At 39.5% G+C, this 70,224-nt stretch overlaps 6 protein-coding genes, 1 long non-coding RNA gene and 1 pseudogene across 7 annotated transcripts; 7 read left to right on the forward strand and 1 right to left on the reverse strand.

Annotated features, from left to right (window-relative positions):
* Positions 1 to 4,803: 4,803 nt before the first annotated feature.
* Positions 4,804 to 6,132, reverse strand: LOC146526713 (uncharacterized). The gene has a single exon (XM_085206079.1). It carries the CDS (start codon positions 6,130 to 6,132, stop codon positions 4,804 to 4,806), a length of 1,329 nt encoding a protein of 442 aa, XP_085062205.1.
* A 1,468-nt stretch (positions 6,133 to 7,600) lies between these two features.
* LOC146526714 (uncharacterized) lies at positions 7,601 to 9,097 on the forward strand. The gene has a single exon (XM_085206523.1). The coding sequence runs from the start codon at positions 7,625 to 7,627 to the stop codon at positions 8,936 to 8,938; it is 1,314 nt and encodes a 437-aa protein (XP_085062649.1). The 5' UTR covers positions 7,601 to 7,624; the 3' UTR covers positions 8,939 to 9,097.
* A 3,898-nt stretch (positions 9,098 to 12,995) lies between these two features.
* Positions 12,996 to 18,499, forward strand: LOC146526715 (uncharacterized). The gene is made up of 2 exons (XR_014879304.1): positions 12,996 to 13,119; positions 18,331 to 18,499. It is a non-coding gene; the product is annotated as an uncharacterized LOC146526715 (long non-coding RNA).
* Positions 18,500 to 23,591: 5,092 nt separating this feature from the next.
* On the forward strand, positions 23,592 to 24,233 carry LOC146526716 (uncharacterized). The gene has a single exon (XM_085206080.1). It carries the CDS (start codon positions 23,592 to 23,594, stop codon positions 24,231 to 24,233), a length of 642 nt encoding a protein of 213 aa, XP_085062206.1.
* A 7,245-nt stretch (positions 24,234 to 31,478) lies between these two features.
* LOC146526717 (uncharacterized) lies at positions 31,479 to 32,282 on the forward strand. Its single transcript, XM_085206085.1, has one exon. It carries the CDS (start codon positions 31,479 to 31,481, stop codon positions 32,280 to 32,282), a length of 804 nt encoding a protein of 267 aa, XP_085062211.1.
* Positions 32,283 to 38,847: 6,565 nt separating this feature from the next.
* Positions 38,848 to 39,438, forward strand: LOC146526718 (uncharacterized). Its single transcript, XM_085206087.1, has one exon. The coding sequence runs from the start codon at positions 38,848 to 38,850 to the stop codon at positions 39,436 to 39,438; it is 591 nt and encodes a 196-aa protein (XP_085062213.1).
* Positions 39,439 to 53,065: 13,627 nt separating this feature from the next.
* LOC146526719 (uncharacterized) lies at positions 53,066 to 55,186 on the forward strand. The gene is made up of 3 exons (XM_085206089.1): positions 53,066 to 53,447; positions 53,859 to 53,972; positions 54,132 to 55,186. Exons 1-3 carry the CDS (start codon positions 53,066 to 53,068, stop codon positions 55,184 to 55,186), a joined length of 1,551 nt encoding a protein of 516 aa, XP_085062215.1.
* Positions 55,187 to 56,762: 1,576 nt separating this feature from the next.
* On the forward strand, positions 56,763 to 58,384 carry LOC146526720 (uncharacterized; annotated as a pseudogene).
* The last annotated feature ends 11,840 nt before the right edge of the window (positions 58,385 to 70,224 follow it).

Consider the following 70,224-nt stretch of genomic DNA (forward strand, 5'->3'; position numbering starts at 1 on the left):
CTTGTATTTTCTATTGGTATTTATTTAAATTTCTTTATTTCCTTCTGTGAGTGTTCAATTATTTTCTCTTCACCTATCTGTGCAGTAAATAAATTTGGACAATTTCTCCACAAAATTTGGATCTTTAATTTTACTCATTTAGTGTAAAATAAATATTAGATCATATTAAATAGCGGTATCACATATCTACCGCTATACCAACAAACAATAACAAGTTAAATGGGCTTCAAAATTAACTCTTAATAATAGCTTTTATTTAATTCCACAAGATTTTTGGATTATATTATCAATCATTAGCCTTTTCCCTTCTTACTCGAAGCCTATAGAGTCATGTCCTTGCCTTCGCTCAATAGAGATTAACTCAGAAGTCTTCTTCAACACTATAAATTAATTATATTACTAGATACAGGGGGTACCTGCGCTACGTTTTCATTAGTTTGTGCACTTAAGTCTTGGGATATACTGCTCATAGACTGCTTCACTTACCTTATGTGGTCTTCTTATGTACTTCCTTAAAGATGATACTATTTTCTTCTCAGTATTATTTACTTTAGTAGATACGTCCTTTATCAATGATCTAGTTACTCTATTGTCAACTCTGTACTTCGAACTGGGTGTTATTTTAGGGTTAAACTGCCTAACTTGTCTGTCATTAGCATTATATTTAATTAGTAAGTGGACACTAAGTTATTAGGAACAATAGTACTGATACTCGTACTGTCAGTCTCTGATGTGAAAATCTTATGTCTGTCGTTGTCAGGCTCTATGTTGTTATCGTTGTTATTACTAGATACAAGGGGTACCTGCGCTACGTTTTCATTAGTTTGTGCACTTAAGTCTTGGGATATACTGTCAATTAGATTGTGGTCTTTATTATTATTAGAGTTTACGGTTGATAATGATTCTATATTATTATGAAATATTTCATTCATAGGAAAGGCGTCGGCTTTTCTATTTTGTTTGCCTTTTTTATATATAACATTATATGGTCGTAATTTAAATGTACCTATGTTACATATGGTTCGTCCTTCTGAATTGGTATTAATGACTTTGGTTATAAATTTTCCATTTTTAACATTAATAATAGCAGCAGGGGATGTTAATCCCTTAGACCAAATATAGACGTCGTAGATATAAAATCCGTCAGCTAGTCCATATTCACAATGCTTAATAAATTAACATAAACTCTTCTATTTCAATAAAATAACAAATGTATTGGAGTTGTCTACTTAAACATGAATTTATGCCGTGACATGACCATGGTTCAACCTGAACCTGAACCTGAACCTGAACCTACACTTTAACCAACATGTGTGATTTAAATGTAAAGACAAAAAAAACGGCATTTTCAATTATTATAGTTATCGAGTTTAAAATTAATAATAAAAATATATAAATATATATAGATATGTATTTTTAATTTAATTATTTTTTCTGTATAAAACACATTTTATATATATTTTTTTTATTTATATTATAAAATTATTAAAAAAAATTTGGTATATTTTTTAAAATATGCATTCATTGCCATCTATTATCATAATATGGAAGTTATCGTTCCTGGCATTAATCCCGGCTATTACCAGGGTCTGCCTTCCTACTTAACCTACTCCACTTTGCACGATCTTTTGCGTCCTCGGTGGTTAGACCACGTACAATAGACCATGGCTTGTTATATTCTAATAGCTACGGGATCTGATGTTCCTATGAAATTCAAGCACATGTGTTGGCTCATTTTATTAGTATCTCATTTTATTTGTGTTCAAAGATTTGATAATAATTCCTGGTTTTGGATAGTTGTTATTCTTAGATATTTGAGTGTCTCTTTATCCTATGAGGGCCAGCCAGCTTAGGGAACTTTGGTGTTACTTATTAGTTGTTCAATTGATTTCCTTTACCGTTTACCATTTGTTTGTTGAAAACATGATTTCAAAAGTGTTGGCTCTGTTTCAATTGTAGGCAAATATTTTTATTTGTTTATTGGTCCATTATTGTAGATTGAGTGTTTTGATGTATATTTTTCTCTGGAGCTTTAATATTCTTGGTTATTATGATTCAAAGTCGTGTAATTGTAAAGACAAAATATCAATTATGTGCGTTTATGGCCAGATTAGACAGTGTCAGTTAACTTAAAACTTTTTACGAATTTCGAATGTCAAAGTCATTTGAACAGGATATGAATTTCAAGGGCTTTTATGTTAATATAATCTTTATAATTAGAATGGTAGAAACTTTAAGTGACGAGAAATAAAAATAATTATGATGTGTGCAAGTCTAAGCTTATATTGTTTCGAGTTTCAGAAACATGGCCACATAATATCGCCCGAGGTCAAGGGCCATATTGTGATGTGAATGGTGCAGTTGGTGAAGAAATGAAGTGAATGATGCCCGAGGATAGGGCTTGAGAATGAATGATACCCGAGGATAGGGTTTGGGGGCGAGTGGTGCCCGAGGATAGGGTTTGGGGGTGGATGATGCCCGAGGATAGGGTTTGGGGGCGAGTGGTGCCCGAGGAAAGGGTTTGAGGGTGGATGCCACCCGAGGTTAAGGAGTTAAGCATTCATCCTTCATCATTCGTCCCTCGTCATTCATCCCTCATCGTTCGTCCCTCATCATCCGTCCCACATCATTCGTCTTTAATCATTCATCTTCATCATCGGTGATACCCGAGGTTAAGGGTAATGGATGGATTATACCCGAGGTTAAGGGTAATGGATGGATTACACCCGAGGTTAAGGGTAATGGATGGATTACACCCGAGGTTAAGGGTAATGGATGGATTACACCCGAGGTTAAGGGTGATGGATGGATTCTTTTTCAGGTTAAGGATAATGAATGGATGGATTATACCCGAGGTTAAGGGTAATGAATGGATGATACCCGTGGTTAAGGGTAAGAAACTACTCGCAGTTAAGGATAAAGGAAGCTTAAGCAAGAAGCAGGTTAGTGAAATCATTTTTGAGTTGTAATATCTATCTATAATAAAAGACCTTTTGACCTCGTGAGAAGCAATATTATTTTATAGTGAAATTAACGTAAAGTAATAAAATGACATATTTTAAACAATGATGAATAAGAATTAATTCGTGTCGTCTGTGCTTTTATTGGAAACGCATCAGTACAGACGCAGCACACTAGCGCCACCTAATACAATCGGTAATGGAAACAATATCAAATGACGTCCCCGCAATGACAGCGACATTTATTATGAAAATTATGCTAACATTATCATTTTTCATATTAAAATAAACATTTTGATAGTTTTCTTCTACTTATAGAACAAAAAAGAACTAAATAGGACGCCAATTATTTAAAATAAAAGCAGTATTCATGAAATATCAAAAATTTACATTTTACTACATTTTGTTTTTTTTGCTCTAAATCAAAATGGCGCAAATATGCGCAAAATTTTATTATTTCCCGTAATTCTTGAATAGTTGTAGTATACATAAATATAGTTTTCTCGGCAGCGGCAGCCAGCGGCAACAGTGAAAACTCCAATTCAAAATATAAAAATGTTAAAATATAACACTTCTAAAAATGTAAGATATATTTTTAAATATAGGTTTTTATTATATACTAATTATGTTTTCTTAACCTTTAATTCCTTCACCCTTAACAAATTCTATATTATAATTATACGCGGATAGGAATAACGCATAACGTTGCAAACGGTTTGCGGCTAGTTCAGGAATGCTTTGTTTTGTTCCGATAATCGATAACAACGGCTTATGATCAGTGCGTAACGTAAATGGAACCGTCCGCCCGTACCGCAAATACTATCGCCGTCGCTTCTTTCTGTATTTGTGCATAATTACGTTCCGCCTTAGACAAAGACCGCGACGCGTACGCCACCACGCGCTCCGAGCCGTCCGCCTGCCGCTGCGCGAGCACCGCGCCCAGCCCCGCGGGCCCCGCGTCCGCCGTCACTATCGTCGTCGACTCGGGGTTATAGTGTGCTAAAACTCGATCCGATATCAATTCCTTCTTAATTTTCGTAAATGCATCATTCTGTAACTTCCCTAAATCCATGGCTCGCCTTTTTTTAATAATGAATGCAACGGATTCAATATGCTCGACGTGTTTGGAACAAAACACCTATAATAATTAACCATGCCGAGAAAAGACTTCAACTCACTGACATTTTTTGGACACTGAGCATCGAGTATTGCTTTTATTTTTTGATTTGACTTGTGCAGCCCGTTTTTATCAATTATAAAACCTAAATATTCCACTGAAGATTTAAAAAATTCACATTTATCTCGTTTTAATCGTAGCCCCGCGTCTTGTAACCTACTTAGGACTAATTGTAATCTTTGTAAATGCATAGTTTTAGTGGGCCCCGTTATTAATATGTCATCTAAAAAGATACACGTTCCTTCTATGTCAGACAATAACTGCTCCATTGCTCGTTGAAATATAAAAGGTGCATTAGCTAATCCAAACACTAATCTATTAAAACGGAATAACCCCTTATGAGTATTAATGGACGTTAAATTTTTAGAATCGTCTAGAACTAACTGGTTATAGGCCCTTGACAGGTCGATTTTTGAAAATTCGACCCCACCATGTAATTTAGAAAATAGCTCTTCTATTCTCGGTAATGGGTAATTGTCCGTGTATAAAACTTTATTTAACGTAACTGAAAAATCTCCGCAAATCCGTACATTTCCGTCTGCCTTTAAAACCGGTACTATGGGAGTAGCAAAATCTGAATGGTCTATTTTTTCTAAAATACCTAAACTCACTAATCTTTTTAGTTCTGACTCCACTTTTGGCTTTAAAGCGAAAGGAACCGGCCGCTTACCGGAACTTAAGTTGCGAATTTGGCTTGATTTTTAGTGTAATTTTATATTTATTAAAACGGCCTAATTCATCCACAAATAGCTTTTTAAATGTTTCTGTCCAACCGTTACATACTTTATCATCCGTTATACTATGACATGTCATCCTGCATAACTGCAAGTTAAACGCACTTATAAAATCTCGACCTAAAAGTACCGGCTGATGAACAGAACAATTTAAAACATATATTTTCAACATTTGTGTGTGACCTTCATATTCAACAGGCACCACTATAAATCCTAAAGGGTGCATTTTACTGCCATTATAACAATTTAGAACCACACGACAGGATTGCAACTCGGCCCGCCCCGCGAAACATCGCTCGTACACGTGTTGGGGCAACACGGAGACGGCACTGCCGCTGTCTAACTCACACAACAATCGCTCGCTACCGATTAAAACTGTTTCCGTCATCGGCGCTCCGTTTATACACTTAATATTAAAACTATTTAAATCACCTTTTTCGATGTCGTTCTCATCATTACTAAAAAAAATATTATTATATTTAGTAATTTGTTTCCCGCACATGCGTTGTAGATGTCCTTTCGTATTACACTTGCGACACGTATAATTAGCAAAACGACATTCATTTTTGCTGTGATTCCTGTAGCCGCACACAGCACAAACCGGTTTCACGTTATTCAACTTCGCCGTCGCCGCTGCTCGTGCTCGCACCGCGAACACCTCGGTGGCGCCGGATGTGTCCGTCGCCGTCGCGTGGCGATGCGAAGTCGCAGGTTCGATGCTCGCCCTATGCAATGCTAACCGGGCACATCGAATATTTGTTGCCAACTCCAGAGCTTTATTGAATGTCAACGTTTCGATATTTTCTGCGAACAATCTCTCTTTTTCCTTATTGTTTTCCAGTCCCAACACAAATCTATCCCTTAAAGCGGTGTCAAGATCTGATTTGAACTCACAATGCTGCGCTAGGCTGCGAACTCGAGCCGCCCAATCCGTTAGGTCTTCCCCAGGATGCTGTTCCGCTTTATAAAATACGTATCGTTCCGCAAACGTACTTTTCTTTACGACGAAATGAGTGGTGAGCTTTTGCAATAACGTACTGTATTCTATATTTTCCAAGTCCGTAGGGTAGGCCAAGTCTTTCGCTATCCGGTACGTGTCCTCAGCAAAAGATGTCAATAACAGGGCTCGACGTTTCACTCCTGCTTTATCGTTCTCCTCGCTAATATTGTTAGCTGTACAATATTGCTTAAACCGACTGATATAAATATCCCATTGTTGCGAGTGGTGATCATAACCGAGTGTACTCCCAAAAAACGCCATTTTCGTATTATCCTCGAAAATTTATAATGAAATGCACTTTATACACGTTGTTGCAAACGTCGGTAAGTCCCTCGTCGCCAATTTGTAGTATTTTCGAGATAATAGAAGAATAAAATGCCAACTGATTTGTACACGTTTAATGTCCGATCACAACTGAGTAAGCCAACGCTTTATTTAGACTTACCCTCAACTTATAATAATCACTACAAGTATGATCAACTCCAGGAATATATTTTTCTAGGAGAGTCTCAAATACATCAAAATAGTTTATGGGTAGCGTAGGACTATAAAAGACACCAAGTAAAAGCTTTAGCGAGCCAAACAGACCTTCAATAATTATATGCTCTAAGGAATTCGAGTAGGCTGAAGGGGATTTATCTAAAATAGTAAAGGGAATGTGACTGCGAAGGTAGATAGCTACACCCCCCTCCACCCTTTTCTGTCCTATCATTCCTTATAAGATGGAAACCTGGTAAAGCATAAGCCGTTGAAGGCAAGCAAGGTTTCAAAAACGTCTCAGATACAAGTAATGCGTGAATGTTTGTAACGTCAAAAGATTCGAGTAAATCTGGATACTGGGCGGGAATACTTTGCGCATTGATGTGCACGACATTAAAGTTTTTGGAAAAGGAACTAAGTTTGGAATTTAACAAGGAATTAAGAGGCACCGGGTCAGGAATGCTATGGAAACTGTCATCGGATGCAGTTGAAGCACACTGGTGAAATATGTCATTATTTATGCTGTCGCTACTAGAACTCGTATTATAATGCATACTTTATTTATATATAAATATGATAATACGTAAATTAACAATATAAATAACTAAATAATAAAATAAATAATATAAAAATATATTGAAAATCCAGTAAATACAATAAAAAGATAAAATAACAAATATAAAATATTATAATAACAAAAATAAATATATATATATATATATAATATATATAAATATAATAATAAAAAACAACCAATAAAAAAAAGAAAAACCTAAAATCTATAGTAATCAATTAAATTACATCACATGCCTGCCAGCAATCAGTTCTTAAAATAAAACAAACTTAATAAAACAAAATCAAAATAATCAAATAAAGTACATAATATAAATAATATAATAGTGAGCGTAAAACGAAACATTGCAATATCATATGCTATCTGTGTCAAAAGCCACCGCTTATGATATTGTCCTCGACCAGGGACTTCGCTAACGTTTGTTTTGGTTGACACACGTGTCAGTGAGGATTGTATTTAATTTAGTGTTGTTCATTGTTTTAAGTGGAAAAGTTTAAGTTTTTAGAGGTTCCATATTAACAAGGTGTTTGGTTTTAGTAAGTGTTTGTGTTGTTATTTGCTAGATTGGTGTTATTATATATATTTGAAATTGTAGGTTAGGATTTAAAATGGATCCAGACCCCCCGCCTGATCCCCCTGATCCTGGTGGTATAGAATCTCAGGTAAGTAGAAAAAGGCAAAGTGTAGATTCTCATCCTGATGTTGATATGGTTAAAAAAAACCATAATCGATCCATCCACTGCAACTCCTTCAATCCAAAATATTTACACTCACCCCTCCCTTTCCGAAAATGCTAAGTCATACCTTGAATCCGATAAAGGCCCTTTCATTGTGTATGTGGCGAGGGAAATTCCTGACCCGGCAGCTGGTACATCTATTAGAGCTATCAGGTTTGGCCAGTTTCTACACAAGAATAAAATTAACGACATCATTGATGGTGGTATTAAAAACATTGGTCGCAATAAGATTAGCGTTGAGTTCTCAAATGCTACTGCAGCGAATTTATTTTTGACTAACCCATTATTGAGTCTATGTAAATATGTTGCTGTTATTCCAACCTTTAACATCACTAGAATGGGTATAGTAAGAGATGTTCCCGTTGACTTCTCATTAGATGAACTTGTCGAGTCCTTGGTATTTCCCTCTGGGTGTGGTCAGGTATTGAAAGCCAGGAGATTAAATAGGAAGAATGTAAGTGAGGGGGTAACTACATGGATTCCGACACAGTCGGTTGTAGTTACGTTCCGTGGACAGATGTTGCCTGATAGGGTCTTTTCCTATCACTCTTCCCTCCCTGTAGAACCCTACAAGTTTCCTACCATTCAATGTTTAAATTGTTGTCGGTTTGGCCATGTTAAAGCACAGTGTAGGTCTAAGCCTAGATGTTACAGGTGTTCCCAGTCGCATACTGGTGATACATGTGACATAACCAAGGAGGAGTCTAACTGTATGTATTGTGGTAGCAAGCATTTTGCCAATGACAAAGATTGCCCCGAGTTTTTAAGACAACAATCAATCAAACTTTTAATGTCACAGGAGTGCATATCCTACATGGAGGCGTCATCACGTTTCCCTTCTTCCCAACGCTCTTATGCTGATATGGCAAAAGAAGTGTTCTCCCATCCTATCCCCTCATACCAACCAATTCCCAAGAATAAATCCCTGTTACCACATTCCAGTGTTCCAGTCGGTCCTAACAAATCTTATCGTAAGACTGTGTTCCAATTTCCCCGTCCCCGTGCTCCTTTAGCAAAGGGATATGATAGGCCAGCTCACCAGGCAATAACTGGTAATTGTCCCTCTTCCCTCCCTAATGGTTGTGCTCTTAATCAGAGTGTTGATAATTCAGCAATGACAAGAAAGGACCTGTTAGTCGTTCTAACAGAGACCCTTGTGAGCATAATCTCTTCCTCTGATGAATTTCCTTTACCGTCCCACGTTGCCCAGAACCTTACTAAAATCTATAATAAAATCATTAATAATGGATCCATTGAAATTCCTCCAGTGGAATAGTAACAGTATTCGGCCTAAAAAGCATGAATTACTGAATATTATTTCACTGTATCAGCCTGTCATTGTTGCCCTCTCGGAGACATGGTTGTTGCCTGATTCCCATTTTAGGGTGCCAGGTTTCTCTTGTTTGCGGGAGGACAGGAGTGACGGGTATGGAGGTAGTGCTATTCTTATCCTGCACTCCTCTTCCTATTCCCGTATTCCTCTTCCACCTCACAATCAGCAGATTAATGCTGTTGCTGTGAGGGTTTTTAATATCTCCTTTCTTTCCGCTTATATCCCTCATCCTTCCTCTTCCCTTTTCCTTAAGCTGAAGTCTATTATCTCTGCGCTTCCTAGCCCTGTGCTGGTCCTGGGTGATTTTAACACTCACCACACTATGTGGGGGTGTTATTACTGTGATAGATTTTCTCCTTCGTTGGTAGACATAATTGACGATGTGGATCTCTGCATTCTCAATGATGGCTCACCGACTCGTAGGGTTAATCCTAATCAGAATCCTAGGACTGCTATTGACCTCTCCTTATCCTCTCCTTCCCTGGCTTCCCAACTATCATGGTCTGTACTTCCTTCCACCCATGGTAGTGATCACTTCCCAATTCTGTTATCCCTCAATAATTCACACTCTCCTACTGTTAATCCCTATTCGACCCTTAAATATAATTTAAAAAAAGCTAACTGGTCTGAGTATGCTGACTCTGTGGATTATATGTTGGGCAATCTTCCTGAGTCTGATAATTATGAGAATATCGTTCTTTGCTATGATAGGTTTATTTCTGTCATTTTATCTGCGGCTGACTTACATATTCCTAAAAAGCGCTTCATTCAGAATTGGATGCAGTCCAATCCCTGGTGGGATCAGGAATGCTCTGATTCTGTCGATCGGCGAACGTCTGCCGAGGTGACATACGCGGCCTGTATGTCAATGGAGAATTTTATTGAGTACCTACGCAGTGATGCGAAGTTTAGAAAATGCATTTGTAAAAAGAAAAAGCTTGGCTGGGTCAATTTCTGTGAATCCCTAAGTCCCCGCTCCTCTTCCTCTCTAGTGTGGACAAACGTTAGGAGATTTCGCAGATCGCTTAACAATGTCAACTCTCCAAACTCCAATAATCCTTCCAGTTGGCTTAATGATTTTGCTGACAAATTGGCCCCTCCTTCTGTGCCATCCTATGACCTTTTTGTATCCTCGCCGGTTGAATCTTCAGAGGAAATGGATTGTCCTTTCTCCTTTGAAGAGCTCAATAACGTCTTAACGGATTTAAAGGACACTAGTCCAGGAGAGGATGGTGTCTCTTATTCTTTTGTTACTAGATTAAGTGAACAAGCTAAGCGCCATTTTTTAAATCTGGTAAATATTATATTTCAATCAGGCAACATTCCCAACTCATGGAAATCCCAAATTATTATTCCTTTGCTTAAACCAGGAAAGTGTTCTTCCGATCCTAATTCCTATAGACCCATTGCTCTATCATCTACTTTATCAAAAATTGTTGAACGGCTTTTGAAAAACCGTTTGGAATGGTTAGTGGAAAGCAGGAATATACTAGCACCCTCTCAATTTGGTTTCAGAAAGGGGTTAGGTACCATAGATAGTCTCAGTGTTTTAACTACAGACATTCGACGGGCTTATGCCAAAGGAGAGTATCTAGTTGGTGTTTTTCTGGATGTTTCATCTGCATATGATGGTGTTCTTCTTCCGGTACTCAGGCAGAAACTTCGACAGCTGAGTATTCCGCCGAGGATGTCTCATTACATATGCAATTTGCTGACCGGTAGAACGGTATCTGTTAAGCACCCGCTTCTTACTGTACCTTCCAGACTCGTCTGGAAAGGTCTTCCTCAAGGTTCAGCTCTGAGTCCTCTGTTGTATAATTTATACACGCATGACCTCGAACTGTCTGTCAATAGTTTTTGCAACATACTTCAGTACGCTGATGATATCGTTCTCTACTACAGCTCAAAATCTGTGGAGGACATAACTTTTCGTTTGAATACTGCTTTGCACTATCTTAACCAATGGCTTTCCGATCATGGCCTGGCATTATCAGTGCCTAAATGTCAAGCGATGATATTTACAAAAAAGTGACTAATTCCAAATTTTAACATTTTATATGATAATATTCCCATTAATTTTTCGGATAATGTAAAGTTTTTAGGTTTAATACTCGACAAACGATTGAACGGAGTTGCACATGCTGAGTATCTCAGCAAAAAATGTGAAAAAGGCATAAATGCTTTAAGAGCTGTGTCTGGTGTGTGGTGGGGTGCACACCCTTATACTCTTAAATTATTATATCATGCAATAATTCGTAGTCAGATTGACTATGGTTTATTTGTTTTAGACCCCTTTAATAAAGCAGCGTCAGAAAAGCTCAATCGAATTCAATATAAATGTCTTCGAATCATTCTAGGTGCAATGAGGTCTACTCCCACTAACGCACTCCAAGTAGAGTGTGTTGATCCTCCTCTTCCTATCCGTCGTCAATATCTCTCCGATCGATTTGTGGGCAAAATGTTACAGCTTTCTTCCCATCCTTTAAGGTCTAAGCTATCCGAGTTAGCCGACCTTATCCCTCATGACAAACCCCTACCATATGTACTTAATAGTTTCCTTAAATTTACCAATCTTCCTCATCCTCTGTCCTGTTCTCCATCTAACCCATTGTTTTGTACACCATACAAGGCTTTGGTTTATGCTCCTCGTATCATCACAGATCTTGGCTTGATCAAAGAAGATCCTGGCACCAACACAAAGTTTCAAGATATAATTCAACTCAATTGGTGTAATCATCTTCTCATCTACACTGATGCGTCAAAGCTCTCTAAAGAAGGCTGTGTTGGTGCAGCATGCTGGATCCCAAAATTCAAAATTATTTTGCAATTTAAATGTCCTCCCGAATCCTCTGTGTTTGTTTACAGGTGAGGCTGTTGCTTTATTAGAAGCAATCCTGTTTGCACATTCCCATGACTTTAGACAGACGGTTATTTTTACTGACTCGCTAAGCTGCTTAATGGCGTTAAGGGGTAACCCATTTCATAGTAAATTAAGATCTTCAATTGTTTTAAGGATTCGTAAAGAATTGTACTCATGTTATCTAAAGGGTTTGGATATTACTTTAGTTTGGATTCCAGGGCATTCTGGAATTAGTGGGAATGAATCGGCAGACTCCTGCGCTAAGTTAGCTACACAGTGTGGCACTTTAGATCATTTCTCTAATTCGGCCCAAGATTTATTGTCCCTTGCATCCACTCATCTCGACGAATCCTGGAGTAAATTCTGGGAAAGATCAATGTCTCTAAAAGGTAAGTACTACGCTTCTATCCAACCTTCTATCCCAAAGCGACCTTGGTTTTTTTCTCAAAAATTTACTGAACGGAGAATTATATCGACAATTTGTCGCTTGCGTTTTGGGCATGCATGTACGCCTGTTCATCTGGCTAAGATCAGGGTCAGGGATCACTCTCTGTGTGAATGTGGCCTCGACGACGGTTCTCCTTCTCACATCCTTTTCTCTTGTCCTAAATTGACCCGTCCCTTATATGACATCCTTCCTTATAAAGTTCCCCGCCCCCTTAATGTTCAGTGTTTGTTAATGTTTGTGTTTAGTCCGTTATGTAAATTTTTATGTAAATATATTAAGAATAACAAAATTAAACTGTAAACTAACATTTTTGTAAAATAATAGTATAGATTTTAGTTTAGATTTAGATTACTAACCCTCTTGTTTATATATTGTATATATTTTTTTTTTTTTGTATTGTTATAGGTGAAGGCAGTATTTTAACTGGACCACTCTTAAAAACATGCATTTTTCTGTTGTGTAATATTATTTCTCTTTTTTTACCGTACAATCTCTTTCGTGAGTTCTCCATTCAACGTGACACTGGCGAAGTGATTTTGTGCTCAACTGGCACGCTCGGAACGCCATATTAGAAAGAACAGAACAGAACAGAACAGTCCTCGACCATTGACAAGTTAAATGTCAACTGTCAATATGTCAACCACAGCGAGTAAACATTAATTTATTAGTTTTTTTTTTTTTTCGCTGACGTTTGTTTTGGTTGACACACGTGTTCGTGAAAATATCTTTTTTTACTATTGAAAATGTTTATCTTACATAGTGGAAACAATATATAATAGTGTAAATAGATCCATACTAATAAGGTGATTGGTAATAGTAAGTAGTTGTGTTGTCTTATAGTTTAGATTAGTTTTAGTATATAGTTAGGTTATTTTATTTTAAGATGGATCCTGATCCTCCACCTGACCCCCCTGATCCTGGGGGGGGTTATGTAAATCCCACAGAACAAGTAGTGAATAGGAAAAGACAAGGAGAGGAAACATCCTCAAATCAAGATATAGTTAAAAAAACTATTATAGACCCATCCACCGCTACCCCTTCCATCCAAAATGTATGGATCCACCCTGCCATGTCCGAAACTCCAAAATCCTATATTAGTACTGATAAAGGTCCGTTTATCGTGTATGTGTCAAGGGAATCTCCTGATCCATCTGCAGGGACCTCTATAAGAGCCATTAAATTTGGTCAATTTCTCCATACTAATAAAATCACTGATATAGTTAATGATGGAGTTAAAAATGTTGGTCGCAATAAAATCAGTGTCCAATTTACATCTGCTGATGCAGCAAATAGATTTTTGAATAATCCTGTTCTTAGTCTATGTAAATATGTTTGTGTAATCCCGACATTTAATATTACAAGGATGGGAATTGTAAAAGGAATTCCCGTTGAATGGTCTTTGGAAGAGTTTGTTGGCTCACGAATATTCCCTAGTGCGTGCGGAGAAGTTATAAAAGCAAGACGAATGAACCGCAAGAATGTAAGTGAGGGTGTAGTTACATGGGTTCCAACTCAAACTGTTGTAATTACTATACGTGGCCAACAATTGCCTGAAAGAGTATTCTCCTATAAATCTGTCCTTAATATTGAACTTTATAAATATCCTACAATCCAGTGCCTTAATTGCTGTCGTTTTGGTCATGTTAAGTCACAGTGTAGATCAAAGCCAAGGTGCTATAGGTGTTCCCAGTCTCATACTGGTGATGCATGTGACATCCGGCAGGAAAATTCAACCTGCATCCATTGCACAGCTAAACATTTTGCAACTGATAAAGGGTGCCCTGAGTATGTAAGACAACAGAACATTAACTCGGTTATGTCGCAAGAGTGTATTTCCTATATGGAAGCATCCTCTCGGTTTCCATCTGTCCAACGTTCCTATGCAGATGTTGCTAAGGAAATGTTTTCACCTCCTATTTTCACGAACCTCCAATCCCAACAAAGCAGACCTGCTGCTTCTTCCCCTAAATCCTACTCTAAAACAGTTTTCCAAGCTCCCCGTCCCCACGCTCCTATGGCAAAGGGATACAATAGACAAGCTCACCAGTCCATTATTAGCAGTTGTTCCTCATCCCTTCCTAATGGTTGTGCACTTAATCAAGGTTCAGACAGTTCAGCAGAATCTACAAAGGATCTGTTGATTGCTTTGACTGACACTCTTGTGAGCATAATCTCAACTGCTGATGAACTTCCTTTACCGTCCAACGTTGCCCAAAACCTTCTCAAAATCTTCAATATCCTTTACAATGGCTCCACTATCCTTCCTACAGTGGAATAGTAAGAGTATTCGTGCTAAAAAGCATGAATTACTTTATATTATTTCTCTGCATAATCCTGTCATTATTGCCCTCTCAGAGACGTGGCTGGTGCCTGACTCCCGATTCAGGGTGCCAGGTTTCGCCTGTTTAAGGGAGGACAGAAATGACGGGTATGGAGGTAGTGCTATCCTCATCCAGCACTCTTCTCCATATTCCCGTATTCCTCTCCCTTCTCATAGTCAACAGTTGAATGCTGTTGCTGTGAGAGTCCTTGGTATTTCCTTCCTTTCTGTTTACATCCCCCATCCTTCCCCTTCCATCTTTTTACAGCTTAAGTCTATTATCTCTTCGCTTCCTAGCCCTGTGGTGGTCCTGGGTGATTTTAACACCCATCACACTTTGTGGGGGTGTTACTACTGTGATGGATTTTCGCCTTCGTTGCTGGACATGATTGATGATGTGGATCTCTGCATTCTCAAAGATGGATGGATGGATCACCGACTCGTAGGGTTAATCCAAATCAGAACCCTAGGTCTGCTATTGATCTTTCCTTATCTTCTCCTTCTCTTGCTTCCCAACTATCATGATCTGTACTTCCATCTACCCATGGTAGTGACCATTTCTCGATTTGCTGTCCTTAAATAATAGACTTCCTTCCACTCCTAGTCCTTCCCTTCCCCATAGATTTAATTTAAAAAAGGCCAACTGGAACGAGTACGCCGACTCTGTGGATTGCATGTTGTGCAATCTTTCTGAGTCTGGTAATTATGAGAGTATCTTTGTTTACTATGAAGGGTTTGTCTCTGCTATTATGTCTGCTGCTGACCTACATATCCCCAAATACCGCTCCATTCAGAATTGGATGCATTTCAATCCCTGGTGGGATCAGGAATGCTCTGATTCTGTCCTTCGGCGAACATCTGCCGAGGAGTCATACGCAGCCTGTATGACTATGGAAAATTTTATCGACTACAGACGCAAGGATGCGAAGTTTAGAAATTGCATTTGGAAAAGGAAAAAACGTGGTTGGATAAGTTTGTGTGAATCCCTAAGTCCTCGTTCCTCTCCTTCCCTTGTTTGGACAAATGTTAAGAGATTTCGCCGATCTCTTAACAATGTCAGCAGTCCCAATTCCAATAATCCTTCTGTTTGGCTCAACGATTTTGCAAACAAATTGGCTCCTCCTTTTGTCCCATCCCAAGATTTATTTATATCCACGCCGGTTGAATCTTCGGAGGAAATGGATCTTCCTTTTTCCTTTGAAGAACTTAAAAACGTCTTAACGGATTTAAAGGATACCAGTCCAGGTGAGGATGGTATTCCTTACTCCTTTATTACAAGATTAAATGATAAATCTAAACACCATTTTCTAAACATGATAAATAAAATATTTCAATCAGGCAATATACCCAACTCATGGAAGTCCCAAATTGTTATCCCTATCCTCAAACCTGGAAAATGTCCTTCAGATTTTAATTCCTATAGACCCATTGCCCTGGCATCTACTATATCTAAGATTGTTGAACGGCTTTTGAAAAATCGACTGGAATGGATAGTGGAAAGTAGGAATATCTTAGCGCCCTCTCAGTTTGGCTTTAGAAAGGGGCTAAGTACTATTGATAGTTTCAGTATTCTTACTACAGATATTCGACGAGCCTTTGCCAAAGGAGAGTATTTGGTTGGTGTCTTCTTAGATGTCGCATCTGCATATGATAATGTTCTTCTTCCGGTGCTCAGGCAGAAATTGCATCAGCTGAGTATTCCGCCGAGGATGTCCCATTACATATGTAATCTGCTGACCGGGAGATCGGTATCTGTAAGACGTCCGCTTCTTACTATACCTTCCAGACTTGTCTGGAAAGGTCTTCCTCAAGGTTCAGCTCTTAGTCCGCTGTTGTATAACATATACACACATGACCTTGAATTATCTGTTAATAATTTCTGTAACATCCTTCAGTATGCTGATGACATCGTCCTCTATTACAGCTTAAATTCTGTGGAGGACATAACTTTTTGTTTAAATACTGCCTTGCACTATCTTAACCAGTGGCTCTCTGAGCATGGCCTGGCATTGTCGGTAGCTAAATGTCAAGCGGTCGTGTTTACAAAAAAGAGAGTAATTCCAAATTTTAAAATTCTGTGTGATAATATTCCCATTCATCTAACAGAAAACGTCAAATTTTTAGGCATAATACTTGATAAACGATTGAACGGAGTTGCTCATGCTGAATATCTCAGCAGGAAATGTGAAAAAGGCATTAATGCTTTGAGAGCTGTGTCTGGTGTGTGGTGGGGTGCACATCCTTATACTCAAAAACTGCTGTACAATGCTATAATTCGCAGTCATATTGACTATGGATTATTTGTGTTAGACCCCTTTAATAAATTACCTACTGAAAAATTAAACCGAATACAATATAAATGTCTTCGGATTATCCTAGGTGCCATGAAGTCTACTCCTACCAATGCATTGCAGGTGGAGTGTGTAGATCCTCCACTTCCTATCCGCCGACAATTCCTTTCTGACCGATTTGTGAGTAAAATGTTGCAGCTGTCTTCCCATCCTTTACGGTCTAAGCTATCTAAGCTAGCGGATCTCATCCCTCAAGGCAAACCTTTACCATACCTGCTTGATAGCTTCCTTACACTTACCTCTCTCCCTAATCCTTTGACTTGTTTTCCTTCTAATCCACTATTCCTTACACCGTATAACGCCCTAGTTCATTCTCCTTGTATTATCACAAATCTTGGCCTAACCAAGGGGGATCTTGGCACCAACACAAAATTTCAATCCATAGTAAATGAAAATTTTTCAAATCACATCCTCATCTTTACAGATGCATCAAAGCTTTCAAAAGAAAGCTGTGTTGGTGCAGCTTGCTGGATACCAAAATTCAAAATTATATTACAATTAAAATGCCCTCCCGAATCATCTGTGTTCACAGGCGAGGCTGTTGCTTTGTTAGAAGCAGTCCTGTTTACACATTCCCACAATTTTAAACAGACGGTTATTTTTACTGACTCACTAAGCTGCTTAATGGCCTTAAAGGGAAGCCCATTTTATAGTAGATTGAGATCTTCAATTGTTTTAAGGATTCGTAAAGAATTGTACTCTTGTCATCTAAAGGGTTTGGATGTTACTTTGGTGTGGATTCCAGGACATTCTGGAATCAGTGGGAATGAATCTGCAGACTCCTGCGCTAAATCAGCTATTCAGTGTGGCACATTAGACCATTTCTCCAATTCAGCCCAAGATTTGATGTCCCTTGCGGATATTCATCTGCATAAGTCCTGGAATAATTTCTGGAGTGAGTCAAAATCCCATAAAGGTAAGTATTACGCCTTTATCCAACCTGATATTCCTAGGCGACCTTGGTTTTATTCTCAAAGGTTTATTGAACGGAGGATTATTACAACAATCTGTCGCTTACGTCTTGGGCATGCTTCTACTCCTGTACATCTAGCTAAGATCAGGGTCAGGGACCACTCTCTGTGTGAATGTGGCCTGGACGACGGCTCCCCTTCCCACATCCTTTTTTCTTGTCCTAAGTTAACTCGTCCTTTATATGATGTCCTTCCTCATAAAGTCCCTCGTCCTTTAAATGTTCAGTGTTTGTTAATGTTTGTGTTTAGTCCTTTATGTAAATTTTTATGTAAATATATTAAACTTAACAAAATAAAACTTTAATTAACACCCATGTAAAATATTATATATTACTAATCTAATGTGCTGTGTGTATATTGTAAATTTGTGTTTGTTTTGTTTTAGGTGAAGGCTGTACTTACACAGGATCTCTTTTTTTTACATGTATTCTATAATTGTGTATATTTATCTTTTTTATTACCGGTCAATTTCCTTCGTGTGTTTTCCATACAACGTGACATTGGCGAAATGAATTGTGCTCAACTGGCACGCTCGAAACGCCATATACCGAGAAATCAATCAATCTATTATCAGTTTGCTTTTTCGCTGACGTTTGTTTTGGTTGACACACGTGTTAGTGAAAATATCTCTTTTTAGTGGTCCTTATTTACTTAGTGGAAACATTATATAATAATGTAAATAGATCAATAATAATAAGGTGATTGGTAATACTAAGTAGTTGTGCTGTTTTATAGTTTAGATTAGTTTTAGTTTATAGTTAGGTTATTTTATTTTAAGATGGATCCTGATCCTCCACCTGACCCCCCTGATCCTGGGGGGGGTTATGTAAATTCCACAGTTCAAGCTGTGAATAGAAAAAGGCAAGGTGAGGAAACATCCTCAAACCAGGATATAGTTAAAAAAACTATAATAGACCCATCCACCGCTACTCCTTCCATCCAAAATGTATGGACCCACCCTGCCATGTCCGAAGCCCCAAAATCCTATATTAGTACGGATAAAGGTCCCTTTATTGTGTATGTGTCAAGGGAATCTCCTGACCCATCTGCAGGGACCTCTATAAGAGCCATTAAATTTGGTCAATTTCTCCATACTAATAAAATCACTGATATAGTTAATGATGGAGTTAAAAATGTTGGTCGCAATAAAATCAGTGTCCAATTTACATCTGCTGATGCAGCAAATAGATTTTTGGCTAATCCTATTCTTAGTCTATGTAAATATGTTTGTGTAATCCCGACATTTAATATTACAAGAATGGGTATTGTAAAAGGAATTCCCGTTGAATGGTCTTTGGAAGAGTTTGTTGGCTCACTGATATTCCCTACTGCATGCGGAGAAGTTATAAAAGCAAGACGAATGAACCGGAAGAATGTAAGTGAGGGTGTAGTTACATGGGTCCCAACTCAAACTGTTGTAATTACTATACGTGGTCAACAATTGCCTGAAAGATTATTCTCCTATAAATCTGTCCTTAATATTGAACTGTATAAATATCCTACAATCCAGTGCCTTAATTGCTGTCGTTTTGGTCATGTTAAGTCACAGTGTAGGTCAAAGCCAAGGTGTTATAGGTGTTCCCAGTCTCATACTGGTGACGCATGTGACGTCCGGCAGGAAAATTCAACCTGCATCCATTGCACAGCGAAACATTTTGCAACTGAAAAAGGGTGCCCTGAGTATGTAAGACAACAGAACTTTAAGTCGGTTATGTCGCAAGAGTGTATTTCCTATATGGAAGCATCCTCTCGGTTTCCATCTGTCCAACGTTCCTATGCTGATGTTGCTAAGGAAATGTTTTCACCTCCTGTTTTCACAAACTCCCAATCCCAACAAAGCAGACCTGCTGCTTCTTCCTCTAAATCTTATTCTAAAACAGTTTTCCAAGCTCCCCGCCCCCACGCTCCTATGGCAAAGGGATACAATAGACAAGCTCACCAGTCCATTATTAGCAATTGTTCCTCATCCCTTTCTAATGGTTGTGCACTTAGTCAAGGTTCTGACAGTTCAGCAGAATCTACAAAGGATCTGTTAATTGCTTTGACTGACACTCTTGTGAGCATAATCTCAACTGCTGATGAACTTCCTTTACCGTCCTACGTTGCCCAAAACCTACTCAAAATCTTTAAAATCCTCCACAATGGCTCCACTATCCTTCCTACAGTGGAATAGTACAAGTATTCGTGCTAAAAAGCATGAATTACTTTATATTATTTCTCTGCATAATCCTGTCATTATTGCCCTCTCAGAAACGTGGCTGGTGCCTGACTCCCGATTCAGGGTGCCAGGTTTCGCCTGTTTAAGGGAGGACAGAAATGACGGGTATGGAGGTAGTGCTATCCTCATCCAGCACTCTTCTCCATATTCCCGTATTCCTCTCCCTTCTCATAGTCAACAGTTGAATGCTGTTGCTGTGAGGGTCCTTGGTATTTCCTTCCTTTCTGTTTACATCCCCCATCCTTCCCCTTCCATCTTTTTACAGCTTAAGTCTATTATCTCTTCGCTTCCTAGCCCTGTGGTGGTCCTGGGTGATTTTAACACCCATCACACTTTGTGGGGGTGTTACTACTGTGATGGATTTTCGCCTTCGTTGGTGGACATGATTGGTGATGTGGATCTCTGCATTCTCAATGATGGATCACCGACTCGTAGGGTTAATCCAAATCAGAACCCTAGGTCTGCTATTGATCTTTCCTTATCTTCTCCTTCTCTTGCTTCCCAACTATCATGGTCTGTACTTCCATCTACCCATGGTAGTGATCATTTCCCGATTTTGCTGTCCTTAAATAATAGACTTCCTTACACTCTTAGTCCTTCCCTTCCCCATAGATTTAATTTGAAAAAGGCCAACTGGAACGAGTGCGCCGACTCTGTGGATTGCATGTTGTGCAATCTTTCTGAGTCTGGTAATTATGAGAGTATCTTTGTTTACTATGAAGGGTTTGTCTCTGCTATTATGTCTGCTGCTGACCTACATATCCCCAAATACCGCTCCATTCAGAATTGGATGCATATCAATCCCTGGTGGGATCAGGAATGCTCTGATTCTGTCCTTCGGCGAACATCTGCCGAGGAGTCATACGCAGCCTGTATGACTATGGAAAATTTTATCGACTACAGACGCAAGGATGCGAAGTGTAGAAATTGCATTTGGAAAAAGAAAAAACGTGGGTGGATAAGTGTTTGTGAATCCCTTAGTCCTCGTTCCTCTTCTTCCCTTGTTTGGACAAATGTTAAGAGATTTCGCCGATCTCTTAACAATGTCAGCAGTCCCAATTCCAATAATCCTTCTGTTTGGCTCAACGATTTTGCAAACAAATTGGCCCGTCCTTTTGTCCCATCCCAAGATTTATTTATATCCACGCCGGTTGAATCTTCGGAGGAAATGGATCTTCCTTTTTCCTTTGAAGAACTTAAAAACGTCTTAACGGAAGGATACCAGTCCAGGTGAGGATGGTATTCCTTACTCCTTTATTACAAGATTAAATGATAAATCTAAACACCATTTTCTTAACATGTGTGGGCTACTCCCTCTAATTCTAATTTATTTATTTAATATTTAATTATATATTTACATGTCCCATATTTATTTATTAATTTAAAATCGCTTTATTATATTAATATTAATTATTTCTAAAACAAAATTATTTATTTATTTCCTATACAAAACACACAACTCTCATATTATTTAAAAACTTAATTTACTATAATGTAATTGCTACATTAGGCGAGCGGCGTCATTTTAGTCAACAGGTGATCGTTAGCGTTAGATCGTCGCTAGACGCAAATCACCAGCCAGTGAGTCGCAAACGTCCAACTAACGCGGATCCCTTGTCGCTCGCTATTTTATCGGCCATTTAATTAATTACGTCACTATTTTCAACGTTCTCATATTTTAGCTATTCACTCTTACTCCTTCTCTATTCTTTATATGTGTGGACTATTTATGTGTGGACTATTGTTGTAAATGCAATAAATATTTTGTGTAGTAAAAGACTATTTATTTTTACTAATCACCGCACCAACCACTAAACTGGTGACCCCGAACAGTGCACATAATGAGTGATAGCAGTGAATCCGTTAAAACCGCCGGTTCAGGTAACGACGACCGCGCGGACCACGTCACCGTCCGTCGCACGCGTAAGGTGCGTGTGCCAAGTGAACGACACGATTCGTCGTTGGGATGTCGGAATAATTTTAAAATTCCACAAATTTTCTGCGGACGATCCTGAGATATGGTTTGCGTTATTAGAAGGACAATTCAATAATTATAATACAGGGTGAGTCATATTGAACTTTCCGATTTCAATAAGGTGTGTATTAAAAACAAAGCGACATGCAGTAAAAATTATTTTATTGTTTGAAAGCACATAACATGCAGTTTTAATTTAGTTGGTTTTAAAAATGATATCCTGTAAATGTCTACCTCCATTGACCACACACTGCTGAAGCCTTTCCCGGAAGTTGTCCATTACTCGTCGAGTCATATTCAGCGGAATAGCATTGATTTCTTCCGTGATTGCAGCCTTCAGTTCATCGATGGTTCGGGGACGATGCGTGTACACCTTTTCCTTCAGGTAACCCCAGAGAAAGAAATCGCAGGGGGTTAAATCAGGTGATCTCGGCGGCCACCCAACGTCACCTCGCAAAGAAATGAGATGACCGGGAAACATTTGTCGCAGGATTTCCATTGAACGCCTGGATGTATGGGCTGTAGCACCATCTTGTTGGAACCAGATGTTATCGTTGTCATGATTCTGCGTTAATTCCTCCAATTTCGGTTTCAGAAAAGTTTCAAGCATGTCGCAATACCGAGCAGAGGTAACTGTGACGACTTGACCATCTTCTTCAAAAAAATAGGGACCCCACACACCAAACTCTGCAATAGCGCACCACACTGTCACTCGAGGGCTGTGAAGTGGTCGTTCGTGTAGGTTTCGTGGGTTATTCTCAGCCCAGTATCGAAAATTCTGTTTGTTGACAGTTCCGGCGAGGTGAAAATGTGCCTCATCACTGAAGATCAAAACAGCAGTGCGGGGGATCTGCTGAATGTCGCGGCATAAATTTGTTCGTGTGTCTAAGTCTCTAACTGTTAATTCTTGCACTACCTGAATCTTGTATGGGTGAAATTTAAGGTCTCTATGCAGTATTCTGCGGACACTACTGAAAGATAATCCTAGTGAAGCGGCATGTTTCCGAACAGAACGCCGAGGGGATTGTTGAATTGAAGCCCGCACTCTATCCACGTTTTCCGCTGACGTTGACGTCCTAATTCGGCCTTGTGGTCTTGTTTTTAATGCTGATGATGTTGCTCTAAAATTTGATACCCAATTTCTGATTGTTGGTCCAGTGGGAATGGGATCACGTCGACCAATAGCAAAATGTAAACGGAACGCACGCTGTGTTGTGATCACGTAGCCGCCATTTTTAATAAACTCTTCAACTACGAACGCACGATGTTGTCCCGACCAAGCCATTGCTCACACTAAAACTGCATGTCATGGCGCGTCTAATGACACCATCCCCACCCTTCTACTCCTTCCCTTCTTCGTGCAACGTCCTTCCAAAACCGGAAAGTTCAATATGACTCACCCTGTATTACCAACGACCATGCTAAGTACACTCATGTCATAACTAACCTGGACATGACGAATGCGAAAGCGGTAAAAGATATCGTCATTAACCCTCCAACGGAAAATAAATATAAGAAAATTAAAATGGAATTAATTCGGCGACTTACTGCTTCTCAAGAAAAGAAGGTTAAACAATTACTCACACATGAGGACCTTGGGGACAGGAAGCCCTCGCAATTTTTGCGACACCTTCAAGACCTAGCAGGACCTTCGGTGCCGGAAGATTTTATTAAGACGATTTGGTGTAACCGTTTACCGAAAAATATTCAAACCGTCCTTGCGTCTCAAACTACCCACACCCTAGAACAATTATCGGATTTGGCAGATAAAATACAGGAAATTACTTCACCTTACAATGTTGCATCAACATCGACTACTGCGCCAGTACATCCGCCCAGTGAGATTGCTGAGCTTAAAAATATGGTGGAAAAGTTAGCACTGAAGTTGGAAGAACACACTCGGGCTGCGTATCGTCCGAAGGCTCGCGGTTCATCACCTCATCATCGTTCCACTTTGCAGCAAAGGATAAGGTCGCAATCTAGTCACCGAAAGTACCCCATTTGCTGGTACCATGCAAAATTTGGGTCTAATGCAACAAAGTGTGTAAAACCATGCGAATTTGGCAAAGCGGGAAACTCCAGGGGCAGTCGCTGATGGCGACTGACGATTGCCCCTCCTCTGCGAGTCGCCTCTTCGTGAAGGACCACTCTACAAAGCTAAGTGGATTTCATTCGTCCGGCGCTTGCGCCGGGAAACAGTACAGGGCGGTTGCCCTTCTTCTGCGGTGTCTCGCGGCGGCTATTACGATAGCCGCGTCATTGGGGGATGGCCTGGGAGCCAAGGGGGAATCGGGTTAACTGGGGGGTCAACTGGGGGGGGGGGGGGAGTCGTGGTGAAGGGATGAGCTGTGTGCCCCCTGGGCGGTCAGCCAAGCCAGGTGAGACTCACGGTTACCCGTGAGAGGCCCAGCTTAGGCGACCAGCGACCGAAGGGGCAGCTCAGGAGGCGGAGTTAGGTAGGGTGAGGATATCCCTTGGTAGGCGCATCTTGTCCGGTGGCCTGGAATGCCATGGCGCGATGTCCTGGAGATGTGGGTGGTCCGATGCATCGGCGCGGCTGTATGCGTTGCGCGCGAGCCGGCCGATGTGTACCTCCAGGCTCTCTATTCTGAGGTCGCGCTGGATGGTGGTGTTCCGAACGTAATAGGGAGCCTGGGTGACGCGCCGGAGGGCGACGTTTTGGACCACCTGTAGGACCTTGCGCTGGGGCGCACTTGCGAGCGCGTACCAGGCCGGGGCGGCGTATGTGAGGTGTGGCCTCACGTAGGACTTGTAGAGGGCAAGTCTCGTGCGCAGCGGTAATTTCGAGCGCAGCAGCGGGCGGAGGTGGAATAACGCCACCTTGGCAGCAGCAGCGGCCTTCTTCACCTGCCTGGACATCTGCAACCTCCTGTCAATGGTTACGCCCAGGTAAGTGATCTCCTTTCTCCAGGGAACCTGCTCACCCAGCAGGCGCAGCGGAGGAGGGAATCTCAGGTGGCCTCCAAACAAGATTGCCTGGGTTTTAGCCACGCTGAGGGTGAGCCTCCACTCCGACAGCCAGCGGGGGAGCAAGTCGAGTGCTCGCTGGAGTTTGGTGGCGGCGTGGACGGGCGTCAGGCTCTTCGCGAGCAGGGCGATGTCGTCGGCGTAGAGCGCCAACGTCGAGCCCTGCTCTAGCGGGATGTCATCCGTGTAGAGGGCATACAGGGCAGGGGATAGTGAGCTGCCCTGTGGTACCCCGGCGGCGATCAGGTGGCTGCGGGAAACTGCACTCTCCACTCTGACGCGAAAGGTCCTGCCGTCGAGAAAGGCGGCTAGGACGGCGACGACGTGGTGCGGGGTTCCGGTACGGAGAATCTTCGTCAGAAGGCCTGGGTGCCAGACGCGGTCGAAGGCGCCGGCGACGTCCAGGAAGGCTGCACATGCACTCTCCTTCCTATTGGCTGCTGCTGCGGCGAAGTGGATCACTCGGGCCACTTGGAGCGTGGTTGAGTGGCCACTTCGGAAGCCAAACTGTTCGGGCCGCGGTTGCAGGTGCGGCTGCAGGAGTGGGAGTAACATCCTCTCGAACAGTTTGGCGATGGCGTTCAGAAGCGTGATGGGGCGGTAGCCCTCCGGTTTCCTATGATCCTTCCCTGGCTTCGGGATCATCACGACCAGACCCTCCTTCCACGCCCGGGGGAAGTAACCCAGGCGCAGAATGGCGCTGAAGAGTCTGGCCGTTGCTGCAGTCAGTCGGTTGTCGAGATGGCGTAGGGCGCTGTTTGTGATTCCGTCTGTTCCGGGAGCCTTCCTGGGCTTGAGGCCCCGGATTGCCTTCTTCACGGCCGAAGGTGAGAAGAATGGTGGATCAGGAGCAGTGAGGGCCTTGAGTGAGGAGAGGCGCGTCTTCACCTCCTCTTCGACCTCGGCATGGAGGACTGGGCACTCGCTGGGATTCGGCTGGAATTGGGCCGCCAAATAATCCGCCAGCATGTCGGCTCTCTCCTCTGAGGAGTATCTCAGGGAGCCGTCTTGATGGAGTAGTGGGCGGGCTGGAGGCTTCTTCTTCATTATTTGGCGGCTGAGCTTGTTCAGTGAGGGGTAGTCCTCACATGCCTTGGAGATCCGCTCTTCCCATGTGTGGGCCTCTCGGTCGCCAAGGGCGACTCTGACTTGGTCAATAAGCCTGTTCAGCTTGGTTTTTGTGGCAGGGTCCCTGTTTTTCTGCCACAACTTGCGGGTTCTTCTCTTCTTTTGGATGAGATCTTCTATCCACCTGGGTGTGGGAGGGAGTCCGCGCTGGCTAGGTGGAGTGGTGGCAGTGTCGATGGCGTCCTTGATGTTGCCCACTATGGCGCTTTCAAGGCGGTCGATACTTGCTGCGTCGATGAGGGGTTCGTTGCATGGGGATTGCATGGAGTGGAGCGCGCCCTCAAAGCGCTCCCAGCAGATCCGACCACCGGACGGCGGGCCCCTGGCGAGGGTCGGCCTGCCCTCAAGTGAGACAAGGACAGGCTGGTGATCGGATCCGAAGGCGTCCGATATTACTTCAAGGTCTATTGCATCTAACCCCCTGTGCACGACCAAGTCGATCGTCGTGGGGTCGTGTCTGGTGTTGTCGGAGTAATGTGTGGGCTCGTCAGGGCCGTCGATTTCGTAACCGAGCCTTTGGGCGTCGCGGTACAGGTATCGCCCTGCCTGGTTGGTGGAGCGACAACCCCAGGCGGTGTGGTGCGCGTTCCAATCGCCCGCGACCAGAGTCGGGGTGCTGCTGGTGAAGTGCTGCTGTACCACGTCGACGGCCAGGCGAGTGTTGCCCGGCCGGTACGTAGCATAGACCCTCAGTGGTTTGTCGTCGTGATGGATTTCGACACCCAGTGATTGGAGTGACTGGGTGTCGATGACGGGCAGCGGATGCACAACCAGATTCTTGCGGGTCGCAACGAGGAGGCCCCTGAACGCGTTCTCACCGGTGGCGTCCAGCCGCAGGACATGGTATCCTGCGATGCTAGCGGAGAATGCCGGGTGCAAGTGGGTTTCATTCACCAGCGCGACGTCGACGTTGTGTTGGCGCAGGATATAGCGGAGGGCGGGCATCTTCCTTCGCAGCCCCCGGGCGTTCCAGTATATGATTCTCAGTTTAGATGTGAATGGTAAGCAGGTTCTTCATTCCTTCCATAACACACTGGACAGGGTCTTGACCTTCCCTCAGAGCGAGGAGAACGTTTTTGAGGGTGTCAAGAGCCCTGTCGATGGCAATGAGTGCAGGCTGCGCCTTGGCCTGCGTCTGCAGTGTGCTTGTTGTGGCTGCGGTGGTGCCTGCAGCGGGGGCTGCGGCTGCGGGGGTGCGTGTAGTGGGAGGCGGGGGGTTGGTGGACGAGGCACCGGCCTGCTCCTGTTGCCTCCTCGTTCTCTTCCCTCCCCTTTTCTTTGGCCGTCTTCCTCCTTTGTTAGAGGGCGGGTTAGCGGGTGCCATGAGGTTGGTGGCCTCATTCTCCGCTTCCACCGTGTTGTCGTCCATTCTGGGGGCGGCGGCTTTCTTCGCCCTTCGTGCTGTGTCGGCTTGGGAGAGGGCTACAGTGCCGGCCCTCTTGTTGCGCAGTTCGCGTTTGAACTGTGGGCAGGCGGTGTGGTTGGCCGGGTGCGCGCCGCCACAGTTCGCACAGGTAGCTGGTACTTCGAGCGGGCGCGGGCAGTCGCGCGCGAGGTGTTCTTCCCCACACCTCACGCAGGCCAGGCGTCGGTGGCATCCGTGGCTAGAGTGCCGAAACGCCTGGCAGCGATGGCACTGCGCCGGGCCCCGCTTACTCCTCCAGGGTTCTACCTTGATACCCGGCATGTTCAGTAGTTCAGTAATTTGGTATATGCCGGGTATCAGATTCGGGGTGTTAGTGAGCGTCACGTGGAAGATGCATCCAGGCCGGCCCTTCCTCGCCTTGATCGGTCGGGCGTACTCGGCCTGGAAGCCGAGTTCTCGGAGAGCTTCGCTTATCTCGTCGGGAGTCGTCGTGACCGGCAGCCCTCTTATGGCAATCTTCCTACTCTTTTCCGCCGGTAGAGCGTATGAAAACCACGAGATTTGTTCCGACTTCTCCAAGTCGGAGAGATACCGCTGGATTACGCGGTATTCTTCAACGGATTCCGGTGAGAAGCGAACACCCTTGCCAAAGGGGCGCGCGTTCGGGGCACGTCCTAGTTTCATCTTTAGCGCCCGAAAGTGTTGAGTCCAATTCGGGAGCTCTTCTACCACTAGGGGCGGGTAGCGTGGCGTTTTTGGCGGCTTCGTAGTTGCTGGTGTTGCGCTGGGTACCGTTGGGATGTTGGTATTTGAACATTATATAAATTATAATGTTCAAATACCAACAATACATAATTTATATAAATTAATCACAAGTACAGCAAGATGACATTACATTTATCACCACATGAACTATGGTATGGTAAGAAACCACGTCTTGATCATGTCAAAGTTTTTGGATCAGAAGGATATGTTCATGTCCCTGATAAAAAAAGAAAGAAACTGGATAAAAAGAGTAAAAAAATGATTTTAGTAGGATATGACCAGTATAATTATAGAATGTTTGATATTGAAACAAAGAAAATAACTATATCAAGAAATGTAAGATTCAATGAAAACAACATGACTGTAACTGAAAATGGTAAGAAAATCCAAATAATTTCTATTGAAGAACTACATGAAAATGGAACTACTCAAACTGAAGAGCCAATGAGCTCAGAACAGCAAATTTCAGTGGATCAGTCTAGTCCAAGAAGCTTAGAGCAAACTCAAAGTGATGACAGTTTGCAAAGTTGTTATGATGAGAATGATGAAACTTATGAGCCAAGTAGAACTTTGGAAGATATTGAAGAACGTAACATTACACTGAGACCAAGACGAAATAGAATTCATGAGGCAAACCTAGTAGAGTTCAATACTCCAATAACGTTTGAAGAAGCCATGCAGTGTAATGATAGTGATAAATGGAAAGAAGCTATTTTAGAAGAGCTGCAATCCCATTATGAAAATAATACTTGATCCATAATAAAAAGAGACAATCAGAAAGCTATCACCTCTAAATGGGTATTTTGTATAAAAAGAAATGAAGATGGAAGCATAGATAGATATAAAGCTAGGTTATGTGCTCGAGGATTTGCTCAGGTGAAAGATATTGATTACAAGGAGACATTCTCACCGACGGTAAGGTATGACTCCATTAGAATTTTATTAAGTATAGCAGCAAGAGAAAATTATGAAATAGAGCAGTTCGACGTGAAAACTGCCTTCCTGTATGGAGAGCTTGCTGAGGATGTGTATATGGAAGTCCCCGAGGGTGTCAAGGCTGCATCAGGAAGCATATGTAAGTTAAATAAATCATTATATGGTTTAAAGCAATCATCTCGTTGCTGGAACAAAACGTTCAAGTCGTTTTTATTAACTTATGGTTTTAAAATGTGCCATTGAGATAATTGCATCTTTGTTGGTAATTTCCAAAATTATAAAGTCATTTTGATATTATATGTTGATGATGCTTTATTATTTTCAAAAAACAAACCTGTTTTATCTGCTATAATAAATGATCTGAAAAATGTTTTTAAGATTAAAGTGTTGAACTTGTATTCTTTTGTTGGCATGGAAATAAGTAAATTGCCTGATTGCATAATTATTCATCAAAAACGGTATACAGAGCAAATAATAGAAAGATTTGGTATGTCACAGGCAAATCCATGTAATACTTCTACTGATAGTAATGTTATTTTGACTAAAAATGAAAACATTGACTTTGTCCCTGATTTTCCTTATAGAGAAGCAGTGGGAGCATTACTGTTCCTGTCGTCTGTTAGTAGACCAGATATAGCTTATGCTATTAACATAGTAAGCCGGTACATAAACAATCCCAGTAAAGACCATGTTAATGCTGTAAAAAGAATAATTCGTTATCTAATAAAAAGTAAAGATATGTGTATAACTTATAATTATAGATCTGAATTAGTGGGTTTTTGTGATTCAGACTTTGCAGCAGATTTAGACTCGCGCAAGTCAAATACAGGATATGTGTTTATGTTCAATGGGGGGCCTATTACCTGGGCCAGTTGGAAACAAAATACTGTGGCATTGTCTACCACTGAATCTGAATATATGGCAGCTAGTGAAGCAGCCAAAAAATTTTATGGCTTAGACAACTTTTGTATGATATTGAACAGCCACAAAATTCAGTTACTCTGTTTATTGATAACCAGAGTGCCATTAAGCTTATACATAATCCTATCACAAAAGGTCGAAACATATCGATGTACGATATAATTTTATAAGAGAAAAAGTTGAAGAAAATATAATACAAATAAAATATGTAAAAAGTGCATGTCAACTTGCTGACTTTCTCACAAAATCATTGCCTGCAGCAAAGTTTGAAATTAATAGAGATAGTATTTTAAATAAATTGTAACTTTTGAAGAAGTTTGTGTAAATTTTTATAGACTTTGTACTATAAAATTTAAGTGGGAGTATTAAAGTTAAGTTTTTGAACGAAAGTTTTAGTTCTTAAGTTGGCCATCGGCGCCACTATCTTTGTAAGAGAACGTGATTATACTAAATTGAATGTAATTGTTGTGGAGAAATAAAAGTTTTTCTTAAAAGAAATCTTACAGTTTATTTATAATAAAAGCCTAAATCTAATACTGATCATCAGCTGATCAGCCAATCAGTTTTGCTTTTCATGAGAGAAAAGCAAACTGTTCGCCTCGTCAGTATCGCTATCTCGATTACATTTCGCAGTTCACCACCGATATCAGACACATTTCCGGTAAGGACAACGTTGTCGCCGATACATTGTCACGTATCGATGAACTGCAAATGCCTATCGACCTCCACTTGCTCGCTTCTTCCCAAAGCTCAGATCCTGAGCTTAATCAACTTCTAGATGGTGATTCATCGCTCCGCCTAGAAAAATTCCCACTCCCTAACAGTCCAACTATGCTCTATTGTGATGTAAGCACAAAGACACCCAGACCTTTCGTTACCAAAACATTACGAAAATCGCTCTTCGACAACTTACATAACCTAAGCCACCCTGGTGCCAATGCTACAGCTAAGCTAGCGCAGCGCAGCGCTTTGTCTGGCCACCTGGCCATATCATAAGGACAATCCTTACGAATACCTATTCGTAAGGATTGTCGAGAGTGGTCTCGAAAATGTCTAGCTTGTCAAAAAGCTAAGGTGCATCGTCACGTATTTTCACCCTTAGGCACGTTCGATTTACCTCGAGCGAGATTTGCTTTCATTCACGTAGACATAGTTGGACCCCTACCCCCATCACAAGGCTATCGCTATTGTCTTACAATAGTAGACCGTTTTACACGATGGCCTGAGGTGATACCAATGTCAGATATGACAGCTGAAACCGTTGGCAAGGCACTTATATCATGGATATCCAGATTTGGATGTCCATATGATATAGTGACTGATCGTGGTCGGCAGTTTGAATCCACGCTCTTCCAATATCTTGGAAGAATGATTGGATTCAAACATCGCCGTACAACCGCGTATCATCCAGCCTGCAACGGTTTAGTGGAGAGATTTCACCGCCAGCTGAAGGCATCTCTCATGTGTCATGCGGACAGCAATTGGTATGACACACTGCCTTTAGTTCTTTTGGGAATCAGGAGCTCATTCAAGGAAGAACTTCAAGCTTCTTCCGCTGAGCTTGTTTATGGAGAGCCGCTACGGCTTCCGGGAGAATTTTTCCACCCCACACCTCCACAAAGCACAGATCTTTCTGACTTTGCCACCCGAATACGACATTTCGCTTCCCAGTTGCGACCGTCACCAGCTGCACGACACAGCAAAAATAAGATTTTTATATTCAAGGATCTGAGTTCGTGCAGCCATGTCTTTCTCAGGAATGACTCAGTTAGAGGTGCATTACAACCTCCTTATTCTGGTCCTTTTGAAGTTTTGGAGAGAAATGATAAAAAATTTACAATCATGGTTAGGAGCAAACACGTGACTGTATCGATCGATCGCGTTAAACCTGCATACGTACTTGCAGATCCAAATCCTACTCCTCCCTACAGCCACAAGCTCAGTCCAACTCCCGATCCCTCTTCAAATCCTCAGACTCCTGCTACTACAACTCGGGAAGAAAAAAAAACCCCTCTCTGGACGCGTAGTTCGGTTTCCTAACTACTTTCGCCCGTAGGACGCTCTCTGGGGGGGAGTGATGTGGGCTACTCCCACTAATTCTAATTTATTTATTTAATATTTAATTATATATTTACATGTCCCATATTTATTTATTAATTTAAAATCATTTTATTATATTAATATTAATTATTTAATTACGTTTGCGGCAGTCGAGGGATTGAAAAAAAACCGAATAATTATTAATTATATATTAATACAATTATCTTAAAACTAACGACTGCTTTAATCGAAGTGAGAATAAAGAGTGTTTTTAACTTCTAATAAGATATAATTACGAGAATTAAAACACAGGTGCATTGGACAATTCGAAGAAATCGCTGGGTGGTCGCCCGAGATCAGGCGAGTCACTTTGGTACGTCAGCATATTCGTAGGGTTAGGGTTCCGTAACTCCTCCACCCCTAGAGAGGCAACTATTTGAGAATGTTGAGTGAAAAAGTTGCCGGAGTACTCGCTTCCTTAGGATCTTCTGGGTTATCTCCATTTTCTTGTACTTTTTATATTGTAATAAAATGATGAGTGCACCTGCACTGAATAATATTTCGTATACTGGTATGGTTGTATGATATACTGTAGAATCCTTTTCGTGTTCAATGTGTAGCGGTGATTGCATCACAATTTTATCCTTGATTCTATGGAGTCCATGAAGATTTATAGATGATATATTAATAGTTGTATCTGATGATTGAGTTCTACTTGGCAGAGATACCAGCTGCTATGTTTCGGGCATTCGGCCTCTATGTACAAGAATGAATTCTCGTTTGTTGCAATGAAAGGAGAGGATGGGATAAGAGCCTGTGATTTTTTTATTATTATTTACTACTAATAACTAATCTATATAACAAAAAAAAAATATCTTTAGAAATAATAGGAAATCGGAATATAAAAACTATTTTCTTATTAGCATAGTAAGAAGCCGGTTGAATTATAAGAAACTAACTTAATATATCTATACTAATCATAGAATGGTGCATGCTTGATGCATGTATAAAAGCTAAACTATTTTCTATTCTTAATAATTCGTTCCTTAAATCGTCTATGTTTTTACTTAATATTACTAATAGTTGGCCAAATTTCGCATATTTAATTAAAGTCAAACCATTATTCATTTTGTTAGAAAGTATTAACATTAAGGTACTATTAATTTTACTTTGATTTTCTACTAGTTGAGTAAAAACGCTATTATATTTAGTGATCCATTCTTTGCTTATGCTTAATTGATTATTAATTTCATTTGTAATTTTATCTTGATTACTTTCTAATAATTTTATAGCTTCGTTATACTTTAAAGCATCAGTATAGTCTAAGTTCCCTGTAATACTTTTTATAACTCTTCCGAGTCCATCAATGATTCCTCTTTTAGATCTAGTGGGTTGTAAGGATTTAATTTGAAGTAATATCTCGTCTAATTTGTTAAGCAAGTTATTTATCTGTATTTCATATACTGAACTGAACTGGATTTTATAATTGTGTGAATGATTCTGTAGACTGTGTGTGCTATCTTTTTATATTTAATGTCCGCGAATTTAATGTCCTGAAGATGTACCAGGGGTAGCATCGCAAACACGATGATCCTGTAACAAATTTGCTTCTTTAGGGATTCGCTTTAGTCGCGATTTTGCTATAGGGCCACGTCTCTTTTTAGTGTAAATATGTATGGGTAAATCGACAAGGACAGTGTCTTGTGTATGTGTATATCTAGGGGCTGTTTTCTGTCTTTCAGCTAATGGATCGGGTACATATTCTATCTCAGGTTCGCGTGTATTATTTCTATTTTCAATAAGGATCATTCGGTCACTAAGGGATGATTGGTTAATGATGTCGTACTCTTTTTTCATCCGCTCTTTATAGGTCTGTAAGTATTGTTGTAACATTTGTCGAATGAGGTCAATGTCAAGACAGTCTCGGGGGTCAAAATGTCCATTTAATAGATCAAAAGGTCTATGAAATTTATTAAGAGGTCTATCGTGACTACTGTCTGCCGTTAACGTAGAGGAGTTAGATCGATGAGAGGCGGTTATTGTTGACGAGTTTAATTTTCCAGGAACCGATACCGTAGAGGAATTTGATACCCTGCATAAGGTATCAGATGGATTGCCTAATAGTGAATTTAATTCATCGATTTCGTCTATTAATGACTTTGTTTCTTTTGTATGTATTTCTATTCTAGAGAGAGCGTCCGCGTTAGTATTACTCTTACCTTTTTTATATATCACTGTATAGTCAAATTCGCTTAATCGTAAACGCCATCTCGTAAGCCGTGAATTTGGCTCCTTCAGGTTCATTATCCATTGCAATGGTTTATGGTCTGTAACTATTTTAAATTTCCTACCAAATAAGTAAGGCCTAAAGTACTTTGTTGCCCAGACTATAGCCAATAATTCTTTTTCTATGGTACTATAGTTTTGTTCACTGTCGTTAAGGGTCCTAGAGGCATAGCAAATTGGTCTATCGGATCCTATAGGGCCTTGTGATAAAATAGCACCTATAGCCACATTGGATGCATCAGTTGTGAGGTTAAATTCTTTATTGAAGTCGGGGTATTGAAGTATTGGGTCATTTGTTAAAACGGTTTTACACTTTTCAAAACTAGATATGTATTCGTCATTTAAAATAATTTTCCTACCTTTTTTTAGACGGGTTTTGTTAATTTTGCGAAGTCTGGAATAAATTTACGATAATATCCAACTAAGCCTAGGAATTGTTTTATTTCTTTTGATGTTTTCGGTATGGGATATTTTTCTATTGCAGCTATTTTTTCGGGGTTAGGTTTAACTCCGTCTGCACTTATAATATAACCTAGAAAAGCTGTCTCTCGTTTTAAATATTCTGACTTATCCATTTGGATTTTAAAGTTGGATTCTCGAAGTCTCTGGAAGACTTTACTTAAATTTACTATATGCTCTTGTAAGGATGTACTAAAAACAATTATATCATCCATATAGACTAGACAAATAGAGTTTTGTAGGCCTTTCAGCACATCGTCCATCACTCGCTGAAAGGTCGCCGGAGAATTTTTTAATCCCATGGGCATACGAAGGAATTCATAATGTCCATGTTCTACATTAAATGCCGTTTTATGTATGTCCTGAGGATCTGTTTGTACCTGATAAAATCCGCTGGCTAAGTCTTAAGTCGTAAAATACTGACACTTTCCTAATTTATCTAATACGTCGTTAATGTTGGGGATAGGATATTTATCGTCTATTGTTTTTTCGTTTAATTTGCGAAAATCAACAACGATTCGCCATTTTCTTTTACCGGATGCGTCGACCTTTTTAGGCACAACCCAAATAGGTGAGCTCCATGCCGAATTAGAGGGTCTTATTATTCCTTGATCGAGCATTTGACCTATTTGTTTCTGTACTTCCTGTCTATGAACATATGGGTATCTATAGCTTTTTGTGTGGACGGGGACTTCGTCGGTGGTTTTAATCGAGTGTTTTAACTTATTTGTAAAAGTAAGAGGCTCGCCTTCTAGATAAAATACGTCAGCGTATTGGCTACATAGTATTTCTAGATTTTTCCGTTCCTCAACATTAAGATGCTCTGTACGAAGTCGCGTCAGAACGTCTTTTACACGTTGCGATTGTTCATTGCATCTAAAAGTGATATTATTAATTTCTGCATAGACGGCTCGGTCCATTGAGAATATTACGTCATTCCTACTAGGATTTTTAACTTCTACGATACCTCTGCTATTCTTAACGGACGTAAGGCATTCACTAATTATGCAATTTGAAATTTTTTGTTCTTTTACGTATGCTTCGCCATCGTGCATATTAAAAGGAATATTTAATAATTTTGATTGTCCTGCTGGGATTATATCTTCGTATAAATTTACATTACGGGAGTCATGTACGTAAATGGGGTTTGAAGCAGTCTTGGTAATAAGTGTTTTATTTTTATAATCTATTACTGCTTCCCATTTGTCTAACAAATCGGTTCCTATGAGTCCATCGAAATAGTCATGAAATTTATATACATAAAATGTTATATTACGCGGGTCATTAAATTCGTTAAAGCTTGGTATAGTTATTGAATAATCACTTCTAGTTTTGGCATGAACATTACATACTTCGAATGGATCGTAGTTTAGAGGAAAATTATTAAGATATTTTTCTACAACAGTTGGACTCAAAAAGGATTGATTGGCTCCTGTATCGATTAATCATTTTAATGGTGGCGATAATATTTGAATATATGGAAGGTGACGTTGCGTATGTAGATTAATTTCTATTTTAAGGTGTCGGACTTGGAGATTTTCTGAAAATCCTGCTCATTATCGTCAGATGTAATCTCATTAACGGTTTCTATTTGTGACGTAGTGGGATTATCGGTATAGTTTTGGGGATAGGCATCATAGTTATAGTCATAGTCATGGTCATAGGGGTATTCTATGTATTCGTTACTGTTATAATACGGTTCAAAGTCTGTATAATAATCGTACGAGTCGTAATCGTCTTCAAAGTTATTAAAATTTATTTCCCTTGATTTAAAATAATTTCTCGGGGGAGGATTACCGTATTTTAGCCAATTATGTCCTGTAAGTGTATGCTGTGTTGGTGGCAGTGGTCGAGACACAAAGTGGCTCACACCGCTCATGGGTCTAAGAAATCCATTGCCTTGATTGGGCTTCTGTGTGTTACTACTTCGAGGCGGTAACTTAAACGTGTGACTGTTAGGGTTGTAGTTCGGAGGTGGTGCACCGAACATTCTTTGTGTGTGCGTGGGTAGTCTAGGGTGTTGGTGTTCATTATTAAATTTAAAAGGCTGTGTGTTAGATCTATTTTGGTATATAGGTATACTTAGTGGAAATGCGCGTGGTGCGAATGTGTGGTGAGTAGCGTTAGGTCTAGCGGTTACGGTTTTGTTAAATTTTGAAACCTCGTAACGGCTGTGCATGTACATAGTATTAAGTTCTTCATGTACATATTCCAGAGCTTTTTCTATAGTTGGTGGTCGCATACAACGAATGCGGGATCCTAATGGTTCTTTAAGACCACGAACATAGGCCTGCATTGTTACTTTTTTATATAAATCGCGCTTTGCTTCGATAGTGGTGGATAGTGTTTCATGTAGTGTAACATAGGTCATTAACATGCTAAACAAATTTTGACAATGGTCATAAAATTCTTGAGGGCTTCTATTACCTTGTGTGGCTAAGGAGAGATCATTGTATAGGGCAGTCTCATCCCTTTGGTCGGAAAAGTTATTAATTAAAAGTGTTTTAATACCTAGCCAACTATCGGGTATTCCGTTTGAATTAATTTTGCTTGCTGCTGTGCCCGTTATCTTATTTAAAATTCCATTTAACAAACATACGTTAGAAAATTCACTACCAGGTAATTCACTAAGATATTGGATCGCTAAATGGTCACAAATTTGAATAAATCGAGTTAAAATATTTGGGTTCCCGTCGAACTCCGGGACAAGGCGGAGGGCCTTAAATATAGTGTCCGGATCGTGAGACATGTTAACTAAATTAATTAAATTAGAATGACTACTATCTAAATTTAATTTTTTTATTTCTTCCGAATTAATATTTCTTAATCTATCTATACTTAACCGACGGGCCTGCCTAGATGGAGGCTCTCGGGTCCTAGATGTGTTAGGATGGAAAATTTTGGTAAGTTATGAATAGGAAGGAGCAACACGAGAACAATTCTTATGTACTCACATAAATTGCATTATCTGGTCTCTTCTCAGTTGAATCGAAGGCTGGATTCTACTCCCGGCTGCCACAGGTCCGTAGATTCTGGATTCTCGAACGGTGCTCGATAGCCACCCCGGCGGCACGCGACGCGATGACAATTATCGAGTAATTAATTTAAACCGATCGCGAACCGGCCCGCGAAAATCCTACCGACTGCGCCAATTACGTTTGCGGCAGTCGAGGGATTGAAAAAAAACCGAATAATTATTAATTATTTATTAATTATATATTAATACAATTATCTTAAAACTAACGACTGCTTTAATCGAAGTGAGAATAAAGAGTGTTTTTAACTTCTAATAAGATATTATAATTACGAGAATTAAAACACAGGTGCATTGGACAATTCGAAGAAATCGCTGGGTGGTCGCCCGAGATCAGGCGAGTCACTTTGGTACGTCAGCATATTCGTAGGGTTAGGGTTCCGTAACTATTTCTAAAACAAAATTATTTATTTATTTCCTATACAAAACACACAACTCTCATATTATTTAAAAACTTAATTTACTATAATGTAATTGCTACTGTAGTGGTCATCGCGACCTTGAACGTTTGACCCACTTTCTGTCGCAAGACTCACGCGGCGAGCGCTGCGCGTACGCCGGTGACCAGTCCGCATAGCTACCGCGACACCGAACGCACGCCCCTTTCGCGCTTCACGCTAATTCGTTATCCAAGTTATTGTATTGTGTTTGAATAAACTCTATTTGTGTTCAAATATCGTGGACTTATTATTTCAAGCCTTAATAATAGTTTTGCATAATAACTTAACCATAAAACTATATTGGTGACCCCGTAAAGAACACGTGTGCGCGTCGCGTATTTAAAAGATGGCGAACGAAGCTAATGATAATGGCGGCGGAAGCCAAGTGTGCAAAATCGGTTTGAAGATACCTCCATTTTGGGCTCAAGAACCTGCGCTGTGGTTCGCTCAGATCGAAGGGCAATTTATTATATCGGGAATTACATCGGATTCGACGAAATTCTACCACGTTGTTGCACAATTAGACCAACAATTTGCCGCTGAAGTGAAAGACGTCATTACCGATCCACCCTCAACTGGCAAATATGATAAGCTAAAAATAGAATTAATAAACCGTTTATCCCAGTCGCAAGAAAAGAAAGTGAAGCAATTATTGGACCATGAGGAATTAGGAGACCGTAAACCATCGCAATTTTTACGGCATTTACGGACATTAGCTGGCAAATCAATACCGGACACATTTTTACGGACGCTGTGGTCAAATAGGTTACCTCATGGCATTCAGACGGTGATTGCGGCGCAGACAGGTTCCTTAGAGGAAGTGGCAGAACTGGCTGATAGGGTCTATGAGATTGCACCTCCCACACCAGTAGTCTCAAGAGTGGATCCAGGTTCTAGCAGCAGCACGAGTGGACGGCTACTGCTGGTACCACAGTAGATTTGGTGAACGGGCCAGCAGATGTACAACGCCGTGTACTTACCGAACGGCATCGGCGTTAAACGCCAACGGCAGCCGGAAGTAGCGGCGAACGACTGCCACAACGCACCTGGCCGCATATTTGTTACTGATAATGTAACTAAAATGTGTTTTCTTGTAGATACAGGATCTGATCTTTGTGTATATCCACTTCGAGCTCTTCGTGAAACACGCGCCAGGGTGAACTATGACCTGTTTGCTGCAAACGGATCGCAGATAGCTACTTACGGCTGGGTACATCTGCAATTGAGCATTGGCCTGCGACGCACATATAGGTGGAGGTTTGTCGTAGCTGATATAACAAAGCCAATTATAGGTGCTGATTTTCTCAAATTTTATAACCTGCTTGTAGATCTGAGGAACTACCGCTTAGTAGACGGCCTTACCTTACTGTCTACGCTGGCTCGTCCAGCAGGAGAAAAAGCAGCCGAGGTCGCTTCAGTCAAGGCAGTGTCGGGTGAAAGCAAGTATCACCAGCTACTTCGTGAGTATCCTGACATCACTCGACCTGCAGGGACTCAAAGTGAGGTAAAACATAATACTACTCACCATATACGCACAACTCCTGGACCACCTGTATCCTCCCGCCCACGTCGACTTCCACCAGATAAGCTGAAAATTGCTCAAAAAGAATTTGAGGATATGCTGATGAATGGTACGGCACGTAGATCTGACAGTGCCTGGGCATCACCCCTACACCTGGTTCCCAAGAAGGAGAACGGTTGGAGACCTTGCGGGGATTACAGGGCTTTGAACTCAAGGACGATACCGGATAAGTATCCCATCAGACACATCCAAGACTTCGCACATCAACTCGCCGGCAGCAAAGTGTACTCAAAGGTTGATTTAGTAAAGGCGTACAACCAAATTCCAGTGAATTCCGCGGACATCGAGAAGACAGCGATCACCACTCCGTTCGGACTGTTCGAGTTTCCTTTTATGACCTTCGGGTTAAGAAACGCGGCGCAGTCCTTCCAACGCTTCATCGATGAAGTTCTTCGAGGTTTACCATTCTGCTACGGATTCCTAGACGATATCCTGATTTTCTCCGAGTCAGAAAGTCAGCATTATAGTCACCTGCAACAATTGTTCAAGCGCTTGGCAGAATATGGAATACTCGTTAACACCGCCAAGTGCGAGTTCGGCAAGTCACAAATAATTTTCCTCGGACATGAAGTGTCAGCGGACGGCATTCGTCCTCTCGCAGATAAGGTACAGGCTATAAAGGACTTTCCGATTCCTAATACGGTGAAAGAGTTGCGTCGATTCCTCGGCATGTACAACTTTTACCGTCGTTTTATACCTGGTGCAGCAGAAGTTCAAGCACCGTTGAATATACTTCTTTCCGGACCGAAGACGAAATCTTCGCAAAGTATTACATTAACAGCTGAAATGGAAGATGCCTTCATCAAATGCAAATTAAGTCTAGCTAATGCTACTTTATTAGCTCATCCAATTGCAGATGCAGAGTTAGCAATGTACACAGATGCTTCTGACACTTCGATTGGTGCGGCGCTACAACAACGTACCGGCGGCTCGTGGAAGCCGTTAGCTTTTTTCTCGCGGCGTTTGTCAAGTGCCCAGAAGAAATACAGCCCTTACGACCGGGAGCTGCTGGCCATTTATGACGCCATTCGTCACTTTAGGCATATGGTAGAGGCTCGTACATTCACAGTTTATACCGATCACAGGCCGTTGACATATGTTTTCCAGCATAACCGGGAGAAATGCTCGCCACGTCAGTTTCGTTACTTAGATTTTATATCACAATTTACCACTGACATACGCTATGTGGCGGGCAAGGAAAACGTAGTTGCGGATGCCCTGTCGAGAATAGAAGCCGTATCAGTATCAATAGACTATGAGAATCTTGCACAATCTCAAGACAAGGATCCAGAACTGCAAGAACTTCTTAAAGATCAGACTACAGGACTCAAACTAATGAAAATAAAAACCACTGATTGGAATAGTAGCATCTACTGTGATGTTTCGCACCAGCCACGACCGTACTTGACAGCTGAGTTCCGAAAATCAATTTTCGATGCATTACATCGGTTAAGCCACCCAGGGATTAAGGCAACTGTCAAAGTGATAACACAGCGGTTCGTGTGGCCTGGAATAAAGAAAGACTGCCGAGATTGGGCAAAGAAATGCACAGATTGCCAAATTTCCAAAATTTCCCGCCATACCCATTCTCCTACTTCCACTTTCCAGACTCCTTCCGACCGTTTCTCCCACGTCCACATGGATATTGTGGGCCCGTTACCGTTTTCTTATGGTTTCAGGTATTGCCTCACTGCAATCGACCGGTTTACGCGATGGCCTGAGGCGTACCCACTCGTCGACATCACCGCCGAATCCTGTGCCCGCGCTTTCATCGCTGGCTGGGTATCCCGCTTCGGCTGTCCTCACAAAATCACCACTGACAGAGGGCGGCAGTTTGAGTGCGAGCTATTTCGTACTCTGACCACCATCTTGGGTACACAGCATCGACCTACCACGGCATATCACCCTGCTTGCAACGGCATGGTGGAGCGTCTTCACCGTCAGTTGAAAGCTGCCATCATGTGTCACTCAACCACCAGCTGGACAGAGGTACTTCCCCTGGTATTATTAGGGATTCGAAGCGCCTGGAAGGAAGACATAGGGTCGTCCGCAGCAGAACTTGTCTACGGCGAGCCACTCCGACTTCCTGGAGAGTTCTTCGTGCCAGCCAATGACCAGACCCTGGATTTGACAGATTTTACATCTCGTCTTCGTCTCCATATGGCGCGTCTGGCGCCAAAACCTGCAAGTAGACATCAAAATAAAACATTTTACATACCCAAGGAGCTGGCCACGGCAGAATATGTTTTTCTTCGGCAAGATGCTAGTCGACACTCGCTGGAACCCCCGTATACTGGACCCTACAAGGTGCTAGAGAGGAAGGAGAAGACTCTCAAGTTGGCTCTGCGCAACAGGACGGTCACTGTTTCCATTGACCGCGTCAAACCAGCCTATATAGCCAAAGACGGGTTAGAAGCAGAAGACATTCTTCAAAAGCATGCTGCTATCACACCAGCTGCAACTCCTGGCTCGGAAGCTGCAGTGAAGAGGACGAGAAGCGGCAGGATAGTCAGGTTCCCCGATTACTATCGCCCTCCGTAACCTTCGGTCTCAGCGGGGGGGTAGTGTAGTGGTCATCGCGACCTTGAACGTTTGACCCACTTTCTGTCGCAAGACTCACGCGGCGAGCGCTGCGCGTACGCCGGTGACCAGTCCGCATAGCTACCGCGACACCGAACGCACGCCCCTTTCGCGCTTCACGCTAATTCGTTATCCAAGTTATTGTATTGTGTTTGAATAAACTCTATTTGTGTTCAAATATCGTGGCCTTAATAATAGTTTTGCATAATAACTTAACCATAAAACTATACTACATTAGGCGAGCGGCGTCATTTTAGTCAACAGGTGATCGTTAGCGTTAGATCGTCGCTGGACGCAAATCACCAGCCAGTGAGTCGCAAACGTCCAACTAACGCAGATCCCTTGTCGCTCGCTATTTTATCGGCCATTTAATTAATTACGTCACTATTTTCAACGTTCTCATATTTTGCGGTATACTCATATTGCGGTTATTATCGTTATAAATTGTTTTTTTGTAATTTTGTTTATGAATAAATTATATATATAAATTTTGGTGGGTAGGTGCAAAAGTAGTAACAGCTGTTTGTAGAGCTCTCTAAATTTTATTATTTTAAAACTAATTTCTACATATAATTTAATACATTAAAGTTATGAACTAAATTTACTTACCTGCCAGCAGTGATTATCCTATAAAAATATCCAGGAATTTATAAGAATAACATCAAAACTACTGACCTTGTGTGACCTTGGTGAAAATCATTTTTTAATAAAACTTTAAGTGTTTATAATGGAATCTATCAAGCACTCCATAGAAGATTTGACACAACAATTCAATTCCCAAATGGCAGAGTTCCAAAAACAATTGAACTCAACACATAACACAGCAAGTCCAACAGCGAGCATAGCAGTGCAATTCAATTTATTTAAATCTTTTGTGTTGAACGCTCTTGAGGGTCTCCAACATCAAGTTCTACTCCTTACTAAACAGTACGATAATTTTGAAATGCGTAGCAGAAGAAAAATCTTGTTAGTGCATGGCGTTGCTGAGGATAAACAAGAAGACACTGCTTCGCAGGTGATCCAAGTCCTAGCCAAACATCTGAAAGTTCCAGATCTCTGTGTTGATGATGTCAGCAGATGCCAGCGCCTGGGGAAGATCTCATCAGGAAATCCTAGGCCCATTTTGCTTAAGCTTAGAGACCAGTCTATGAGGAATCAAATTTGGCACTCAAAGGCCTCTCTTAAAAGCACTGGTATTACTGTCTCCGAATTTTTAACCAAATCTAGGCACGAAGCATTCATGGCAGCGCGACAACGCTTCGGAATCTCTAAGTGTTGGACCAAGGATGGAATTATAATTGTCATTGGTCCAGAAGGCAAGCGACATAGCGTAGTCTCGTGCTCCGAGCTTGATAAAATCACTCCTAATCCTGATGCCCGAGGTCAAGTCAATCCTGCTCCTGCTACGGTCAAGAATCCAGCTATAGCCAAACAGGTCGCCCGCACAAAGAGAATCGTAAAGAAGTAACTTTTAATGTTTTTCTTTTTTTATTTTCACATATATCTTTAGTACTCTCCTCTTTGCTTATATAATTATTAGCCTTTTTTTATATTTTTTTTTATATACCTTTATATTCATATATAACTCTCTTCATTAAAATTGTTATTGTACCCACAATGTTTTGATAATGCTTATTACTTTGTATTTTGTAAACAAATATCACAATGACAGCTGACACTTGTCGGCTGTATGACCATAGATGGCGTAACAAAGTTCTCACTAAAACCTATTTCGTTACACGTTAATCGTTTACTTATTTATATTGTTTTTTTTTTTTTTTTATATTATTTTGTTTATTATTTATAATATAAAACACTGCCAGCAGGTGAATGAAGTCTAAACTAACTTATTACAATTGTTATAATATCTGTTAACATATTACTGTATATATATATATATATTTATAACTGTATCTGAAAAGCTTATTTTGTATACATATAGTTTATTTATCTTATTTTACGAATATTATTATTTATATTATTATTAGTATTCTTATTGATTGTATTATTATATTAACTTAAAACTATATCTTATTTTGTACATATATATATTTATACATTTATTTATTATTATTCTATTTATTTTTTTTCTTTGAACTTACACTTGTCTTTTGTTTGGCGTAGTTATGCATACTAATGACAATGTTAGTAGTGATAGTATAAATAGCGACAAACTTCACCAGTGCGATTCTACAGAATCCGATTGCAGTCTCCATAGCATTTCTGATCCTCTCAGCTCCCTCCTAGAAACCAAATTTAATAATTTCCCAAAAAATTTTAATGTTGTCCACATCAATGCGCAAAGTGTACCAGCCCATTACCCAGACATGCTCGACTCATTCAGCTTAAAAAATGTTCACGCTATCCTTATCTCAGAAACATTCCTTAAGCCGAGTTTGCCATCCACTGCATATGCTCTGCCTGGTTTTCACCTCATACGTAATGACCGGACTGAAAAAGGCGGAGGTGGAGTAGCGATTTATCTGCGTAGTCACATCCCCTTCTCATTACTACATAAGTCGCCGTCTGAATACTCAAATTCTTCGGAGCATATCTTGATAGAAGTCCTCTTTGGAACTCTTAAAGTTCTGCTTGGTGTTTTTTATAGTCCCAGCTTACACATAAATTATTTTGACTCACTTTAGGATCTTTTAGATAGATATGTTCCTGGAGCGGATCACTCTATCATTATGGGTGATTTTAACACTTGCTTACTCAAGGATGACTCACGTGCAGCTCGGTTAAAAAATATCATTAACAGTTCCAACTTAAACATTCTTCCCACGAACCCTACCCACTTATTTCCTGGTTGTACCCCATCTCTGTTAGATCTTATGATCGTCTCATCAACTGAACGTCTTGCTACTTTTGGACAAATATCAGCGGAAGCATTCTCTTATCACGACCTCGTTTATCTATCGTATAAAATACGTCCGCCTAAGCTAAAGCCGACGGTGGTGATGCGCAGATGTTTTAATAATATAAATAGTGAGAAGTTATAAATAGTGAGAAGTCATATTAGTCTTTGACACGGCCTAAATAATACTCCTTCACGCAAGTTCCGCGAAAATATCTTATTTAAAATTATTTCCACTCACAATATCTAACAACGGCTTCGAAAATTCAGTGTATAAAGTGTGTTAATATACATTAGTGATACAAACATTGCAATTAAAATGTGTATAATATCGTAAATAACGCAATAATTACTTAGATTTATATATTAATTTTTTTTGTGACAATTTGTGCGGTCAGTTGAATATTTCACTGCCACAGTGGTCAGAGTGCATCAGCGATCGAATCTCACGGTTACGCGCTAAGCAGAAGAACCATTATCGTATGCAGAGCTTTCGTCGAGACGTATGACGTACCCTAATCACTTCGTCATAGATTAAGCTCTGCAGATAAGACACATGTAAGAACAAGCAAGCATTTGCATCTGAGAGGACAACATTATTATCATATTATTTACTCAAACTTATTAAATAATAAAAATGTCACGGTCACAATGGGGTTGTTGTTTACCGGAAGCAGGTAATAATGATGAGTCTATAACATGTTCAAAGTGTAAAAAACGTTATCACTTTGCATGCATATTTCTTGACGCAACACTAGCTAATACAGATACGGGTTGGAGCTGCCCTGAATGTTGTCGTAATTCCTCTAAGAATGTAAAAAAGGATCACACTCCTATTCGCAATGTATCTACTGTGAGAGGAAGTAAAAGACCAGCACTTCAGTCTCCGCCTACACCGGAAAATCGCAGCATAACTCGGGATGATTTACGTGATGCAATAGAAGAAGTTATGAATCAAAAAATGCAAGAATTATTTTCTAAAATGGAAGATAGTATTAGCAAAATTATTGATAGAAAGATAAAACCATTAGAAGATGATATAATTGAAATTAGAAAGTTTTTGAATTTCACTAACGAGAATTATGAAGACATGAAAAATAACATTGATGCTTTTAAGGTCAGAATATCTGAGTTGGAATCTGAAAGAGATGAGCTTGGTTCTACTGTTAATTCTCTTAATCAAAGAATCAATCAAATAGAACAGCAGTCGAGACAGAGTAATATAGAGTTGCAATGCGTGCCGGATAATAAAAATGAAAACCTAATTAAGATAATTTGTGATTTAGGAAAGATTGTCGGTTGTCAACTAAAAGAAAATGATATACTGCGCTGCACCCGCACTGCAAAGCAAAATCAAAGCTCTCCACGCCCACGATCAATAATTGTACAATTGTCAACACCAAGATTGCGAGACGAGCTTCTTGCTGCGTCTATTAAATATAACAAGGGAAAATCTGTAGAAAATAAATTAAATTCTGCACTACTGGGATTGCCTGGAATTAGCAGACCGATCTTTGTCTGCGAACACCTGTCTCCCATGAACAAGGCTCTTCACGCGGCAGCCAGGAAGAGAGCGAAGGAAGCTGGATACAAGTATGTCTGGATTCGGAATGGCAGAGTGTTTTTGAGGAAAAGTGATGAAACCGAATTTATCGTAGTGAAAAATTTAGATATATTAAAAAACATTTGATAATTTGTTTATTTTTAAGTTTATTTAACTAGTTTTTAGCGGTGTTGGTATGTTATTGTCCAGTTCTCTCTTTTTAAAATTCGATTCCAATATAAAATTGTACTATCAAAACTCACGTGGATTAAGAACCAAAACACACAGCTTTCTTCAAGCGGTACTTTGTAATAATTATGACATAATCGTTCTCACAGAAACGTGGCTTAACGACTCGGTTTCTTCCAGTGAGCTTTTTGACGAGAGATATGTAGTTTATAGAAGAGATAGAAGTAACGCCGAACTAATTCACAAAAATGAAGGTGGCGGAGTCCTTGTAGCAATTTCCAGACAAATACACTCCAAACGTATATTTCATTGGGAATCTAAACTTGAAGACCTCTGGGTCATTATTGAAATTCCGATATCACATTCTTTACGTCGGGTTGCTCTCTGTGTAGTATATTTGCCTCCTCCGGTGCATAGTTCAATGTTGGATTACTTTATAGATAATTCTCGTCTTGTTCTCGAAGATTGTGATTGCAGCTGTATCTTAGGTGACTTTAATTTACCTAGTATTAATTGGAATTTATTGAATGATACTTCTTGCGAATATAATGTGCCAGGTTTATGTCAACCTTTAATAGATTTAATTAACATATATGGACTCAAACAGCATAACAGTGTAGTTAATAAGTCCGACAGAATACTCGATCTGGTGTTATCTAATTTTCCAACTTGCATAGTCCGTCCTAGTCACTCAACCCTCAGTAACATTGACCAGTTACATCCTCCTCTGGATGTAGATATTTCATTTGTAGGGCAAACGAAGCTTCCGTTTAATCGCGAATCTTTCAAGTTAAATTTTCATAAAGCCGATTTCATTAATATTTTAAAAGAACTTAAAAAATGTGAATGGGTGCAGATATTTGGGGATGTTAATGATGTTAATGTTATTCTTTCTAAATTTTATAATACCATTGGCGCTATCATTGAAAAATTTGTTCCTAAACAAAAAATTAAAAAATCTCGATATCCACCCTGGTTTAGTAGTAACTTAAGGCACCGTTTAAAAGAAAAATACAACCTTAGACGTCGTTTTCAAAAATATAAAAACCCAATGGACGAACTAGAGTTGCAGTTGCTAGATTCGCGTTGTACACGTTTGGCCATTGATTGCTATAATAAATACATTAGTGACTCAGAAAAAAATATTTTAAAAAACTCGAAATATTTCTGGACCTACGTGAAAGCCAAACGAGGTGGCACGAGCTCTTACCCACTTCATATGACTGATGGATCGGTGACCGCCTCAGATGGTAAGCAAACTTGTGAAATGTTTGCGTCATATTTTGCATCAGTATTCATAAATAATACTACTCAAAACTCTGATTACAGAGATTCTTTGGAGTACATGGAAAAATGTAGTCGGTTTATAACGCTACCTATTATAGACTCTGAAACTCTACTGGGGAAACTCAAAAGTTTAGATGAAAACAAGGGTGCCGGCCCTGATGGGATTCCGCCCGTGTTTATTAAGAGATGTGCTATATACCTGGTAGAACCTTTATTAATTATATTTAATATGTCCTTGCAAACTGGCATTTTTCCGGCTGAATGGAAAAAAGCGAGAGTAGTCCCAATTCACAAAGCAAACAACGTGGATTTAATATCAAATTACAGACCTATTTCCATTTTATCAACTTTAGCTAAGGTACTAGAATCGCTTGTTTGTCCCTCTGTACGTTTTTATTTTAAACAAAGTTTGAGCATTCATCAGCACGGGTTTGTTCCTTCTCGGTCAACATGTACCAATTTAGTTGATCTCACAGAAAATATAGTAGAGGCTCTTGACTCTCACAAGCAAGTGGACGTTGTACGTTTTAGTAAGGCTTTTGATCGTTTGCCTCATGATTTATTGATACAAAAGTTATCTGCTTATGGCATTTCTGGTATTTTTTTACAATGGATCAAGTCTTACTTAGAAAACAGAACATTCTCTGTAGTAGTCAATGGCTTTCACTCTAATTCTCGGAAAGCAACGTCAGGTGTTCCGCAGGGGTCTCATCTGGGTCCAATCTTGTTCACCATGTTTGTTAACGACATACTTAATGCTATAAAATTTTCCAAAACTTTTATGTACGCAGATGACCTAAAATTGAGTAAAGTTATAGACACTGTACAAGATTCAATGATGCTTCAAAAAGATCTTGATGAACTTCTCAATTGGTGTCGGCACAATAAAATGGATCTCAATCCAAATAAGTGTTTTTTTGTACGGTATTCTCGGAAAAGAAATGTCATCTCATTTCAATATAGTATTGTACAAAATAACATTAAAGAACTTGAGCAAATCCGCGATCTGGGTGTATTATTTGATAAAAAATTAACGTTTGTACCTCACATTGAACAAATAGTTAACCGGGGCTCAAAACTACTCGGGTTCGTATTAAGGAACATTAAAGGTTTACGTGATAACAGAGTCCGGATACTGCTGTACACATCTCTTGTTCGCAGCATCTTAGAATATTGTTCAGTAGTATGGAGACCTCACTTTGCGAGCCATTCTCTAGTAATAGAACGAATACAAAAAAGATTCTTACGGTACCTATTATTCTCGAACGGAATTTCAAAAAAGATACTACCTTCTTATTGTCAGCAATTAAATCACTTCCGAATGATTTCTTTAGAAGAACGTAGAAGGCGGTTAGATATATTTTTTGTCTCTAAAATTTTTACCAACGGAATTGACTGCCCTCAGCTACTCAATAAGTTTAATATACGTGTACCAGCGAGGTTTCCCCGTAATATAATAACCCTCCTTTATCCCCCACCCCGGAAAACAGTGTTTGGGTCAAACTCTCCTGTTCCTAGACTTTGCAAGTTGGTTAACGAGTACAGTGACCTATTTGACATTAATGCTGATTCAACTAGCAAGATTCGATTAATATTGAACACCAAAAATCAAACATGCTAAAAATATATTAAATTTAACATTTTTTTTTTAATTTTCTTTTTTGTTTTGTGTTGTTTTCTACGCTTAGGAGTTTATTTTCGGTCTATTATAGCAAGATGTATCTACCTGTAAGTGTTTGTTACATTTAGTCTTAGTTCCATGTACTATGTATCTTTTTTGTATGTATTGATGTAAACAAATGTTGGTGGATCAATAAATAAATAAAAATAAAATAAATAAGTTCATGAGCGATCTGAGTCGTATTAATTGGGATTGCATATTTAGTTCGGATAATGTTAATGATAAGGTAAATATTTTTAATTCCCTTTTGATTGAGCTTTTTGATACTCACGCACCGCTAAGGCCAGTAAAAATAAAACATCTCCCTGCCCCTTGGTTAACTCAGGATATCAAGGTGCTCATGGCCAAACGTAATTCTGCGAAGTCTAAATATAAGAAAGACCCTACTGACGCTAATCTGCAAAGGTACAAAACACTGCGGAACGGATGTAACAAGAGTTGCAGAGATGCCCGACGTAATTATATCCAGTCGTCAATTAACAACAGCAATCCTGCAAAAACTTGGAAATTTCTGAACGTGATGGGAATAGGTGGACGGCGTACTAATAACACAGCTACCTTAAATCACTGTACGGATTTAGACTCGCTGAACAGATTCTTTACCACCGTCAATTTGATGGATAACAAAACTAAAATGAAAACCCTTCACTCACTATCATTACGTTCTAGTTCTTCGACTAATTCCTTCCTCTTCTCTCCTATCTCTGCAGCTGAAGTACGTAAGCATGTGCTATCTATTAAGTCTGATGCTACTGGATCCGATAACATAAGCCGACGCATGATCCTACTAACGCTCAACTTTATTCTTCCTACCTTATGTCATATCTTTAATTTCTCTCTTTCCTCTAGTGACTTTCCTGATGCTTGGCGACATGCACTTGTTATACCTGTTCCTAAAATATCCAATCCAACAACTTTCGCAAACTATCGTCCTATTTCTATACTCCCTTTCCTTTCGAAGGTTTTTGAGCGCATTGTACATGAACAAGTGTATCAATTCCTGCACAAAAACAATACCCTAACTCCTTTCCAGTCTGGTTTCCGTCCTGGGCATAGCACAGTCACAGCACTTAATAAAGTCTGTGAAGATATTAGATACGGTATTGACAACCAGCGAGTGACTGTACTCGTTTTGTTAGATTTTTCTAACGCCTTCAACACAGTTGACTACGATTTACTATTATCAATATTAAAATTCATTAATGTCTCCTCCAAAGCTACTGAATGGTTTTCTTCTTACCTTCACAGCCGCAAACAGAGCATTAAACTTGAAGGAAAACTTTCGTCAGTGTGCCATATCAGCGCTGGTGTGCCGCAGGGTAGTGTACTGTCCCCCTTACTTTTTTCCATATTTATTAACACTCTCGCTCCACACATAACGTCATTTCACCACCTATATGCTGATGATTTACAAATTTACACGACCGCCGCCATAAATGATATCTCTAGCGCAGTAACTAAAATTAATTCTGACTTACAAATAATCAGCACCTGGAGTAAATCGTTTGGGCTTTCAATTAATCCAAATAAGTCTCAGGTATGCGTGTTTGGTAACTCTAAGCAATTATCTAAAGCACTTTCTCCTCTCCCTCCAATTATGTTTGACAATGTTTGCTTAGAGGTTAGTGCGAGTGTTAAGAATTTGGGAATCAGGATGGACAGTACATTTTCCTGGTCGCCTCATGTCTCCGAGCTCAGCCGCAAGATTTTTTGTGCCATAGGTAGATTGAGAAGATGGAAGAATCTCTTACCTTTAAAAACTAAAATATCTTTAGCCCATACTCTCCTTCTACCTATACTAGATTATGCCGATTCATGTTATTTAGATGTGTCTCAGCAACTGCTTGGTAAGCTTGAGCGCCTTCAAAACCTTATAATAAGATTTATCTTTGGATTAAGAAAACACGACCATGTGTCACAGTACCGTAGTCAACTTAAGTGGTTGTCAATAAAACATAGGCGTTATTTACATTCCCTCACACTCCTTTATACCGTCCTTTACCATCCTATCACTCCACCGTACCTCAAGGAACGTTTCAAGTTTCTAGGGTCGGACACCCAACACTCCCAACCCCTCCGTTCCCGTAATAACAACTTCCTTGAAATACCTATGTGCCGCACGAAATGCTATGGCGATTCCTTTACTGTGATGACAGTAAAACTTTGGAATGAGCTGCCAGTGGAAGTGAGACGGTCCCAATCGGTTGGGATATTTAAGCGGCGTCTTAAGCAGCACTATCTCAAAGTAAATACCTGAATTGACATTTTTGCTTAATCCTTTTATTTATTTGTATCTTTATTTGTTACGTATATATACGTATATTTGGTGTATCTAAGTATGTATGTACGTATGTATGTATATATTTATGTATTTGTATGTATGCATGTATGTATATATTTGTTTGTATGTATGTATGTATGTTGTGTATTTATCAGTGTATGTATGTTTATATGATAAATAACGTATTTATATTTAATAGTATCATATTTATTATCACTTTTTGCACCTTTTCGCTGTCTTTTATGTAATAAGTCCTTTCAAATGGTTGCCTGTAAGAAATCGCTTTTAGTGATAAGGCCGCCATTGCACTTTGTATTGTCTTTCTGTAATTATTGTTACTCTACTGATTCTTTGTTTATTTTAGTGCAATAAAGTATTATTATTATTATTATTATATATATAAATTATAAATTATAAATTATATTTTAGCTATTCACTCTTACTCCTTCTCTATTCTTTATATGTGTGTACTATTTATGTGTGGACTATTGTTGTAAATGCAATAAATATTTTGTGTAGTAAAAGACTATTTATTTTTACTAATCACCGCACCAACCACTAAACATGATAAAGAAAATAGTTCAATCAGGCAATATACCCAACTCATGGAAGTACCAAATTGTTATCCCTATCCTCAAACCTGGAAAATGTCCTTCAGATTTTAATTCCTATAGACCCATTGCCCTGGCATCTATTATATCTAAGATTGTTGAACGGCTTTTGAAAAATCGACTGGAATGGATAGTGGAAAGTAGGAATATCTTAGCGCCCTCTCAGTTTGGCTTTAGAAAGGGGCTAAGTACTATTGATAGTCTCAGTATTCTTACTACAGATATTCGACGAGCCTTTGCCAAAGGAGAGTATTTGGTTGGTGTCTTTTTAGATGTCGCATCTGCATATGATAATGTTCTTATTCCGGTGCTCAGACAGAAATTGCGTCAGCTGAGTATTCCGCCGAGGATGTCCCATTACATATGTAATCTGCTGACCGGGAGATCGGTATCTGTAAGACATCCGCTTCTTACTATACCTTCCAGACTTGTCTGGAAAGGTCTTCCTCAAGGTTCAGCTCTTAGTCCGCTGTTGTATAACATATACACACATGACCTTGAATTATCTGTTAATAATTTCTGTAACATCCTTCAGTATGCTGATGACATCGTCCTCTATTACAGCTCAAATTCTGTGGAGGACACAACTTTTCGTTTAAATACTGCCTTGCACTATCTTAACCAGTGGCTCTCTGAGCATGGCCTGGCATTGTCGATAGCTAAATGTCAAGCGGTCGTGTTTACAAAAAAGAGAGTAATTCCAAATTTTAAAATTTTGTGTGATAATATTTCCATTCATCTAACAGAAAACGTCAAATTTTTAGGCATAATACTTGATAAACGATTGAACAGAGTTGCTCATGCTGAATATCTCAGCAGGAATTGTGAAAAAGGCATTAATGCTTTGAGAGCTGTGTCTGGTGTGTGGTGGGGCGCACACCCTTATACTCAAAAACTGCTGTACAATGCTATAATTCGCAGTCATATTGACTATGGATTATTTGTGTTAGACCCCTTTAATAAATTACCTACTGAAAAATTAAACCGAATACAATATAAATGTCTTCGGATTATCCTAGGTGCGATGAAGTCTACTCCTACCAATGCATTGCAGGTGGAGTGTGTAGATCCTCCACTTCCTATCCGCCGACAATTCCTTTCTGACCGATTTGTGAGTAAAATGTTGCAGCTGTCTTCCCATCCTTTACGGTCTAAGCTATCTAAGCTAGCTGATCTCATACCTCAAGGCAAACCTTTACCATACCTGCTTGATAGCTTCCTTAGACTTACCTCTCTCCCTAATCCTTTGACTTGTTTTCCTTCTAATCCACTATTCCTTACACCGTACAACGCCCTAGTTCATTCTCCTTGTATTGTCACAAATCTTGGCCTAACCAAGGGAGATCCTGGCACCAACACAAAATTAAAAGAAATAGTTCAATTCAATTGGTCGAATCACCTCCTCATCTTCACTGATGCATCGAAGCTCTCGAAGGAGAGCTGTGTTGGTGCAGCCTGTTGGATACCAAAATTCAAAATTCTTCTACAATTTAAATGCCCTCCCGAATCATCTGTGTTCACAGGCGAGGCTGTTGCTTTGTTAGAAGCAGTCCTGTTTACACATTCCCACAATTTTAAACAGACGGTTATTTTCACTGACTCACTAAGCTGCTTAATGGCCTTAAAGGGAAGCCCATTTTATAGTAGATTGAGATCTTCAATTGTTTTAAGGATTCGTAAAGAATTGTACTCTTGTCATCTAAAGGGTTTGGATGTTACGTTGGTGTGGATTCCAGGACATTCTGGAATCAGTGGGAATGAATCTGCAGACTCCTGCGCTAAATCAGCTATTCAGTGTGGCACATTAGACCGTTTCTCCAATTCCGCCCAATATCTGATGTCCCTTGCGGATATTCATCTGCATAAGTCCTGGAATAATTTCTGGAGTGAGTCAAAATCCCATAAAGGTAAGTATTACGCCTTTATTCAACCTGATATTCCTAGCCGACCTTGGTTTTATTCTCAAAGGTTTATTGAACGGAGGATTATTACAACAATCTGTCGCTTACGTCTTGGGCATGCTTCTACTCCTGTACATCTAGCTAAGATCAGGGTCAGGGACCACTCTGTGTGAATGTGGCCTGGACGACGGCTCCCCTTCCCACATCCTTTTCTCTTGTCCTAAGTTAACTCGTCCCTTATATGATGTCCTCCCTCATAAAGTCCCTCGTCCTTTAAATGTTCAGTGTTTGATAATGTTTGTGTTTAGTCCTTTATGTAATTTTTTATGTAAATATATTAAACTTAACAAAATAAAACTTTAAATTAACACCCATGTAAAATATTATTTATTACTTATCTAATGTGTTGTGTATATATTGTAAATTTGTGTTTGTTTTGTTTTAGGTGAAGGCTGTACTTACACAGGATCTCTTTTTTTACATGTATTCTATAATTGTGTATATTTATCTTTTTATTACCGGTCAATTTCCTTCGTGTGTTTTCCATACAACGTGACATTGGCGAAATGAATTGTGCTCAACTGGCACGCTCGAAACGCCATATATCGAGAAATCAATCAACAATCATATATGTATTATTTATTATCGCCATATATCAAGAATTCAATTCAATTCAATTATTTATTATTTAATTACCATTAGCTTTATGAGGCTATTAAATGTAAATATCGTTCACCATTTTATTTGAATTTTGAACGTCCATTTCATTCGCTCAGAGTTTTGTTAGCTTATGCAGTGTTGCCAACCCCGAGAAACGAGAAAACAGTAGTTTACTAAAAAAAAAAACAGGAGAAAACGGTAGATTAAGTAAAAAAATGCAAATTTCATACTGTATTCGTATAATTAAAACAATCACATACTTTTTTTAGTTATCACACATTGGTATAAAAAAAATAGGTCTCTCTTTTAGTGCTTTTCCTTTTCCTGTCATCTTTTAACCACGATTTTTTAAATTTCTGTTCATATTTTAATGCTTTTTTTGGGAGGACTTTTGTCAGTCCATGAATCACTGCTCATTTTATCAAAGATAATAAAAATTCTTATTTAATATTAACAGCGGGATTATATATATTTTACTAATAGTCAATTTGAGCCACAACACAATACGCAATACTATTTAACGGTTTTAACCTGTAATTGAAGCTGTCATTTTTACACAGGGATTTCCCCGTGCATAAAAATATGACTGTTTAATCTGCCCTTGAATTCGAGGTAATGTCATCGAAGCACAGCAAAAGTTAATATTGCCATATAGTAGTTTTTGCATTTTATTGTGGACAGTGGTTAACAAAAATATTTGCATATTGTAGGTGGCGCAGAACACTAATTGAAAAACAGTTAAATTTTGGAATGAAACAGAAAACAGATAACAAGAGGCTTTTTTGTGTAAATATCAAATCTACTGTTCAAATCAAACAGTAGGGTCGGCAACACTGAGCTTATGTCGCCAACAGTGCTGCCAACCCTACTGTTTTAACAGTAGATTGACTATTTTTTGGAACGTTTGTTTTGGTTTACACACGTGTCAGTGAGGATTGTATTTAATTTAGTGTTGTTTATTGTTTTAAGTGGAAAAATTTAAGTTTTTAGAGTTTCCATATTATCAAGGTGTTTGGTGTTAGTGTTTGTGTTGTTATTAGTAAGATTGGTGTTATTATATATATTTAAGTTTGTAGGTTAGGATTTAAAATGGATCCAGACCCCCCGCCTGATCCCCCTGATCCGGGTGGTATAGAAGCACAGGTAAACCGAAAAAGGCAAAGCGTAGATTCGCATCCTGATGTGGATATGGTTAAAAAAACCATAATCGATCCTTCCACTGCAACTCCTTCAATTCAAAATATTTATACTCACCCCTCCCTTTCCGAAAATGCTAAGTCATACCTTGAATCCGATAAAGGCCCTTTCATTGTGTATGTGTCGAGGGAAATTCCTGACCCGGCAGCTCTATTAGAGCTTCCTCTATTAGAGCTATCAGGTTTGGCCAGTTTCTGCACAAGAATAAAATTAACGACATCATTGATGGTGGTATTAAAAACATTGGTCGCAATAAGATTAGCGTTGAGTTCTCAAATGCTACTGCAGCGAATTTATTTTTGACTAACCCATTATTGAGTCTATGTAAATATGTTGCTGTTATACCAACCTTTAACATCACTAGAATGGGTATAGTAAGAGATGTTCCCGTCGACTTCTCATTAGATGAACTTGTCGAGTCCTTGGTATTTCCCTCTGGGTGTGGTCTAGTACTGAAAGCCAGGAGATTAAATAGGAAGAATGTAAGTGAGGGGGTAACTACATGGATTCCGACACAGTCGGTTGTAGTTACGTCCGTGGACAGATGTTGCCTGATAGGGTCTTTTCCTATCACTCTTCTCTTCCTGTAGAGCCCTACAAGTTTCCTACCATTCAATGTTTAAATTGTTGTCGGTTTGGCCATGTTAAAGCACAGTGTAGGTCAAAGCCTAGATGTTACAGGTGTTCCCAGTTGCATACTGGTGATGCATGTGACATAGTCAAGGAGGATTCTAAATGTATGTATTGTGGTAGTAAACATTTTGCCACTGACAAAGACTGCCCCGAGTTTTTAAGACAACAATCAATCAAACTTTTAATGTCACAAGAGTGCATATCCTACATGGAGGCGTCAACACGTTTCCCTTCTTCCCAACGCTCTTATGCTGATATGGCAAAAGAAGTGTTCTCCCATCCTATCCCCTCATACCAACCAATTTCCAATAATAAATCCCAGTTACCTCATTCCAGTGTCCCAGTTGGTCCTAACAAATCTTACCGTAAGACTGTGTTCCAATCTCCCCGTCCCCGCGCTCCTCTAGCAAAGGGATATGATAGGCCAGCTCACCAGGCAATAACTGGTAATTGTTCCTCTTCCCTTCCTAATGGTTGTGCTCTTAATCAGGGTGTTGACAATTCAGCAATGACAAGAAAGGATCTGTTAGTTGTTCTAACAGAGACCCTTGTGAGCATAATCTCTTCCTCTTATGAATTTCCTTTACCGTCCCACGTTGCCCAGAACCTTACTAAAATCTATAATAAAATCCTTAATAATGGATCCATTGAAATTCCTCCAGTGGAATAGTAACAGTATTCGGCCCAAAAGGCATGAATTACTGAATATTATTTCGCTTTATCAGCCTGTCATTGTTGCCCTCTCGGAGACATGGTTGTTGCCTGATTCAAATTTTAGGGTGTCAGGTTTCTCCTGTTTACGGGAGGACAGAAGTGACGGGTATGGAGGTAGTGCTTTTCTTATCCGGCACTCCTCTTCCTATTCCCGTATTCCTCTTCCTCCTCACAGTCAATAGATTAATGCTGTTGCTGTGAGGGCTTTTAATATCTCCTTTCTTTCCGCTTATATACCTCATCCTTCCTCTTCCCTCTTCCTTGAGCTGAAGTCTATTATCTCTGCGCTTCCTAGCCCTGTGCTGGTCCTGGGTGATTTTAACACTCACCACACTTTGTGGGGGTGTTATTACTGTGATAGATTTTCTCCTTCGTTGGTAGACATAATTGACGATGTGGATCTCTGCATTCTCAATGATGGCTCACCGACTCGCAGGGTTAATCCTAATCAGAATCCTAGGACTGCTATTGACCTTTCCTTATGTTCTCCTTCCCTAGCTTCCCAACTATCATGGGCTGTTCTTCCTTCCACCCATGGTAGTGATCACTTCCCAATTCTGTTATCCTTCAATAATACACACACTCCTACTTTTAATCCCTATTCTACCCGTAAGTATAATTTAAAAAAAGCGAACTGGTCTGAGTAGCTGACTCTGTGGATTGTATGTTGGACAATCTTCCTGAGTCTGATAATTATGAGAATGTCGTTCTTTGCTATGATAGGTTTATTTCTGTCATTTTATCTGCAGCTGACTCACATATTGTGAGTGTTGTGTGTAGTGACGTGTTGCAAGCTTTGGTCAAATGTCAGCTGATGCGTTTTCGTACCACGACCTTGTCTACCTGTCATATAAAATACGTCCACCAAAACGGAAGCCGACAGTTGTAATGCGAAGATGTTTTAATAACATCGACAACGAAAAGTTAATGAACGATCTTGCTTGTATTGACTGGGATTGTATATTTAGTGCCGGTAATATCAATGACAAATTGAATATTTTTAATTCAATTTTGACAGAGCTTTTTGATATTCACGCACCGCTCCGGCCTGTTAAAATAAAACATCTCCCCGCTCCTTGGTTAACTTCAGATATCAAGTTGCTTATGTCCAAACGTAATACTGCAAAGTCAAAATACAAGAAAAATCCTACGGACGCAAATCTGCAAAGGTACAAAACACTACGGAACCGATGTAACAAGGCTTGCAGAGACGCACGACGTAATTTTATTCTCTCGTCTATTGACAATAGCAATCCCGCAAAAACTTGGAAATTTCTGAACGCGATGGGAATAGGGGACCGGCGCACCAATGATTCAGCTACCTTAAACAACTGTACGGATTTGGACTCGCTGAATAAATTTTTTACCTCTGTCAATGTATTAGCTGATAATACTAAAGCAAGAACCCTTCACTCCTTGTCATCAAAATCTAATCCTGCAACAAAACCTTTCCTTTTCTCTCCTATTTCACAAGCGGAGGTTCGCAAGCATGTGTTGTCAATTAAATCCGACGCTACTGGGTTTGATAATATTAGTCGACGCATGATTCTTCTTACACTTAACTCAATTCTTCCTGTCCTGTGCCATATTTATAACTTTTCCCTTTCCCATAACGAATTCCCTGATGCTTGGCGTCATGCAATTGTGATCCCTATTCCTAAAGTACCTAACCCAGCATCTTTCTCAAACTATCGTCCTATATCCATACTGCCTTTCCTATCTAAGGTTCTTGAACGCATTGTACACGAACAAATCTATCTTTTCCTACACAATAACAACATACTATCTCCTTTCCAATCTGGTTTCCGTCCTGGGCACAGCACAGTTACAGCTCTAAATAAAGTCTGCGACGATATAAGATGCGGTTTTGAACACCAGCAAGTGACTTTACTTGTTCTGCTGGATTTCTCTAATGCATTTAACACAGTTGACTTCGATGTTCTATTATCTATTTTAAAATCTATTAACTTCTCCTCGAAAGCTACTGAATGGTTTTCCTCGTACCTACACGGACGCAGATAAAGTATCAAGCTTGATGGAAAAGCTTCATCAATTTGCAGTATAAACGCTGGCGTCCCACAAGGTAGTGTACTATCACCATTACTCTTTTCCATTTTCATTAACACTCTCACTCAACTCATATCGTCATCGTACCACCTTTACGCTGATGATTTGCAAATTTACACAACTGCAGCTGTAAACGATATACCAAATGCGGTTAGTGAAATTAATTCAGATTTACAAATTATTAGTTCCTGGAGCAAATCGTTTGGGCTCTCTGTCAATCCCAACAAGTCTCAGGTGTGTATATTTGGTAGCTCTAAACAATTGTCTAAATTACGTTCTCCTTTACCCTCAATTTTTTATGATAATGTTTGTTTGGAGGTTAGTGAGAGTGTTAGGAATCTGGGAATCAGGATGGATGGTTCTTTTTACTGGTCGTCTCAGGTATCTGAGCTTAGTCGTAAAGTCTTTTGTACCATAGGTAGATTGAGAAGATGGAAGAACGTCTTACCGTTAAAGACTAAAATCTCTCTTGCCCACGCTCTCCTTCTACCTATCCTAGACTATGCTGATACATGCTACTTAGATCTGTCCCAGCAACTACTAAATAAACTTGAGCGTCTGCAAAATCTTATAATTAGATTTATTTTTGGGTTAAGGAAACATGACCATGTGTCTCAGTATCGTAGTCAACTGAAATGGCTGCCAATAGAATACAGGCGTAACTTGCATGCCCTCACTCTTCTTTATAGCATCCTTTTCAATCCTGTTACACCATCCTACCTCAAGGAGCGTTTTAAGTTCCTGGGGTCAGACACCTTCGATTCCCAAAACCTCCGTTCCCACCTTAACCATATCCTCGAAATTCCTCTATGCCACACGAAATGCTATAGTGACTCTTTTACGGTTAAAACAGTAAAGCTATGGAATAAGTTGCCGCTGGAAGTAAGACGGTCCCAGTCAATTGGGATTTTTAAACGACGTCTTAAACTTTACTATCTCCAACTCAATTCGTAAAACGACAATATTATAATTATATATGTATTTATCTTTAATTGTTGTATGTATGTATATATGTATGTATGTATATATGTAGATATACATACATATCTACACAAATGCCTGTATTAAACTATTTTGTGTTCTCTGAATATTGGTTTTTATATAATTTATGTACTTTTTGCACCTTTCTGCCTTCTTTTCTAAATTTAATCCTTCCGTATTTCTTTGGTTGCCTGTAAGAAATCGCTTTTAGTGATAAGGCCGCCATTGCACACTTGTTAATCGTGTTTCTAATGATTTGTATTTTTTTTTTTTCTCTTCTTATTTGTGCAATAAAGTATTATATTATTATTATTATTATTATTATTATATTCCTAAAAAGCGCTCCATTCAGAATTGGATGCAGTTCAATCCCTGGTGGGATCAGGAATGCTCTGATTCTGTCGATCGGCGAAAGTCTGCCGAGGTGGCATACGCGGCCTGTATGTCAATGGAGAATTTTATTGAGTACCTACGCAGTGATGCGAAGTTAAGAAAATGCATTTGTAAAAAGAAAAAACTTGGTTGGGTCAATTTCTGTGAATCCCTAAGTCCCCGCTCCTCTTCCTCTCTTGTGTGGACAAACGTTAAGAGGTTTCGCAGATCACTTAACAATGTCAACGCTTCAAACTCCAATAATCCTTCCATTTGGCTTAATGATTTTGCTGACAAATTGGCCCCTCCTTCTGTACCATCCTATGACCTTTTTGTATCCTTGCCGGTTGAATCTTCAGAGGAAATGGATTGTCCTTTTTCCTTTGAAGAGCTCAATAACGTCTTAACGGATCTAAGGGACACTAGTCCAGGAGAGGATAGTGTCTCTTATTCTTTTATTACTAGATTAAGTGAACAAGCAAAGCGCCATTTTTTAAATCTGGTAAATATTATATTTCAATCAGGTAATATTCCCATCTCATGGAAATCCCAAATTATTATTCCTTTACTTAAACCAGGAAAGTGTTCTTCCGATCCTAATTCCTATAGACCCTTTGCTCTATCATCTACTTTATCAAAAACTGTTGAACGGCTTTTGAAAAACCGTTTGGAATGGTTAGTGGAAAGCAGGAATATACTAGCGCCCTCTCAATTTGGTTTTAGAAAGGGGTTAGGTACCATAGATAGTCTCAGTGTTTTAACTACAGACATTCGACGAGCTTATGCCAAAGGAGAGTATCTAGTTGGTGTTTTTCTGGATGTTGCATCTGCATATGATGGTGTTCTTCTCCCGGTGCTCAGGCAGAAACTTCGACAGCTGAGTATTCCGCCGAGGATATCTCATTACAAATGCAATTTGCTGACCGGTAGAACGGTATCTGTTAAGCACCCGCTTCTTACTGTACCTCCCAGACTCGTCTGGAAGGGTCTTCCTCAAGGTTCGGCTCTGAGTCCTCTGTTGTATAATTTATACACACATGACCTCGAATTGTCTGTCAATAGTTTTTGCAACATACTTCAATACGCTGATGATATCGTTCTCTACTACAGCTCAAAATCTGTGGAGGACATAACTTTTCGTTTGAATACTGCTTTGCACTATCTTAACCAATGGCTTTCTGATCATGGCCTGGCATTATCAGTGGTTAAATGTCAAGCGGTGGTATTTACAAGAAAGAGACTAATTCCAAATTTTAACATTTTATATGATAATATTCCCATAAATTTTTCGGAAAGTGTAAAGTTCTTAGGTTTAATACTCGACAAACGACTGAACGGAATTGCACATGCTGAGTATCTCAGCAAAAAATGTCAAAAAGGCATAAATGCTTTAAGAGCTGTGTCTGGTGTGTGGTGGGGTGCACACCCTTATACTCTTAAATTATTATACCATGCAATAATTCGTAGTCATATTGACTATGGTTTATTTGTTTTAGACCCCTTTAACAAAGTAGCGTCAGAAAAACTCAATCGAATTCAATACAAATGTCTCCGAATCATTCAATCATTCACTTCACGCACTCCAGGTAGAGTGTGTTGATCCCCCTCTTCCTATCCGCCGTCAATATTTCTCTGATCGATTTGTGGGCAAAATGTTACAGCTTTCTTCCCATCCTTTAAGGTCTAAGCTATCCGAGTTAGCCGACCTTATTCCTCGTGACAAACCATTACCATATGTACTTAATAGTTTCCTTAAATTTACCAATCTTCCTCATCCTTTGTCCTGCTCTCCTTCTAACCCATTGTTTTGTACGTCATACAAGGCTTTGGTTTATGCTCCTCGTATCATAACAGATCTTGACTTGATCAAGGAAGATCCTGGCACCAACACAAAGTTTCAAGATATAATTCAACTCAATTGGTGTAATCATCTTCTCATCTTCACTGATGCATCAAAGCTCTCTAAAGAGGGCTGTGTTGGTGCAGCATGCTGGATTCCAAAATTCAAAATTATTTTACAATTTAAATATCCTCCCGAATCTTCTGTGTTTACAGGTGAGGTTGTTGGCTGTTGCTTTATTAGAAGCAATCCTGTTTGCACATTCCCATGACTTTAGACAGACGGTTATTTTTACTGACTCGCTAAGCTGCTTAATGGCGTTAAGAGGTAACCCATTTCATAGTAAATTAAGATCTTCAATTGTTTTAAGGATTCGTGAAGAGTTGTACTCATGTTATCTAAAGGGTTTGGATATTACTTTAGTCTGGATTCCAGGACATTCTGGAATTAGTGGGAATGAATCGGCAGACTCCTGCGCTAAGTTAGCTACTCGGTGTGGCACTTTAGTTCACTTTTCTAATTCGGCCCAAGATTTGTTGTCCCTTGCATCTGCCCATCTGGATGAGTCCTGGAGGAAACTCTGGGAAAGATCAAAGTCTCTGAAAGGTAAGTACTATGCTTCTATCCAACCTTCTATCCCAAAGCGACCTTGGTTCTTTACTCAAAAATTTACTGAACGGAGAACTATATCAACAATTTGTCGTTTGCGTTTTCAGGGATCACTCTCTGTGTGAATGTGGCCTCGACGACGGTTCTCCTTCTCACATCCTTTTCTCTTGTCCTAAATTGACCCGTCCCTTATATGACATCCTTCCTTATAAAGTTCCCCGCCCCCTTAATGTTCAGTGTTTGTTAATGTTTAGAAAGGGTATCGTGTCTATTTCCTCTAAAGCTGTTGGAAGTGATAACTTAAGTCGTGACATGTTGCTGCTAGTGCTACATCTTGTAACTCCTATTATTACTCACATTCTAAACTTCTCATTCGAGTCAAAATCTTTCCCTACTGCCTGGAAAAGTGCACATGTACTCCCGTTACCTAAACAATCTAATCCTATTCATTTTTCACACTTTCGTCCTATTTCCATCCTTCCTGTCCTTTCGAAGTTCCTTGAGAAAACAGCTTTTCAACAACTTTCTAACTATCTTTTCCAAAACAATCTTTTAAATACATTCCAGTCCGGCTTCCGCCCATCACACAGTACATGTTCAGCGTTAATTAAAGTTACTGATGATATTCGTTTCGCGATGGATAATAAAAAATTAACTATACTTATTTTACTCGACTTTCGTAACGCGTTTAATTCTGTGGATTTTGATGTGTTACTTGGTATCCTTTCCACACTTAACATCTCTCCTGCTGCCACTGAATGGTTTCGTTCTTATCTTCGGGGTCGCAAGCAAAGAATCTACACCGGAGAGCTTTGCTCTGACTGGGTTGATTTGGTAACTGGTGTACCTCAAGGCGGCGTACTCTCTCCTCTGCTCTTTTCCATTTTTATAAATGAAATTACCAAAATCCTATCTTGTCAATACCATCTCTACGCTGACGATTTACAGCTATATAGACACGCCACTCTTGAAGACTTAAACACTGCAATTTTGAACATTAACACTGATCTCGCTCATATTAGCGAGTGGGCGACTTTGTTTGGCCTTCTTATTAACCCCTCCAAATCTCAAGCTCTAATAATTGGCAGTAGGCAATTACGTGCTAGAGTAGATTTTAACACCTTACCTCGTATTAAATTAAACGAGACAATAATACCGTTGTCTGATTCAGCAAGAAATTTGGGTCTCATAATTGATAGTCAGTTGTCGTGGTCTGCGAACATTAATGTAATCAGTAAACGTATACATTATTCTCTGCACTCTCTTAAACGCCTTCAAAATTTTTTACCCATTCGCACTAAAATCATTCTTGCTCAATCTCTTCTTCTGCCACTGCTAGATTACGCTGATGTTTGTTATCCTGATGCTAATGAAGAGGCTCTCGACAAACTTGACCGACTTCAGAATATGTGTATTCGTTTTATCTTCGGATTACGCAGATTTGACCACGTGTCTGATTTCCGTCGACAACTGAATTGGCTTCCTGTGCGTTTACGTCGTAACCTGCACATTCTCACTTTGCTTTTTAACATTTTAAAGTCATCCTCTCCTCCTTACTTAAGGGAGCGTTTTCAACTGACACTTCCAAGTGAAAGACCTGTACGCTCATGTGTAACTCAAAGAAAGCTTGAGTACCCTATATGTAATACCTTTTTCTATGAAAAATCCTTCACAGTTCAAGCAGTGCACTTATGGAACTCACTACCTAACTCTATACTGTCGGGCAATCCATCTTTAAATACTTTTAAAATCAAACTAAAACAACATTTTCTTCATATTAATTAGAATCTTTAGTAGTCGCTTTGTCTTTTTCTTTATTAATTTTCTTTTTCTGTTTCAACTCTTTTATGTCATTGTATATATTTATATGTTTGTATGTGTGTATGTTTGTATAAGTATATTTATGTAGGTATAGGAATATTGATTAATATTATGTATATTTGTATGTAGGTTTATTATTATTATTAACATAATATTAAAATACCGCACCCGAATTATTTCTTATAACATCTCCTACATTCAAGGGTTTCTGGTAGAGATCTCTATTAGAGATAAGTTATCCTTTGTACACTTTTTTACCTTTTGTTTTCTGTACTTTCTATCTTGTGTGGTACATAAATAAATGAAAAAAAAAAAAAAAACTTCAAAATCTTAAAATACAATGCTCGCTATTACATTATGTATGTGAAAAAAAAAAAGATTTTAAAAATATACCTATATATTATTTATTAAACGAAACTAAATTTGTGGTGGGACGCCAGCTAAAGAAGAGCACGAACTGCGAGTGAACAAAGACGAACTGAGCGAGCAAATTTTGCAAGACCTGTGACGTCACGCGAGTCGGTTATGGCCCGACGGAATCTCGCGTCGCGCGCTTACTTTAAAGGACAATATCTCAAAAACTAATAGACGTATCAAAATAATTCTTTCACAAGTATTTTTTGTTTTTAAAAGACAATACGATGAGCTAGAATTTTCTATTTTATTTAGTGATTATTCTCCATTAACTTTTCATTGACAATGCTGATTGTCTATTAATAAAGTCACGTAGTTTTATTATTAAATAAATGATGTAGAAACATAAATACTTTATTTTTAGCCCATTTGCAACGAAAAATATAAAGAAAAAAATATAAAGAGTAAAGAGTATTTACTCTTTATATTTTTATTATTACTTTACAACTCTTAAGTTGTTAATTTTTAGTAAATTTTACATATTTCTATTACACTTTAACAAGATTATTTCCAACTCCTAAAATAAAGGAGGTAAAGACCTTTTTGTTAATCAAAAAACAAATAAAATGTATTTATGAGAAAACTAAATCTTTTATGCATCGTATCTCATATTTTAATGCCGAAAGTACTAAATCTTTTAACTATATTTTTATTTCCTTTCCCTTTTATTTAAGTAAAAAATATAAACCCATGAAAAACGTAAAACTAAATTTCTATAAGCTAAGCTTTCCAAGTACGCTGAGATGTAATCTATTCTTTTCTTGCTGTGTTTTCTTGATCATTCTTGTTTTGTCTGCATTAAAAGTCTTTTTATTTTATTTATTTTATACGTAAAACTAAATGAATAAAATCTTACCTTGATAAGTATAAGATTCTTTATTGCACTAAATTAACACAGAACAAAACATACATAACGAAAAGACATACACAACGGTGGACTTATCTCTAGAAGAGATCTCTTCCAGTCAACCCGTGGAAGTGGATAAGTGCAAGTGGTAAAGTAGCGGGAAAGACAAGATAGTGCAGGGAAATTGAGAAAGACAAAAACAAAATAAATAATAAAATAAAACTAATAGTAATAATAAATACAAAAAAAAAAATAATTAGGCATGACATACACATAAATAAACATAAATATAGTTATACAAAATAAATAATATATTATAACATCTAAATATAAATACATATATACTATATAATAAATACATCAAGTATATATATCTATATAAAAAGTAACAAAAAGAAAATTAAGCTTCACTATATAAGATGAGGAAAGATTATATAAGTAACCACTATCATTAAAAAAAAAAAAGATTAATTGTCTAACGATGCAAGAAGATGTAGTTTTAATTGGGATTTGAAGGACTTTATGGAAGGGCTTTTCTGGATAGTTTTAGGGAGTTGGTTCCAAAGGGATGCGGCGTATACAGAGAAGGATTTCTGAAAGAATTTGGTGTTGCTCTTAGGTACGTTAAGCGTCGGTATGACACCAGACCTCCTTGAGCGTGTAGGGATAGGGAGAACGTCAAAGCGGGATCGAAGATAACATGGAAAATTCTGGTAGTTAAGGATCTTAAAAAGGAGTGACAGGATGTGCATATCTCGGCGAAGTCGAATTGGGAGCCATTTGAGCTGAGTTCGAAATTCGGAGACGTGGTCATACTTACGCAAACCGTAAACAAAGCGTATGGCAAGATTTTGGAGTCGCTCTAATTTGTTCAGCAGCTCCTCGGTCACATCCAAATAACACACATCAGCGTAGTCGAGAATAGGTAAGAGAAGAGATTGTGCAAGCATAATTTTAGTTTTATGAGGTAGGTAGTATTGGAGACGCTTGGAGACGAGAACGAAAGGAGAAATGCATGCGCTTGCTGACATCATTAATGTGTGGTACCCAGGACATGTTACTGTCAAAAATTAGGCCCAGATTTTTTACTCTGTTACAATATTCGATTACTACTCCTGAATACAGGATCTTCGGCATTGAGTTCCAATTTATTTTTTGTCTAAGTTTGCTGCTTCCAATGATAATTGCTTGTGACTTACCTGGATTTACTAACAGTCCGACAGATTCGGCCCAAGTAAAAATAGCAGCGAGATCATTATTTAAAGCTGCAATAGTCCCAGGCAAATCGCTAACATAGCAATGCCGGTATAATTGCAAGTCATCCGCATACAGATGGTAGGGAGAAGAAATGACTCTAGATATATTGTTTATAAAAACAGAAAATAGAAGTGGAGAAAGAACACCGCCTTGAGGAACGCCACAAGTGATATCTAACCACGTCGATGTGACATCATTAGATTTTACACATTGCTGACGACCTAAGAGATAGGAGCGAAACCAGCTTAAGGCTTCAGAAGAGACGTTAACTGCACGAAGAGAGCCCAGAAGTGTATCAAAATCAACACAGTTAAAAGCGCTGCTGAAATCCAGCAGTACCATTACAGTGAGCTTGGTGTTATCCATAGCACATCGAATGTCCTCCGTGATATTCAGCAACGCACTAACCGTGCTGTGAAAGGATCGGAAACCGGATTGGTAAGGACACAGTAGGTTGTTAAAGGAAAGGAAAGAATACAGCTGATTATTTACTAAGGATTCTAGGACTTTGGATAGGATTGGAAGGATAGATATAAGACGATAATCGGTGACGCTAGAGGGATTGGAGATTTTTGGTAAAGGAATGACATAAGCATACTTCCATTGTGCGGGAAAAACATTACAAGTCAGTGAGAAATTAATAATGTGGGTGACCACTGGAGCAATGTATTCCAACACAGGAAGGATCATGTCAAGGCTGATACAGTCACTTCCAAAGGATTTAGTGGATATGGACTTGATACACTTCTTGACTTCAACTTCAGTTACAGTTTTAAAAGAGAAAGATGTAGAGTCAGGTAGGACAGTAGAAGATAAAAATGACAGTGTTTCAGATTTAGTTGAAGGGCTTAAATTTAATAGAGGTGTAGTAAAAGATGAATTTAAATCATGAAGATCCAATGATACCGAATGAGTATGCTTGGTGTTGCCTACCCCGAACGACTCTAAGAATCTCCAAACTTGCGCTTGACTGAGATTCTGAATAGTGGTGTGAATATATCGGCGTTTAGCATCCCTACACATTCTGTTGCAAATGTTTCGCAATTTTTTGTATGCAGCTAGGTTTTGTTGGCAAGGATATTTTTTATTTTTAGTTTTAGCTCTATCACGTTTACACATCGTTCTTTTAATAATAGGTGTTAGCCAGGGAGCAGGCGCATGCTTCATACGAACCGGTCTCACAGGGGCATGTTTGTCGTAAATGCGAATCAGTTCAGTAGTTAAAGAGTTTACCATACTGTCAATATTTGTTAATGACATTATGGGTGACCAGTCTGTTGAAATATTAAAATTTGACTTTACCGATTGATACAACACTATGGCAGAAGGTGTCACCTCACTTTTGTACTAACTTATTATATAATCTGTGCTCTGTGGAATCTCGTCAATTATTAAACTACGTTATAAATTTCTTTGATCTTTTAATTAATAAATTCATCAGGTTATGGGCCCAGACCACCTGATTGATCTTTCAAAACAGTTAACAGTATAAAACAGTATAAAAGTTTCATTGAATTCGTAATAAAAGTAGTTCCGAATAGTCATAACCTTAAAGTCAACACGTGCTTTCCTGTTTCTTGCAATCTCTTCATCAGCAAAATGTCTTCTACAAATACGATGGCACTGATTGAAAAACTGACTGGAAGAGAGAACTATCCAACGTGGAGATTCGCCGTTCAAACGTATCTTGAGCACGAGGACTTGTGGCAATGTGTCACAGCGAAAGAAACAGTTGACCCCAAACTTGACACAAAAGCTAAGTCTAAAATAATTTTATTGGTACATTCTATCAACTATGT

Source organism: Heliconius melpomene, chromosome 21 (assembly GCF_056956725.1).
Source record: "Heliconius melpomene rosina isolate 202511_hmr_F chromosome 21, ASM5695672v1, whole genome shotgun sequence".
Lineage (NCBI taxonomy): Eukaryota > Metazoa > Arthropoda > Insecta > Lepidoptera > Nymphalidae > Heliconius > Heliconius melpomene.

What these genes read in the sequence shown, in the direction of transcription:
- LOC146526713 (XM_085206079.1), bottom strand. Translation starts at nt 6,132, where the DNA reads ATGGCGTTTTTTGGGAGTACACTCGGTTATGATCACCACTCGCAACAA.
- LOC146526714 (XM_085206523.1), top strand. Translation starts at nt 7,625, where the DNA reads ATGTTGATATGGTTAAAAAAAACCATAATCGATCCATCCACTGCAACT.
- LOC146526716 (XM_085206080.1), top strand. Translation starts at nt 23,592, where the DNA reads ATGACGAATGCGAAAGCGGTAAAAGATATCGTCATTAACCCTCCAACG.
- LOC146526717 (XM_085206085.1), top strand. Translation starts at nt 31,479, where the DNA reads ATGTCAGATATGACAGCTGAAACCGTTGGCAAGGCACTTATATCATGG.
- LOC146526718 (XM_085206087.1), top strand. Translation starts at nt 38,848, where the DNA reads ATGGCGAACGAAGCTAATGATAATGGCGGCGGAAGCCAAGTGTGCAAA.
- LOC146526719 (XM_085206089.1), top strand. Translation starts at nt 53,066, where the DNA reads ATGATAAAGAAAATAGTTCAATCAGGCAATATACCCAACTCATGGAAG. An exon ending in ACAGAAATTGCGTCAGCTGA is followed by an intron (nt 53,448 to 53,858) that starts GTATTCCGCCGA and finishes TTCATCTAACAG; the next exon opens with AAAACGTCAAATTTTTAGGC. An exon ending in TGCTTTGAGAGCTGTGTCTG is followed by an intron (nt 53,973 to 54,131) that starts GTGTGTGGTGGG and finishes GGATTATCCTAG; the next exon opens with GTGCGATGAAGTCTACTCCT.